Below are 72,089 nucleotides of genomic sequence, written 5' to 3'. Positions count from 1 at the left end.
GATTTGCTCGAGTGAGCACCAGTAACGTCTCCGTTGTGAGACTTGTTACTATTTTTGGCATATCGAATACCCCACGGGGAGCTTGCCAGGCTCTGTTGTGCAGGGGGGATACTCTCAGTAGCTTGCCGGGCTCTCCGAGAGGGTTGGAGGAATCGAACCTAGGTTGGCCACGTGCAAGGCAAATGCCCTACCCACTGTGCTATCACTCCTGCTCCAATATATACATATATATACATATGCACACACACACACACATGTGCCTTATGTGTGTATATAAATGTCTGTCTGGGTGTGTATATAAAATCACTATGACGTACAGTGAGGTGAGAATCAAGCCGGAGCAGTGGAGATAACGTGGTGTGAATGCAGGGAGGGTGGGGGAGGAGGCAGGGAGCCCCAGGAAGCTCTTGGGATGGAGCTTTGGGACTAACAAGCTGGGAGGTGGGAGGGTGTGGGACACGGTCCAGGTTCAGCGAAGTTCAGGACATGGAGTCCAGGGCACTGGAAGGCGCCATCAAGAGCTGCCCAGGGCCTCTGTGGGACCCCTGGGGTTCTTCACATCTGGCCTGGGAGACCATGGGAACAATTCTGGCTTTTCCTGGCTGTGAGATGAGACGTGCGGGTTGTGCTGACTAGAAAGGAGAAAGGACATTTTTGAATGGTGAACCCCGTCACTGGTGCTCTCTCCAAAGCAGGCTGAAAGGAACCAGGGCGGGTGCAGAGAGGCAGATGGGCAGGCAGGAACCCTGCTCAGACCAGGCTGCGGTGCCTGGTTGGTGAGATGTGCTCAGGCCGGGTGGATTCTGGAAGGAGAGCTGACCGGCCTTGCAGCAAATGTGAGGATAGACGATGAAATGTGAGGGAAGAGAGAAGTTAAGAGGACCCGGGTATAAGGACTGGCCGGGGTAGGGGGTAGGGGGTGGGGGGAGAAACTGAGTGCGCTATCTGGAGGAGGGATAACGGAGATACAGCGGAGACCCCAGCTTCATAAACAGTCTGCAAGGAAACACCGATTTGTCAGTCCTGGAGAGCTCAGGTATTCAGAACCATCCTGCAGGGCGAGGCTGCCCTAGGGGGATGCTTAATAGAAGAGGCAGCCGGAAACTGGGTCTGGGGTCCCTGTGGGAAGAGGGTTGGGAGAGATGGGCTAAGAGAGGGAAGATATGATACTGAAACTAGCCACGACGAAGAAGTACTGAGGATGTAGCAATAGTGATTAGGACATATTCAAGGACTAGACAGCCCCCCAATTCTGTTATACAATCAAGCAGCATGATCCCAAAGTGGCAGACTGTGGAGGTTTCTTTTGCGCGCCAGGCTCAATGATAGATTAACGATCTTCTACTGCCACCTGCTGGATGCAGGCGGGAACAAGTGGGGACCAAACTTCTAAGTCTTAGCGGGTTTTGCACAAGGAATGTTCTAGGTGACCTGGGATAAATCAGACACTCCAGCTGAGTTCATTAGTGTTAAATACATTTCAAAGATTTTGAATTCTGAAATAAATAGTGGAGAAACAGCACGAAAAAACAAAGAGGGAGGAAAAATTAGGGGAAGATTAAAATCTAGGCACAGAACAAAATAAAGAGGTGGAAGACTTGTCTGGTTCTTATGTAATTCGGCTCTGGGGATGTTTATTTGTGAATCCTCTTATTTTTATTTTCCTTTTTCTTTTGGCCACACCCAGTGGTGCTCAGGGCGTACTCTTGGCTTAGGGGACCACATGGGATGCTGGGGACAGAATCTGGGTCAGCCCTGTATAAGGCACCCTGTTCACTGCACAATCTCTCCAGACCCATTCAATTACTTTTCCATGTGTCCATGTCCCTGATGCTCCATGCAAAGAGGACGAAGAGGACGAAGTTTTCTCCAGTCTGGTACCCCGCACTTAATCATGGCTTTTGACCTGTCTGGCTTACCGCTGTGTCTAGTATGGGACTAGGTGAGAAGCAGAGAAATCTTTACCAAAGAAGCAGCAGTTGAGACTAAAATCAGCTGGTACTTCACACACCAAGCTGCATCCTTAATGTGAAGATGGAAAATTTTCTGTTTGCTGGATTTTAATTGAGTCACTATGAATTATGTTATAAAAACACTCATAACTGTATTTCAGGTATGCAGTAGTCCAACACCAATCCCTTCACCAGTGTCTTCTAGCCTCAACCAAGCTTCCTTTCCTTCTCGCAACCAACCTCTGTGGCAGCACTTTCCCTTTCTACCATTGCACTAGTGTTCCCTTCACTAACTTATTCCCACCCCGCTCCCGCGGCAAACTTTCTATTCAAGACCAGTTCTTGGGGCTGGAGCTGTAGGTAGGATTGGTGTTGGACTGCTGTATACCTTGCACACGGCTGACCGGGTTCAATTTCCAGCATCCCATATGGTCCTCAGAGCACTGCCAGGAGTAATTCCTGAGTGCATAGCTAGAAGTAACACCTGAGCACCACTCACCACTTTTTTGGGAATGACTGAAAAAAAAAAAAGACCAGTTCTGCTCTTTGTTTCTATTGTCTTCAGACATTTGATTCCCTCCTACTAAGTTTCTTTGTATCTCACATATGAGAAAGATAATACTGGTTTTTCCCTCTTTTCCTTTTCCTCTGACTTCACTAAAGATGATACTCTCTAGATCCATCCACATTTAGCTGGATATTTAAAAACCCACCATTGCGGGGGTAAGGTGCTGCCAGCAGGTCAACCTGTACCTGTGAGGTGACTGCATCAGCAGCCTCATGGTGCCTTCAGACTTCCAGATACCCCAAAATCGCTGCTGTGCCTTTGGCCAGACCCCAAAAACTTGGGGCAAACTTTACCAAGAAAATAAACAGCCAAAAGTTAGGTATGTGGGAGACACACCCACAAACCACCTCCAGCTCAACTATATAATTGGAGACATGGCCTCTCTGGTTCCTGATTGAACTGCTTAATGGCCACGATCCCTGAGACTCAGAAACAAATCTCAGAACACATTGGCTTTTGGCATAAATGTGTCTGGACCGCGCAGTGGGTTACTGTCGCTGGGCCACCCCATGGGGGAAAGGGTGCTGTTCCTCCACCTGCTCCCCCTTGGCGGCCTTGTGGCCACCATCCTCCAGAGGCCACTGGGCAGTCAGGTTTGGGCCCTCAGTGGTGAGACACATGGGGCCTCATAGGATGGTGGTGGAGCCAGCCTTTCCTCTCCATCCCAACGAGACCCTGAGTCATTGCCCACAAGCGGCCTCTCTGGCTCCTGATTAAGCTGCCTAATGGCCATGATCCCAGAGACTCAGGAACAAATCTCGGAACCTAGCAGATTTTGGCAAGAAATCCCTCCAGATTTAATTGTTGAAATTTTGGAATTTCAAAATTGCGCGGCCACTACTGCAGCTACGAGACATCATATGTTATTCATAACCAGTAATAGAAAACTAATTGTCTACTGTTGCCTTTTAGGCAGATCTGAGTATTATAATCCCAAATAATAGTGATGGGTGTGGTGTCAAAATGTTGAGTGTAATCAAAATATTGAGGGTAATTTGGAAATCATCTGCCCCACAGGTAGGAGGAGGGTGTGGGATGGGGATATACTGGGGATTTTGGTCGTGGATAGTAGGCACTGGTGAAGGTACAGGTGTTTCATTGTATGACCAAGACTTAAACCCGAAAACTTTGTAACTGCTCTCACGGAGGTGATTCAATAAATAAAATTATAAAAAAAATGGGAAAAAAAAGTAAGGTGGAGTTCATGCACAATTCAATCGGCCTGATCAGTGGCTGAATAAATAGCAGTACACCTACATTTAAAAAAAACCATTGAAAATGAAAAGTCATTCTAAAGAGACAACATGGAGAGCTTTGAGGAGGTAGAAACATCTTCAACTTTCTGCTTCACTCTAAGCCTCCTGGTGGCAATATGGTACTTAAGTTTTACAAGATGCTACTACTGGAGAAAACTTAGTAACAATACAAGGGATTGCTCTGTATAATTCCTTACAACTACAAAATTAGAAGCTTGAGTTTAAAAGGAGACGGACTCCAGGAGATGTTTTATTGGTCAGTACCCCTGTCTTGTAAGCATCGGGTCACGAGTTCTAATCCTGGTACCACTCATGTGCCTGAGCGGGTCCTGGCCTCTGCTATTTAGTATCCTAAACACTGCATCTCCTGGTCACACATCCAGGGGCGGGAACATCACAACTAAGAGAATCTGACCTGTGCCAAGCACTGAGGCTAAGTGGGCAAGTGCCACAGCCAGGCTTTGTCACTGCAAATAATAGCAGCGAGGGAGAAGAAGACAAATAAAACACAATCTGATATTCAAAACCTATTAAAACTAGAGTACAAGGAGATTAGACATTGGCAGAACTGAAACTGTGGTCTACACTGTAGCTTTCGTAATGCAAATTCTGCACAGAGGAAGCAAAAAAAAAGATTCTTGGTGATAAATAGCTGGAAAAACACTCTCAGCAGATGATCAGACCCAAATTCAGGAAGCTTGGGAAGAGGACAGGTTGCGTACATTTAGATTTCTGATCAAAAGTTCTTAAGCTAGGACCCCAAATGAGAAAAATATGAGAAAAATTTAAAAAATTCAGAAAAATTCAAAAGAAACTACCAGGAGAGAAAATCCAGCATCACATTCAAATAATAACATTTGACCTATGTGATTTACTTTATTGCTTGTCTTGTTAAAGGGCTGATCTTCTGTCCTTCTCTCTTCTCTGAGACTAAGTGAAATCCAGTTTTACTCATATATAAATCCAGTTTGCCTTGAGAAAGCATCCTATCCCTGGTCCCAAGGGGCAATAATGGGAGTAAGACCCATTAAAGGTAAAGGTAATTACTCTTGGGGCTGAGGCAATAGCACAGTGGTAGGGCGTTTGCCTTGCATGCAGCCGACCTGGGTTCAATTCCCAGCATCCCATATGGTCCCCTGAGCACCACCAGGAGGAATTCCTGAGTGCAGAGCCAGGAGTAACCCCTGTGAATTGCCATGTGTGACCCCCCCCCCAAAAAAGGTAATTACCCATTAACCGAAATGCCCCTTCTTGTGACAGTGGCTGATCCAGGAAGTTCCTGGACTCATTGCAGCCTCTGAGATAAACGCAGACACCTGCAGTTGCTTAGAAAGTCCTGGTCTTGGGGAGGGCTTCCTGAAAACATACTCTTCTGCTAAAGACCCGTGAGCAGGTAGACTCAACTGCAAATGACAACTAGGCTTCCCTCTAGGAGAAGCCTGAGGATGAAGCTGAGGACAATGGGGAGCAGAACACTGGGAGCCATGAAGAACTCTGGGTGCTGATGGTTCACCAACACCAAACCTTCCTTTATTGTGCAAGCCAGAGTGAATCAGAGCACAATTTTTTATTTTTAGTGAAAAAGGATCAAAGGACTTGGTTGGGGCGTTTATTCCAGACGGGATAGAGTTGTTGGGAATATAATTCAACCCATGAGTACTCAGAGGAGAAAAACAATATGGCCATTTTGACAAATATTGAAGAGGCTCTTGGGAAACTCCCAAATACACTTGTCCAAGAGAGATGGTCTCTCAGAAAGTGGTGTGTGATAAGGCACTCCACAGCCTCCTCAGAAAACACAGAGACTTTGGAGAATGTGGTCCTTGGATGGTGGCCATCTCTTTCTACTCCCAGTTCCAATCTATATGGGGCCTCCAAGGCAGCTTCGGGTTGAGATCTACAGGTTGCTGGATGAAAGCAAGATTTCAGGATTAGTTAGAACCAACACGAGGCATTTTCCCCCACCAGGAGCGAGGGAGAACATGGAGGGACAATGGCTGGGAAGAAGGAAGCTTGCAGAGATGAACAGAGTCATTGGAAAAAAAACACCTTCTGCTCTGACCAAACATCCTGGATTCTGGGATGCTCAGGAGTGCAATGGGTTAGCCAAACCCTCCTGTACTGGGAGATCAATAAAGGAGAGTAAAAGCAGAGTTGGGGTTTTCCTCCAAGGACATCAGTGGCTGACTGATTTATACAGTGATGTCCCTAGATTACTCTACAGACTTTACAGACTGGTTTGCTTCGCTTTTTTGTGACTGTCGTCTGTAGGGCATTTAAACCATTTACCTGGGCATGCCATTCAGGCACAACACATCCCATTTAAGTCAGCAAAGACAAGGGAGTTCTGTGAAACAATTAAAATGGGTGCCCCGGAAAGAGAAGATTTCAAAGGAGCTAGCTCAGAGCTGCCAAAATGTTTACTACTTAGGACTCCTTGTCATTTAAGAAATTTGTACACAGGATGCTGGACATATAAGTATATAAAACAGATATAGTACAATGGGTAGGGGATGTGCCTTGCAAGCAACCAATCTGGGATCTATTCTGGTAGAACACATGGTAGTGCTGGACACTAGATTTAGTTGGGGGAAAAATAAGATCCAATAGAGGGAATCATAAGAATCACAAACAAGGAGGCTTGAGCGATAGCATAGCGAGTAGGGCTTTTGCCTTGCATGCAGCTGACCCGGGTTCAATTACCAGCATTCCATATGGTCCCCTGAGCACAGCCAAGAGTAATTCCCGAGTGCAGAGCCAGGAGTAACCCCTGTGCATCACCAGATGTGACCCAAATAACCAAAAATAAAAATAAAATAAAATCTTTTTTTAAAAAAAAAGAATCACAAACAAGGGGCTGTGGATTCAAGACAGAATTTATCAAGCAACTCCAAAGAGACATAGGTGAGAAACTTACTGTGGAGACATAAATTCCTGGGCTTGGGAAATGAAATCTAAGAAATAGCTGGATGACTAAAGAAAAAGAAAGTAAGAGACTCAGTGGCTTTCCCCACTCTGGACAAAACCCATGTTCTCTCTTTTGCTTGTATTTTTCTCTTTCTCTTCACATCTCTCTAAATTTTCAATAAAAACTATATTGCTTCACAATTTTGCCTCCTCCTGAAATTCTTTTACTTTTAATTCTGCTAAAACTTCCCCCCCACATTTTAAAAATTAAAATGCTGCAATTTACAAAGTTATTCAGAGTTGAGTTTTTGAAATATTTTTCTTCATGGCTACTTTATTTTCTTAAAAATGTATTTATTTTTTAATTGATTCACAGTGAGAAACTCACTTACAAAGTTGTTCATGACTGGGTTTCAGTCATTAAATGTTCCAACACCTGTCCCTTCACCAGTGTACATTTCCCACCTCCAATGTCCCCAGTTTTGTTCCTGTCCCCCTCCCCCCAGCCTGCCTCTATGGCAGGCACCTCTCTCTCTCTCTCTCTCTCCTTTTGGGCATTATGGTCTGCAATATAGATACTGAAAAGCTATCCGGTATATCCTTTTTAGTTACTTTCAACACAGTTTCTGCTCAAAGTGATAATTTCCAGCTATTATCATCATACTGGTCCCTTCTCTATCCCAACTGCCCTTTGTCCCCACATGCCTGTGACAAACTTCCAACCATTAACCATTTCAAAAAAAGAGACTTGGAGAATAAACCTATAAACCTGATTCTATAGTATATCTCTAGAGAGAGGGGCAGAACTTTGAAAAACAATCAAAGAAAATTTCTATACATTGAATCAGAGTCCGCGGACTGAAAGGGTGAACTGACTTCTGACTCCTGTGCATGTGCAATGACACACATTGAGGAAAATCCCAATGCTCTTTCTGAAATTGCAAAAGAGATAATTAAAACCTTCAGCCAAGAACAAACAGCAAATCTTCTAACAAATCTTCTAACAAAGAATCAAACTGGCAATGGACCTCGCATATGGAACACAGAAGTAAAAGACAATAAAAATCAGACCTGCAGACTCAGAGAAAAAAAATGTCAGCACAACCCTGTACCCAGACTAATGAAGAATTATTTCTAGAAAATATCTTTGCCAGACTAGACCATAGACCCAAAGTGACATAAGACAGGGACAGATGGAGGTGACAGGAAATGGTTGAACAAAGAAAGGGGGCGCTCTTTATTTCCATGATCTGTCATGTTGCCATTAATAACATACCCATACTTATTGATATGAACGAATAAGAGTACATCAGCAAATCTATATGAGGCTGTAGGTAAGAACGCCTGAAGCAAGAGAGCAAACTTTACTGATAATCTAACCATGCCAAATCCAAAGTACTAATTCATCTCAAAAATATGGGGAGGGGATTGGAGGAGAGAGTAACTAGAATTTCTGATTTAAATTTTTTGACTTAAGAACAATTTTAGGACCAAAGAGACATTTCAAAGGCTAAGGTGCTTGCCTAGCAAGTGTCTGGGGCCCCTTCCGGGTTGGAATCCCGGTGCCACCCAAGGTCTTGAAAATTGCCAGGCCTGGGCCCTGTGCACAGAACCACAGGGTAAACCCCCCAAACAAAGCAAAACAAAACAAAAAATCACTCTCAAGTTGTCCAGGTAAGCCCAGGGGAAGGAGACACAGCATGGACACATCAACACTGATTTTACTGGGGTGAGGGGAGGATGGGGGGTAATGTGGGTTCAACAGCCCTTTTGGGGCCAGCTCTGGTTGGCTGGTGATAGGGAATTCTGAGGACCATTGTGAGAGTGTTGATACCCCCTCTCCTGAGAACCCATGCTTTTACTTCCTGCCCTTGTACTTTTTTCTGGCGGGAGCACTGTTTGTGTGGGTTGTTCATGGCGGTAATAAAATGCTCCTTGATGGAGACCCTGTGAAACAAATTCTTCTTGGGCAGAGTTTGAAATTGCCAATGAACAGATTTAAGTCACAGTTTTTCCATGATAGAATGAACTGCTCTGTTTTGTTTTGTTGTTGCTGTTTTGTCAAACCAATCCTAGGAGCCTACTAACCAAGGACACCCCTTGTTTTTGTCAATCTTCCTAGCCCCGATTTGCAGAGGAGCAGTTGTTCCTCTTGGACTGAGGACTAGATTCCAAATGCATTATTCTACTCCAGCTGCAGCTGTGAATGGATTTTTTTCTGCTGTGCATTTCCAGCATTCCAAAGTTGCACAGATTCCAATAAGCTCAGATGGACAAAGGAAGAAGCAGTTCCTCGGAGGGAAATTAAGCAAGTGGTTCCAAGTCGGCTGAACTAATCAAATGATGACTCCTTGACCGTCAAATTCTGCCACACCAGACAAAGGACCCACAATGAAACTGTCTACTTACAGAATTTCAGAGAGAAATTGTAAGGCCAATTTTAAAAGGTATTTTATCTTGACTATGGAATTAAAATGATTAATTTATGACAACTTATCAAATATATTTTTGGTGAAAGACTTACCTCTCAGGACATCATCTCATTTGATTGCTGCTCAGTGAACTGTCATTAAAGTGTTCTGAATCTTTATACTGATAAATTGAAAAGAACCCAAACTATCAACGGTAGGGACAGAGCAAATAAATAATAGCATCTTCCAGCTTCTTAGAATTGCAAATTCCCTAAAGTGGTTTTAAAAATATTTCAGGCCGAGTCATCTGCCTTTCGATACATTACATCCCCTCATCCAGTTCTAAATCATGGCATCAAGATACCTTGCTTTGACCCCAGAGTACAGGGAGGACAGAGAAAAAAGAAATCGAGGGGGAGTTAGAAAACTGGGATGAGTAATGAAAGGTAGGAGTAAAGGGTCTCAGGTCCTTCAGGGCTGTCGAGGAGTGGTACAGCTATATATCCAAACCACAGAGTCAATGAAAACGTGAGATCCAAATTACAACCATCAAACTTAAAAATGTGCCTGTCCAGCTCAAATAGAGAAGGGAGCACCAAATAAAGGGTGTTGGGAGGATCCTCCCAGGATCAGCATGCTGAAAGTAGACTATAGACCAAACATGATTGCCACTCAATGCTTCTTTTGCAAACCACAGCACCCAAAAGGAGAGAGAGAACAGAAGGGAATGCCCTGCCACACAGGCAGGGTGGGACAGGAGGATGGCGGGTGGGGGGGGGGGAGGGATACTGGGATCTGTGGTGGTGGAGAATGGGCACTGGTGGAGGGATGGGTACTTGATCATTGTGTAATTGAAAGCCAAACACAAAAAAAATTGTAAATCTACAACTGTACCTCATGGTGTTTCACTAACAATTTTTTTTTAAAAATGTAAATAATGGAGAATGGGCACTGGTGGAGGAATGGGTACTGGATCATTGTATAACTGAAACCCAAGCACAAAAATTTGTAAGTCTACAACTGTACCTCATGGTGTTTCACTAATAAAAATTTTTTTAAAAATGGCCTTCTAGTGTCAAGTGGGCAGCATTCAGGGCACCTGGTTCCATATGCTTTTCACATATATCAGTGAATAGGGCAAATCTGAATGTACATCAGAACCATCTGGAGACTTGTAAAAACCCTAGTTGGCTGGATCTTATGATCTGATACAGAAGGTCTTAAAAGTTGAGCCTGAGAATTTGCGTTTGTAGCAGCCAAATCCACAAACTTGCAAATAATCCTCTGTCCAATTTTTTTTCTCACTTGACAAGTCGGCACACTGCTATTTATTTTTAACTAATCATGAATTGTTGTCATGTAAATTTGGGTATGATTTATTTTGGTTGTCTTAGGGATAGAATTGTCTTACATAAAGAGGAAATTTATGTATTTATTACTAAAAATTAGTAGGAATTTAATTACTGTTTTCACGACCCTGATATGGAGAATGGTTGCAGTTTGTGCTAAAAGGAGCTGATCATCTTACTTTTTTTTAAACTGTAATTTCTTGTTTCTAAGTGACAAGAGAAAATGTTTCAGACCCTTAATTGCAAACACTTTTTATGTTAATAGCGCTATGCAAGTGTGAACGCCTTTTATTCCTGATCAATGAGAAGCTAACTAGGATACAGGAGAAATTGTCACACATACACCCCTTTATCACAAAACATGCTTTTGCAACATACTTGGGATCTCAGTGAGCTTGATAGAAATTGGGATGGAACTTCTTGAGCAGGAGGAGAAGGAAGGTGTATTGGCAACACTGGTTTCATTTGACTTTCAACATCATTTTCAAGCCCCAATGTTGCCTTGGTAAAAATACACATGGCTTCTGGCCTCCAAGTCCAGACTGTTGGCACTTTAATTGAGGGAATCTGTCTAATTTTACTTACCAAGCTTTAAAGCCAGAAATGAAAGTATGCGTGTTTTCTATCCTTAAGGATGGGGGCGAAAGCTTTGTAACTGTTCTCACTGTGATTTAATAAATAAATTTTTAAAAAAAGGATAAAAAAATAATAAAATGGTGTAAGGAAAAAAAAAAAAGGATGGGGGCATCTCTAGGAACCAAGGGAAATTAAACAGTGTTACATCATCAGGAAGATCTTATGAAAGAAGAACAAATTCCACAGGAAGTTATTATATATTTGAGTAATAGAATCGAGTTGCAAAACAGCTTAAGTAATAGGAATCCTTTTTCCCCCTAGGATAGTGTTGCAGTACAGAGAACAAATTGTTTCCAGCAGGAAGGAAAAATGATGAATTCTGGGTATCCGGGTTTTCTATTTGTTTGTGATGCTTTTTAAGTGTTTTTTTTTTCCCACAAATTACTGATAAAACTTATAAAGTAAAAACAAAAAGACAGTTACTATTTTTTTCCATATTAAGTAGTGTGTGACATGAGACCAAAATCTCCCACAGTTTATTGTACAATAATGCCCTTCATTGACCTGCTGAGACGTGGATTCCATCAGTCTGAGAAGTCACTGTGTGTCAGGTTGCACTAGAGCAAATTAGATCTATGCAGTGACAATTCGGAGCATTACAGATGTTCAGAATGCAGAGCTTACCATATAATTACTCCTTCAAACACTAGCTATTTACTGAGAATGGAATCGCAAACACAGAAATAGGCACGGTCATAAATTACTGGTCGTCACTATAGCAACGCTCTATGATAAATTCTATTTCTGTCCCCATGATTACAAAATTACTTTTATGAACATAAGAATTGTACCAAGTGCATGCTTTTAAATATAAGTGAAGTATGCTTGAGTAAACCTTTAAAATATTATTTTAATGAAAGTTATCCATTGGGGTCTTCCCCACTAGAAAAAAAATACCCCCAAACCAAAAAACAAAATCCAAAGAAGGAAAACTACAATACCAGAAGTTTTATTACATATCAAAGTTTCTGTTATTAGACACCAGGTTACCTTTTATAAGGAAGCCTGTAGCAATATTTTTTAGCTGCCATCATTGAAAAAGGATCACAAAGACACAATCTAATCGTGACTTCTTTACTTATGACTTACTAATGATTATGGTTTGGTGTTTGTTACAATATCCTGCTAGTTGCTCAAAACTCTTTTAGAATGTGAGAACTCGCTATGCTATTTTGACACATAAAATTAAATGATCCCAAGAAGCTATTTTTTGAAGTAGCAATCTTTCTTCCCATTGCTCCTCAGCAAAAGAAAAATCATAAAGGAAGGAAGGAAGGAAGGAAGGAAGGAAGGAAGGAAGGAAGGAAGGCAGGCAGGCAGGCAGGCAGGACGGCAGGACGGCAGGCAGGCCATGAAACTGTCTAGAAGGAGTTGAAACAGTATCATGACCATACAAGGGGTGAGGAAGAACTTTCAACAGAGAGGTGTGGTACAAAATAAAGGTAGATGTTATGCAAGCCACAGAACCATGAGAGAGTAGTTCAAACTCAATGGTAACGGGGGCAAGGTTGACAATGGTAGCAGGAGATTCTTCTAACAATGACTTGTGAGACCCGATCCTTGGTTGGATGCTGTGTGCTTAGAGACGAAAGCACCAAGGTGCATTCTAATAAAATGAGGGACAGCAACCCCCTCCACTTAGGGGTACCCAAGGAAGTAGGACACTGGCATCAGAGCATCCTCTTAGCTCAGCCCACTCCCTGGGTCTCCCTCTGCTAAATCCAATTAAAGTTTCTTCTTTTAATATGAAGAAAACACCATAGTTAGTCCTGAAGAGTTGGCTGGTACTCCCGTCTCGGCTGTAGAGATGAAGCTGCAATTCAGCCAACTTCAAGATAATGTTTTTATCCTTCAAACACAAAAATGAATTACCAAAAGAAAAAAAAAGAATCCTGAGAAGCATCCAGATCATGAGAAGACTTCCTAGAAAGCCAAGCAATTTGTCATTTTTGGAAAATTCCCCCCTTCCTTTTGTTAGTGTCGATTTTGCTGAAAGTTGTTGCCATGACCAGCGGCATGACCAGTGACATGAGTGCCTCGAGGTCACTTATCAGGCTGCAGTGCAGTGACATGACCAGTGGTTACTTGTGTGTGCCTGGAGTGGAGACTCACGGAGTCACTCATCAGGCATTAGTGTTTACACTCTCACCGGGGTGTCGTTCACAGTTACATGCCTCTAATGGTGGTGCTCACACAAGGGTTCCCCGGGTGGCTGCTCACCCATCTTTTTGATTGTGATACTCACCTGGGTGTGGTACTTAATACCTAGCTGGCTTCAGTGTGGCTGGAAGTCACCCAGTGTGCACAGCCAAACTGCCAGGCTCATGCTCAGGACACATGGGACAGTAGGCATTTGAACTTGGAACCAACCATACCTAGAAGGCAGGTGCTCTATTCCTCCATGCCCCGTACATTTTTTTTTTCTTTTTGGGTCATACCTGGCAATGCACAGGAGTTACTCCTGGATTTGCACTCAGGAATTACTCCTGGTGGTGCTCGGGGGACCATATGGGATGCTTGGAATCAAACGTGGGTTGGCCGCATATAAGGCAAATGCCCTCCCTGCTGTACTATCGCTCCATCCCCCATACAATTTGTTTTAAGGGAACTTCAGAGAGTCAACACAGCTGAGGGGCCAGACTGGGAAAAAACAATTTCATTTGGCACGAACTCTACACTGAAGGTATCTCTACCTACAAGACATCTTCTTAATGTGTGAAATCACGCTGAAGGAGAATGGCGGGTCTCTCATATTCAAGCTTGTCAAATCTTTCCTACGCAGAAGCACTTCATTTAGTCAATTTACTGCTGCTCCTGGCAGCTCTTACAATCATTCCTAAGCTCAAGGTAGAAATCCCACGGGGGTGAGGTCAGGCAAAGAGAAACAGGAGATAGACCAATAGTCACAACTTGGGAGGTGACCACTCCTGACATCCCGGGACACGCCTGCTCAGAAGACATCATCGGGCTGGTTGTAGGACTGGTCTGACTCCACCATGAACCCAACCCCTTCGTAACCGCTTCTGTCCATTGAGGTTGTGTCACTTTGACTCTTCTTCCTTTTCGATGGTTTTCCTTCCTGCTGGCCATTTGGTCCCAACACAGAGTCCTGTCCTTTGGTGAAAGAAGCCGTATCCCTGGCTCTGTTTTGTGTGGCAGAGTTGGAGTGATGGGCTGGGGGCAGATGGCGCTCGCTCCGGAGCCTTTTTCTGATTTCTTCTTCTTTTGACTGAAAAGCAGGATGAAAGAATAGAAAAGAGCACATATAGTTTCCACCGGGATGGCATTGAAGTTGACAGCAAAGGCCATTTGTGGCTTATTTCAGTGTTTGTCATTTGAAAAGTGAGGGGTGAGGAATCGCTCTGGAAGAAGCCTACTCCCTGCCCTCATTGAGCTTATAGCCTGCTTCTCCTCCAAGAGGCTGAGTGGGAACTAGGAAATGAGCACTGGACCGAAGGTCTGCAGGCTGATGCCTGATGGAGTGGCTGACCGGGCAGAGGTGGTCCCCGAGGTGCAAACATCATGCCCCGCTCAGCTCTCATTCTCTTCCCCTGCACCTCCTCCCTCCCTATCCCCCAGCTGAAGTTTATTCTTTTTTTCACAGAGGAGATGCCATGCTTCTGAGAGTTGGCTTTTGCTTGCTTAGGTTCTGTGATTTGACCAATGTTAATATATGGTTCAAATGAACATTTATTGCTTGATTTCCTCATCACTGAAAGAGGAGGATTTAAAGAAAAGCTAAATACATAAGATGCATACAGATTAACAACAACAAAGAAAGAGAATACAAATCCTTAAATTATTGTACTGTGTTTTCAAGCTGCTGGTGGAAGGGCAGGCCAGTCAGGCCTCTGGGTTGAGCAGGAAGTGGTTGGAACCTTTCCTTACCGGGCTCCTCCCCCTTACCTTCCTGTGCCCCTCCCCCTTACCTTCCTGCGCTCCTCCACTGCCTGCATCTTCTCTTCTAAGTCCTTCATTGTCAGAACTTCTTCCTTTTTGGTCTTAAGTTTTTTCAGCCGGGCTGGTGGCTTTCTCAGAGGCGTATCAGCTGGGTTCATCTGGAGGAAGATGCTTTTTAAATAAAGGAGAAACAGGTGCCAGAGGGATAGTACAGGGGTTAAGGCACTTGCAAAGCAAGCTTGATCTGATTCCAGTTTGATCTTTGCCACCGAATGACTTTCTCTGAGCCTCCCCAGGATCCCTGAGCACTACCAGGTGTGGCCCTAACCGCCCCCACAACCTCCCACCACCCTCTCCTCACAAACAAAAGATAAACAAACCTATGCATTGGCCAAGGAGAAAGCCAGGTGAGGCCAAACAAACAAATTATGGGAATTGTCAATCCTGGAAGTCTGAACTTCCTGTAAAAGCAGGAACAACAGTGGATATGTGGAGTGGGAATGAAGATTGGACAAGAGGTGACATGAGGACAATGGTGGAGGATTTTGGGTGTTTGGGTAATGGGAGGTGCACTAATTTTGTATATCCGTACCATAGACTTTAACACTATTGAAACTTTGTTACTGACACTCTAACAAAAATTAATAAAGTAATTTAAAAATAAAAGATTTATATTGGAAAAAAGCAAATAAAACGCAACCATGTGAAATCTGATATCAAAAGGACTAATCCCTAAAGATCTAGCTCCCAGTAATCCAGAATTGATTCCTAGAGATAAAACGCATTAGAGGTCTAGAAGCAAAAGCAAAAACAGGCTATTAGGCCAACCATGAGAAAGAAAATGCAAAGATGGCTTGAGCTGAAAGGAGACTTGGAAGAGGAAAGAAAATGCTGAGAATAAATGCATGATGGGAAAGGTGCCTGTGAGTGATGAATCTAGAACTCAGGGTACAAAGTTCAACCCGATGATACCATTACACAAGGGTGCAGGGAGAACTCCTTACCCCCTTTCCCCTCCCCTGTCATCCCTCTGGATTCTTCTCAGTGTTTGAGTAAATTCACACCAGACAGATTACTAGAAGACCACATTTAACTACACACAGATGGAGAATTTATGTGGCTGTAAATTCTGAAGTATATGGGACGAGCTGATGGTTTCATCCTGAGCCAAGGAATGGGACAGGGACTGGGACATCAAAAAGAGAACAGGCCTCATGTGATCATGAGGGAATGAGTTAATTCAACAAACCCAGATGTTCCAGAGAATTGCACTACTGTAGGCTTTCTCCCATCCAAAGCTTATTTCTAAAGCACTGTCCACTCTTAGTAAGTATTGTCCTCCCATTGTTCGTCGATTTGCTCGAGCGGGCACCAGTAATGTCTCCACTGTGAGACTTGTTGGTACTGTTTTTGGCATATTGAATAAGCCATGGGGAGATTGCCAGGCTCTGCTGCGCTGGCGGGATACTCTCGGTAGCTTGCTGGGCTCTCTGAGAGGCATGGAGGAGTCAAACCTGGGTTGGCTGCATGCAAGGAAAATGCCCTACCCATTGTGCTATCGCTCCAGCCCTATTTCTAAAGGTGGTCCTAGATTTGGATAACCTTTCTTCTCGAGTGGTCAGACCTTAGCACCATAGTTTAATGTGTCACAGTTTGGGAAAGGAAACTGGGTACTATGGGTCCAAGAGGCCACTGGCATATTGGGGAAGCAGAACCTTCACCAGCAAACCACAAGCACCAGATACAGTCCTTGTGAGCGAGAGTAAATGCTACTGCTTTTGTCTTGGACCAGAGAGCTGACAGTTAGGAGGCAGCATCTCTGAAGGAGGCTTTGCTGCTCTGCAAAAGATTCAGCAGAGCAACCTACCAGTTGCAGGGGACAATGGCAGAGATATTAGCATACACCCATACCCAGGTCAAAGCAGTTGTAAAGGTATGCTGATTGTAATTCCTGGTTTTTAAGGATATGAAGTTGTAATGAATTTATGAAGGAATTTGTAAGGAAGGAGCTGGAATTTCAAAGTAGTCTCTGATGATCTTTTGAATTGGTTTCTGTTGTGATATCCCCCTTCTCATTTCTGATTCAGTTTATTAGGGTTCTCTCTCTCTCTTTCTTTGTGAGTCTTGCTAGTAAGTCCTGAGCACTGCCAGGTGTGGTCCCAAAACAAAACAAATGAAAAACAGAGAAAGTTTAATTTAAACTATGAGCTTTTGGGAGGTATGTGCTGAAAGTAGACTAAGGACCAAAATTGATGGCCTCTTAGTATCTGTATTTCAAATCATAATGCCCAAAAGCAGAGAGAAAGAAGGAATGTATCTGCCATAGAGGCAGGGGGTTGGATGGGGTAGAGGTGGTGGGAGAGATACTGGGAACATTGGTGGTGGAAAATGTGCACTGGTGGGGGGAAGGGTACTCAAACATTGTATGAGTGAAACGTAATCATGAAAGTTTGCAACTATATCTTACTGTGATTCAATAACAATTTTTTTAAAAAAATAATAAAATAAGAGCCTTTCAAAAGTAATAATACACGGGCTTTAAAACCTTAAAGGAAACACAAATAATCTGCACATTCTCTCTCTCTCTCTCTTTTTTTTTTTTGCTTTTTGGGTCACACCTGACGATCCACAAGGGTTACTCCTGGCTTTGCACTCAGGAATTACTCCTGGCGGTGCTGAGGGGACCATATGTGATGCTGGGAATTGAACCCGGGTTGGCTGCATGCAAGGCAAACACCCTACCTGCTGTACTATAGCTCCATCACCCCCCTTTTTTTGGTGCTGAAATCCGGGAATGAAACTACATTCTCAATTTTGACCATAGCACAGCGGTAAGGCATTTGCCTTTTGCGCAGCCGGCCCGGCCCAGCTGGGTTCGATTCCTCTGCCCCTCTCAGAGAGCCCAGCAAGCTACCTAGAGAGTATCTCGCCTGCATGGCAAAGCCTGGCAAGCTATTCGTGACGTATTCAATATGCCAAACACAGTAACAACAAGTCTCATGAGGGAGACATTACTGGGCCCGCTCAAGCAAATCTATGAAGAACGGGGTGACCGTGACCATTGCGCACCACTTTAAAAAAATAATAAAATAAGAGCTTTATGAAAATAATTGAAAGAATTCAGTGTATATCTTTCTGATTTTTCTCTGGGCGCACGTGTGCGTGCATGCACACACACACACGATCATTTTCATTATTGAGGCATCATGATTTCTAGCACTATTAAGAATAATGCTGGAGGTACACCAACCACTGAGCCACATCTCTGGCCCTTTGTCTATTTTCTTTACACTGAAAAAGGACTGTCAACCCTCAGATGCTGTGGTAAGATCTACTCTTATTTCTGGTCAATTGAGCTTGTGTGTGTGACTTTCTACATGCACTCCGTACTTCTTCGGAGTTTCCCTAATTAACTGTTGACACACAGATGACCATCCCTTGGCCAGGAGGCTTCCTTCCTGGCATGCTATCATGGACAGGGGTGAAGCTTCCCACAAGAGGTGAGATTGTTCCAACTGTCACCTTGTATCTCCTCGGGAGTGTCACACCATGGGAATGAGTTTTAGTCTTTACCCAGTCAAACTCTCAAATAAAAGACTTCCTGTGAGGTTCAACGAACACTGCTCCAGATTTTGATGCAGTGGGACCACCTCTCCAGTGGCGTTAAGGTTCCCTGTCCTGCAGTGAGTAGGGCAGGGACTACTCAGCTCACACCGAGAGGCAGGGGTTCAGTCTTTTGGAGGAAGATGCAGGACTTCAAAGCAGGAAGAATGGAGTTTGGGGTGAAGGACACCTACAGTGGAATGAGTAGCTAATAACTATGTGGGTAAACAAGGGGAAGTTATCTCTCTTTCTCTTAAGCGACCTATCGCTCTCCATTCTTAAATTAGCATGTGTGTGCACAGGAAGCCAACAGACATTCATAGTGCAGACTCTGAAAGCTCATTGGGATGTTTTCATTCGTTCGCTTTTGGTTTGGGGTCTATACCTTGGTGCTTTGCTCAGGATCTACTCCTAGCTCGAAGCTTGGGGTTGTTCCAAATGGTATTGTGGGCGGGTGATCACACAGTACCAAGGACTGAACCTGGGCCTTCTGCAGGCAAAGCAGGTACTGAATCTGCTGACCTATCTCTCCAGCGCCCTAGAATGCTTTAAAATATACCAATTCAGGGGCCAGAGCGATAGCACAGCAGGTAGGGAGTTTGCCTTGCATGCAACCAACCCAGGTTCAATCCCTGGTATCCCATATGGCTCGCCAGCACTGCCAGGAGTGATCCCTGAGTGCAGAGCCAGAAATAACCCCTGAGCATCACTGGGTGTGACCCCAAAATGCCAAAAACCAAAATATGCCAATTCAAGGATTGGAGTGCATGCCTTGCATACAGGAGTCCCAAGTTCGATTCTTGAAACCCCTCAGACCAGAAGTTGTGTCCCAAAACCCCCACCCTCAAAAAACAGATTCAATAATTCTGATATAGTTTCTTAATATTACATTTCATAGTATCATTACAACTTTGAGTGTCTGTAAAGTATCAATATGCTGAAAATTTTCCAACAAGCAAAGAATAAACATTTAGAGAGGAAGAAGCTATGTGGTGTTCACAGGTAGGGCCATGGTTCTCTAGGGGAGCCAGACCCAGAGGGGGTTTCCCTTATTATGAAGATCCACATAGAATCCTAACTTCTCAGCAACTCTGATTAGATATAATTTTAAAGTATAACTGAATGAGAGAGAGTGACCAGCTGAGAGGTAGACAGAATTCTGTCTGACGTTTCCTTGTATTTAAGTGCCCTATTGGTTGACCCAAGAAGTCTAAAATCTTCTTATATCATGCTCTCAGCTGTAGCTGAACTGTCTGACTCCGCCTAAGACCCAGCACGGATAATGGCCTTCCTTCAAGTGCCGTGTGTGTTTTGGGGTATAATTTTCGTCCTGTACTTGAAATATTACATTTCCAGGAACATCTTAGAACTCTCCTTCACAGCCAAGAGGTGACTTCAATTCCAAAAGCTTTGACCCTTTCGTTCTAACAGCTTTCTAATCACATTTTGAGAACTTGGTGTACATGAACGTTGAAACTTGTTTAACTGTTGAAAGTTGTTGAAACTTTACGATAGAGGTTTTACAACCTGGGCTGGCCCAGGGAACCACTTGGGAGCTTTCAAAAGTAGGACAGCAGATGTTGTGGGCCCTGGGATTGATTACAGATCAGGGATGGAGCCAGCAGGAGCGTTAAGAGGTGCCTGAGTCACTCGAATGTGAGCCAGGTCTAAGACCTCTCACTAGGCAGTGAAGCAGGGAGGCCTCTGGTGGGGAATCTTGGGCCAATTTCAAAGATAGGAGAGAAGAGTAAAGGAAGAAAGGGGGACAGGAGAGAGGAGTGGAGAGAGCATGAAAATTGCTATTCTTGCCCACCTCTGTAAACCTTTATATTCTTTTAATTAATTAATTAATTTTAATCGAATGATCATAAGAAACACAGTTACAAAGTTGCTCAGGACTGGGTTTCAGTTAAATGATGTTCCCTCACCCATCCCTTCACCAGTGTACATTTCCCACCACCAAGTCTCCAGCTTTCTTCCTGTTCCTCCTCCTCTCCTCCTTATGGCAGGTAGTTATTCTCTCTCTCTCTCTCTCTCTCTCTCTCTTTCTCTCTCTCTCTCTCTCTCTCCTTTTGGCATTATGGTTTGCAATACAGATGCTGAAAGGTTATAATGTTTGTCCCTTTACTTCCTTTCAGCACATACTGACCATTTCCAACTATCATTGTCATTGTGGTCCCTTCTCTGTCCTAGCTGCCTTCTCCCCACCACCACTTGTGGCAAGCTTCCAACCATGGAACATTCCTCCTAGAACCTTGCTTCCTTTTGAGCACACTCCAGCCAGGCGCCTTCCAACTATTCCTTGTCTATCACGGTCAGACATGGTCCTCCCGTTGTTCGTCGATTTGCTCGAGCGGGCCCAATAACGTCTCCATCATGAGACTTGTTGTTACTGTGTTTGGCATATGGAATACGTCACAGATAGCTTGCCAGGCTTCTCATGCACCTCATCTCATGCAGGTGAGATACTCTCGGTAGCTTACCAGGCTCTCTGAGAGGGGCAGAGGAATCGAACCCGGCTTGGCCGGGCCGGCTGCGCGCAAGGCAAACGCCCTACCACTGTGCTATCGCTCCAGCCCTTGTCTATATAATCTGAAAACAGCCTTCATCTTTGGCTCATTCAGTGATGTTACTGAAAGTCAAGTTTAGAGTTTCCAGTTTCTAATAGCTATCTTTCACAGGATGGACTATATTCATTCACCTTTCTTGCAAGTCCTAAGTCCAAATGCGTTCCTCTCTGGCCTGCAAATCACTGAAAACTGTTTCAGTGCAATTCCCACTGGTCTGTGAATCAGGTCCTGGACTGTTTATCACTGGAGGGGGGTTGGGGACAGGATAGGAGGTGGGTTTCACTGGGACAATGGTGGAGAAAGGCTGATCCTCTGTGAAGGTTGGGGTGCTGGAATATTTCATGCATGAAGCCCTGTCATTAGCAGAATCATTAATTATGGTGCCTATAATGCATCCCTTAGCTACTGAATAATACTGAGCTACTATTTTTATACATTTTATTTTCATAAAGTAGTTCACAGTAGTTCATTAGAGATGCTAGTCAAACACCCACCCAACCAGCGAGCATCTTCCTACCACAATAAGAGGGAAGTGTGTAAAGGTTGTTGTATTTCATTCTGGGGCCATTTAAGCCCATATACACAAGAATACAAGCAAGTATGTTAAAACTAAACACACGTGTGCTATTTTAGGTACATCAGTGGGCTAGAGTGTAAGAGGTCACATGGCCATGCGCTCCTGGGAATACTACATTGCTCTCTTCTGGGAACTTTATTTTATAGTTTCTGGATCTTGGCTGTTGATAAGATTACATGGCGGTGGGGGTGGGGGGTGGGGTGGGGTGGGTGTGGTTTGTGGGTATGACTTCCAAGCTACTGGAAAACTGGGGAGCTGGGTGGAGGAAGCCAGCAGTCTTGATCCGAGCAGGCTTGGAGATCTCAGCCACAGATCCCGCATACCTGGGTTCCTCTGTTGGTTCCTTCATGGGTGGGGCTCATCCGAGAATGTAGAGAGTGGCCTTGAGCATGGCTGTGGCTGGGTTTTGGAGGTTTTTGGCTGAAGGAGCAGGGAGGGAAATTCAACCCCCCCCCCCCCCCCCAGGGACCCCAGTGAAGACAGTCTGGGGTGGAATCAGGAGATTCTGCCTGTCTTTTTCTTTTTACACACCCTTTCTAGACCTCCAGAAATAAAAAAACCTCTGTCGCCTCCCTTATTAAAGACCCATCCTTTCTTTAGTTCTTTCAAATAAGAGTTTCTTTCAAAATGCCTGTCACACATTAGCATTGTACAAGTCTAAATTCTCTCTCTCTTTTCATGACACTGCTCCGTATGGTGATCCAGTTTTACCCTCCTTTTTCTCTTACATCCTCTCCTCGTTGCCAGCTTGATGATATCATTCAGGTTTGGCAATCTCCTCATTCCCCCAAATACTTATTTTCTTTCTTCAAAAGAAATGCCACTTTGGCTTTTATTCCTAAGTTCTCAGCATTTTCTACACACAGAGAAGTAAATTACCTTTAGTCAAACACTAAGTGATTTGATGCTAGGTGATAAACTTGAGTTAAATTTTGTTTTTCATCCCCAGCTGACTTTCTTTCCACACAGAGATGGACAACCACTGAGGTGTAAGCCGTTGAATAGCTTCTGGTCTCAATTTCCACCCTTTCTCTTTCTTTCTTTTTCTCAGTTTCCACCACTTCTATTTCTTTCTTTACTGTTCCATTTATTTTTCCTCAGGCTTCTTTTCTTTGTTCTTTCTTCTTCCACCTTTTTTCTATGCTTAGAACTATTGTGTTGACTAGAAGCATTGGTTTAAAAAAAAAAAAAACCCTGGGGCTGGAGCCATAGTACAGCGGGTAGGGCGTTTGCCTTGCACGTGGCCAACCGGGGTTCGATTCCCAACATCCCATATGGTCCCCTGAGCACCACCAGAGATAATTCCAGAGCGCAGAGCCAGGAGTAACCCCTGTGCATTGCCGGGTGTGACCCAAAAAGAAAAAAAAAACCCAAACAAGAAAGAATAACAAAATAATAGCAACATCAACTAAACCTGATCTCCTCTTCATATGTTTCTACAGAACTTGCTGTAAGAATGAAGATTTAAAGGTACCAGGTAGATAGTACAGGTATTAAGTCACTTGCCTTAAATGCAGCTGACCCTGGTTGAAACCCGGACATTAAATATTATTCCTGAGCACTGAGTCAGGAGTGATCCCTGAGCACAGAGCCAGGGGTACATCCAGGTATGATCCCCAAACAAAACAAAACAAAGTAAAATTCAAAACTGTTCAGAATCAGTTAAAATCATAGTAAAAGTATGGCAACTACTAATTTAAAACAAAAATAGCTTAGTGAAAATGAATCAACACAGAAAAATAATAGTGTTACTCTTTCTGAAATTGCATTGATTTCCCCAGGCCTGACTTTAGGGTGTACATGAAAATGTATATGTTTTAGCTTTGGTGTTTTAGCATTTAGGCCTAGTATCTTACTAGATACATCAGAGTTCAGTTTTATATCCACAATGCCTAAGTTATCAGTAATGCAGAATAAAAATTATTGACAGAACGAAGGCATGATGAGCAGTGGGGGTTAATTATATATCCACTAAATTTCAAGATACGTTTGATTAGATTCATTAATCGTTAAAAACTGAGGAAATTTCTGAACCCATTGAAAAAGATAAGGTTGGGGAAGAGGCGGGGAACGGGCTGTAATTACTGCTCTGACTTTGAAATGCAATGTGTGGTCAATCATATTCTATAACTATTTTATACTATAAACTAATATTAAATTAGAAAATTACTTGCCATGACATCATATGATTCTCCATTTTTAAATACTTTGCTGTGGCTTTGTATTATTCCTTGAATGATTAATTCCTCCAGGATGTCTGCTGACTTTTGTCGCTCTCGATTCTCTAGGGTTTGGGGTTTATGGATTAATCCACCAGGCACCAAGTCTTCCAACAGAAAAGAGAAAAAAGAAAGGGAACTGTAAGCATCAAATTTTCAGCAGTCAAGTGGTAAATAGACGCCTTATCAATCATGCTACCAAAATCTCAACCCTTTCACCAGCCATCTGTTTCTGTGATACATCTTGTAATCCTTTGAAGCTCAGATTCTTCTTTTTGATTACTCTAGTTTAGTAACAATGACAATAGTATTAACATTTGTGGAATGTCCAAATGTAATGCATCCCACCACAATCAAAGTGCCTGGGACCCTTCACCACTGACCTTATGTCACCTCTAATCTGCCTCTGAGTTCAACATCTTTGTTACAGAGGATAGATGCACATCAAAATAGGATACTGTTTGCTCTGCAGATCACATGTTAACATGACAGAGAGCCTTCCTGTGCTGCTATGTACTCTGTTTTTGTTGTAACAACACTTATACACTTGGGCACCACTGCGTGGACTCTCTGTGCTAATTATGAAGCTGAACCACAGCTAAGGAGGAGATTTTCTTTCAGTGACTCTTCTGAGCTGCAAAGTTTGGTTTCTATGCTTTGTATACAAAGGATAAACAGCGTGATGTTGCCAAGAGACTTCTAGTTCCGCAACCTTGAGTTTACAATTGCGCCATCTGCTAATTCTATACAAGAGGATGTCTATGTGAAAAGAGTCTTTGAACCAAATCGAATTGGAATCCAGTGATATCAGCTAAATTTTTATTAGTAGTTCTAAAAACGAGCACTGAAGTGGTTTCTAGGGGATTTTAAAAAGTTGAGAGTAAGATCCCTCGCCGTCACCTGATTATATAACTAAAACAAAACCTGTTGTTGTCACTTTGTATTATGGAAGAAAGGTGTCATACAGTCTTCAGAAATCAGCTACCTTCTGTTCTGTAATTAGAAGGAATTTCTGAGGGATGGGGCCTTTTAATGAAAGTTCTAATCTTGCTACTTAATAAGACTGTTTCCAAGAATTTAGAGTGGGGAACACACACACACACACACACACACACACACACACACACACTCCGAATGACTCTCTTCAGAATATCAATCTTCCTATTTTTTTTGTTTTTTTTTTTGTTTTTGGGTCATACCTGGCTATGCACAGGGGTTATTCCTGGCTCTGCACTCAGGAATCACCCTGGCGGTGCTCAGGGGACCATATGGGATGCTGGGAATCGAACCCAGGTCGGCCGCGTGCAAGGCAAACGCCCTACCCGCTGTGCAGCCCCTCAATCTTCCTATTTTAAGAGGTTTCTTTAACTGATTACTCTGCAAGTGACTTAAACAATAATTGTTCTTAATTGAGTACTTAAAACCCAGCACTATAGTAAGTACTTTAAATAATTTATAAAATCTAAACATAAACTCTAAGAGAGAGAAAGAGATTGAGAGAGGTGTGTTATTCTTATTTTAAAGTTCAATATGAGATGGGCTGGTTAGTTTGTTAAAGGTGACACAGATAGAAAGAGAATTGACTAAATTGACTTGAATCCTGGTGAATTTGAGTTCAACACCCATGTCCTTTACCAAATATGCCCCAAAGCTAGTGACTGAATATCTCAGGATGTTTCTAAAGAAGCCCTTATTGGCATCTGTCACTAGTATAATAAAATTACTTTCACCACGTAGTCCATTCAATTTGTAGTCCATAGAAGTGTTCATCTTGTCATCTATTTACTAAAGTCACCTATACAGAGGTCCCAAGGGTACTGTCAGTGATTTCAATCAGTTCTCAAGAATTCTTGGAACACTGAAAAAAATATCAGAAGTCTGATGGATTTTGCACTGTACTTCTTTCTGATTACAAAAAACAAAGTCACAGTTGTCCTAATAAATTTGAAAGATACAGAAAGACCAAAAAATTAAAATGGCCAGATCCTTAAGTCTTTCAATGACCAATATTCAGTGTAGAATTTTATTTTTGTAAAATTGATACCATGCTGAGCACACAGTTCAGTTTTATATGCATTTAATTTAAAAGGCTTAAAATTAGTTTTATTTAGGTTATGTAATTTACAGTACTGTTATTGGTGGTTTCCCATGCATGTTAATTTCAAAACCACACTCATCACTGTCTACCTCCCTGCCTCCCCCCACAAACCCCAGTGCCCCTCCCTTTCAAACACCCTTCCAACTCATCTGTGCAGCTCAGTTCTCCTCTTTTTATGTATTTAACTTTGATGTGAGCATTTCCTCTGGCCATTAGAAATTTACAGTAAGCATAAGTGTAAAGAGTAAGGTTATACAAGAGAACCAGAGAGGCTGGAGGTATAGGGAAAGTCTTTCTAGCTATGATTCAAAATCCAGATTTAATAGAGGAAAATGCTAATGAAAATGCTACATTAAGAAAATCTTCCAGAAAAAAATAAAGCCAATAAAGATATCATGTGTCTCCCAATTTGATATACTTAACAGAACACAATCATATTTGGTATTCTTGCTAGCTTGAACCAAATCACGAGGAAAGATCATAGCAACCAAGAAACATTCTACAAAGCAAATGACCTATATCTTCAAATATATCAAGTTTATAAAAAGCTGAGAGATTGTTCCAGGAGTCTTAAATGAGACTAAGGCAATCTGACAACTAAATTCAGTGTGATCTTGGATTAGATCTTGAATCAGTATTTATTTATAAAGGATATTTGAGACAACTGATGAAATTTATTTTGGTTTTGGGTTTGGCCCTCACCTGGCAGTGCTCAGGGCTTCCTCCTGACTCTGCATTCAGTAATCACTCTCGGTGGGGTTAGGGGGCCCTCTCGGGTGCTGTGGATAAAGTGGAGCCACTTTCAAGGCAAGCACCCTGTCTGCTGTGCTATTTTTCTGGCCCAACAACTGATAAAATTTGAAGATATCTGTAGAAGAAGTCATAAACGCTATCTCAGTGATAATTCCCTCTTTTTTGATCCTTAGTTTTCTTTTTCAAAAAAAGTGTCCTTATGTTAGGAAGCACAGATGGGTGTATTTAGAGAGGAAGTATTATTATGATTAAGATGACTTACTCTAACAAAGCAGAGCTACATTGAGGAGGAAGAGGGAGAGGGAGAGAGAGGTGGCGATAGGATCCAGCAAGTGTAGTAGGTAGTGTTAACACTGGGTGAAAGGATTCTGTGTGTTCTACATTTTTTCTTAATTTGAAATTACTTGAAATCCATTTTCTGGGAGAAGGTTTCTCTAGCAGTGCTCAGGGAGCTCTGGGGACAGCTCTGCTGACTATGCAGACCTGAAAGTCCCTGCCCAGGTGATGCTGAGTGTCCCCAGGCGAGCACATGATGGTGGAGACACTCAGGATCGGGGGTTGAACTAAGGACATCACCCATGGTCCATGCTCTCACCCCTTTGAGAGCTATGTTCCAACTTCCAAAGTATGTGTGTATGTGAGTGTGTGCGTATGTTTATGTGTGTATGTGTGTATGTGTGTGTGTATGTGTGCATATGTGTATGTGTGTAAGTGTGTAGGTGAATGTGTGTGTATATGTGTGTGTGTGTGTGTGTGTGTGTGAGCGTGCGCTCAAAGGAGCACCCTGGGCAATGCTATGGTGAAATGTGAAACTTTGAATGTTTTAGTTTTTACTGAGGGAACACTGGCTTTCAGATGTGTAAGTGGGCTGGAGTGATAGTACAGTGGATAAGGTGCTTGCCTTGCACATGGTTCACCCAGGTTCAATCCCTGGCATCCTATATGGTTCCCCGAGCATTGTCAGGAGTAATTTCTGAATGCAGAATCAGGCATAACTCCTGAGCATCACTGGATCTGACCCCAAAAGACCCCAAAAGACTAAAAATAAATAAATGTGTAAGTATTCCCACTTTTCAAGTGTAAGGCTCTAGGAGTACAGTATTAGCCCTGCCACACTTCCCCCCATCAACGTGCTCATCTCTCTCTGCCATATTCTGCTTGGGCCCTCTTAGCCCACTCACCCACCCTCCTGCCCTGGTGGCCTCAGGTCTGTGATGAGAAGCTCAGAGTTCTAAACCATTTTCAGGGGCTGGAGTGATAGTACAGCAGGTAGGGTGTTTGCCTTGCATGCGGCCCACCTGGGTAAAATACCCGACATCCCAGATGGTCCCCTGAGCTACTGCCAAGAGTAATTTCTGATTGCAGAGCCAGGAATAACCCCTGAGCATCGCTGGGTGTAACCTCAGAAAGCAGAAAAAAAAAAAGAAGCCATTTTCACAGACACGTTAAGTGATAGTCAAGGTTATAGGAAGGAGGTCTAAGGAACTCTGGGCAGAGAGACGATGACAAGCAGTGGCGGGTATCGAGGCCTTGTGCTTGCTCTTTCAGTGGAAAGATGTTTTTACAAAAGCAATTCACATTGTCCTTACAAAGCATCTTCTTAGCCTGCCGCCTCCCTCCCTCCCTACAAGTCAAGCCCAACCTTGCCCTCCAACAGCTGCCGTGGCTAGACCCACTCTGCGGGCATACCTGGACGGGTCCCGGTCACCCGTTATCTGTGGTGGTGTCCTGGAAAGATCCCATCCATAGAGCCAGCACAGAAGGACACTCTGCACACAGGCCCAACCCAGTCACAGAGAGAGGGACAGTAGGCACCCTATCTGCCCTCCTGCCTCTTTCTGAGACATCACATCTGTGCCTGACAGAACCAAGGCGGGACCAAGAGCAGTTATAGTTGACATGTTCATAGCCAGGCATCACCAATGAACTCTCTTTTTTTCCAATTCTAACATAAATCAAAGAGAAAACTCCCAAGTCGAGGAATGGAAGGAAAGACAGAGAGAGTACTTCTTCCTGAGGTCTGGTAAGGTTTCAGACACTGATGAAATATAAAGAAGAATTAAAGAATGTTAATGATTTAACTGGGGGAATTGGAACAAAGCAGAACCCACCAGAGTTTTTCAGAGTGATCTATGTCCTGATTGCTTCATGTTATCTCCCTGAAAGACTCTTTCATGGTATGTTTTATTGTGTGTTGCTGATATTTGGATAGCCGTGGGTGAAAGGAAGTCACTTGGTATGAATATTTACTGAGTTTTTCAAATGTAGAACTTCTCTTCGGAGAAATGTTCCCAAGGTGTGATTTTGTCCTAGTCCCATGGCTCAAGCTCCAATGATACTAAGGGCTCCTAAGTTTTTTAAAAAATGGTTTAAATATTTCCTCAACAAAAAAGATTAATAATTAACATCATTTACCCACATCATGAAGGCCCCCAGGAAAGCATATTTCTACAACCTTAGAGATGAGACTTTGCTATATAGAGCTCTGCCTGGCCTACAAAGTTATCATAAAAGGGTCTAATATTCATTATAAAATATATGTGGGGGGGGGGCAGAGAGATAGTACAAGGGCTAAGGCACTTGTCTTGCATGTGACTGATTCTGGTTCAATTCCCAATATCATCTTGTCCTCCCAAGCAATGTCAGGAGTGACCCCTGAGCACAAAGCCAGGAATAAGCCCTGAGCACTGCCAGGCATAGCCCCTAAAGAAAGAAATAAAAAATATTAAAACAAATTAGCACAGCGGTAGGGCATTTGCCTTGCACGCAGCCAACATGGCCGACCCGAGTTCGATTCCTCCGCCCCTCTCGGAGAGCGTGGCAAGCTACCGAGAGTATCTTGCCCGCACGGCAGAGCCTGGCAAGCTCCCTGTGACGTATTCGATATGCCAAACACAGTAACAACAAAGTCTCCAATGGAGACATTACTGGGCCCGCTCGAGCAAATCGATGATCAACGGGAGGGCCTTTATTCTTATTATTCTTATTTAAAACAAATTTAAAAATAAAATCTATATAGAGAGCCAGTACTTTGTGGAGATAAATATGAATTTCTTTTTTAACCTGAGTTTACTCTTCCATTTCTTTCACTAGGAAGTGGAGAACTTTCTGGAATGGTTCCGGGTAAGCTTCCCAACTCTTTTCCTAGGCCTTCAGGGCTGACTGCAGGGTCCTTGGTACAAGCACCTTCAGTTGGGGGTCTGCAGTTCTCCCCAGAATGACTCACATCAGCCTATGGAAAAGAGAACAACTTTGTGAGCCAAGGTTTCTTTCAAAATGGCATTTTGGAAAATAAAAACAGTAGTGCGATGCTTGTTGTGTAATAATTAACCCTCTAGTACCTGCGATTGGCTGTAGATGTTGTTCCCTATGACAAAAGGGACTCTTTTTTTTGTTGTTGTTGTTTTCTTAAATTTTTATTAGTGAAACACCATGAGGTACAGTTGTAGACTTATACATTTTTGTGCTTGGGTTTCAGCTATACAATGATCGAATACCCATCCCTCCACCAGTGCCCGTTCTCCACCATCACCAGTCCCAGTATCCCTCCCTCCCCCCATCCTCCCATCCCACCCTACCTCTGTGGCAGGGCATTCCCTTTTGTTATCTTTCTCATTTTGAGTGCTGTGGTTTGCAAAAGAGACATTGAGTGGCAATCTTGTTCGGTCTATAGTCTACTCTCATCACGCATTTCACGTCCTGAAAGGAACCTCCCAACACCCTTTATTTGGTGCTCCCTTCTCTATCTGAGCTGCCTTTTCCCCTAGTGTGTGCGGCTGTCCTCAAAGCAATGGAGTACTCCTCCTGATACTTATCTCGGCTATTCTAGGGTGTTAGTCTCCTATTTTGTTACTTTATGTTCCCCAGATGAATGCAATCTTTCTATGTCTGTCCCTTTCTTTCTGACTCATTTCGCTTAGCATGATACTTTCCATGTAGTACCACTTGTTCATCAATTTCATGACTTCATCTTTTCTAACAGCTGCATAGTACTCCATTGTGTAGATGTACCAAAGTTTCTTTAACCAGTCATCTGTTCTTGGGCATTCCGGTTTTTTCCAGATTCTAGCTATTGTAAAGAGTGCTGCAATGAACAAACAAGTGCAGATGTCACTTCGACTATACTTTTTTGCCTCTCTGAGATATATTCCCAGGAGTGGTATTGCTGGGTCAAATGGAAAAGGGACTCTTTGGAGGTGATTTTTTTTAAGGACCTGGGCTGCAATGGTGGGGGGAATCCCAAGGTGGGCTAACATCATTACCAGTAAAGGCACTGTAGCACTGTAACACTGGGCACCAGTAACGTCTCCATTGTGAGACTTGTTGTTACTGTTTTTGGCATATCGAATATGCCATGGGGAGCTTGCCAGGCTCTGCTGTGCAGGCAGGATACTCTCAGTAGCTTGCCGGGCTCTTGGAGAGGAGCAGAGGAATCAAACCCGGTCGGCCACATGCAAGGCAAACACCCTACCCACTGTGCTATCGATTCAGTCCACCAGTAAGGGCAGGCAGAACAAATTCCAGCAATTTTCCTCTGCATGGATGGAACTAGAGGATATCATGCAGAGTGAAGTCAATCTGAAGGAAAAGGAGAGACACCAAAGGAGGGGTGTGGGACTTAAAGAGACAACAAGGGAGCAACAAAGGGTCAAAGGCACCATCAGGAAGGACCTGATCCACACAACTGAGTTGACTTTATAACGGTGGAGAGATTAAAGAGGAGGGGCATTGAGATCCTCAGGGAAGGAGGTGAGTACACTGGTCAGGGGGTGGTGTTAGAATGGCACACATGGGAAACCATCATTGACAGTTTTATAAATCACAGTATTTCAACCCATCAATAAAACAACAAAGAACAACAGCAAAGCAAGTAAGGGCAGGAGGGGTCACAGTGGGGGTGTACTGCGGAAGAGAGAAAGCCAGGTGACCAGGGAGGCAGAGACCACATTAAGGGAGATGGGAGACAGGCAGTACAGAGGGAGGGAAGCCACCAGCCACGGCCCAGGACCGGGGCAGCTTCGGAAGCCACAGGCAGGCAAAATGTTCTCTCCTCAGAGCCCCAGAAAGGGACTTCTCTACCCCCGTGGGAGTGATTTTGCATTTTCAATCTTCAGAACTGTGAGAGAATAACACATTGGGTGATTGTAAACCACACAAAATTTGTGTGATTTGTTACAGCAGTAGTAGAAAACTAACTAATGTACCACTAGCAATTACAATCTCAATAAAATAAATATACAAATAGATATGAAAGAACAGGAAAAAAGAAAAAGAGAAAGGAAGGAAGGAAGGAAGGAAGGAAGGAAGGAAGGAAGGAATCGAGAGAAGGGAAGAAAGGAATGGAAGGGAAGGAGGGAAGGAGGGAGGGGATATTATATCAATGGTTACTGTCAGGCACAAGATGATTTGCTGAGAGTTCTGCAGGATACCAAAACAAGCAAGTTCATAGTCATTAGTGAAAAGTAGATACTGATAGGTTCAAAATATTTTGTTTTGTTTTGTTTTTCTTTTTGGGTCACACCCAGTGATGCACAGGGGTTACTCCTGGCTCATACACTCAGGAATTACTTTTGTCAGTGCTTGGGGAACGATATGGGATGTTGGGAATAGAACCCAGGTCGGCTGCGTGCAAGGCAAATGCCCTACCAGCTGTGCTATCACTCCAGACCCTCAAAATGGTTTTTAATAATGACACTATGTAATCTTTTTGCTGAATTGAAAAGTAGTACTTAGGGGGAAAATAATACAGAAGGAAGTTGTGACAATTAATTTTAAAGTGAACTGGCCTTGGCTACTGTGCCTGTTATCAACTGAGATGTGAATCATGGTGTCAGCTGGGAGATGGTTGATTGACACTGTTCACAGCCATGGTCTACCATCTGGGTGGGTGGCATCTAGTCAGCTGAAGGCCTTAGGAGTAGAATTGGAGTATCTCTGAGGAAGCAGAAATTTTGTCTGTGGAGGTCAGCTTCAATTCCATCTAGCAGTTTCTGGAAGTCTGCTCTGTCACAAGGATCTTAGACATGAATACCCACTTCCTTAACCAAGTAAGCCAATATCTTGTTATCTATCATCTATCTATCAATCATCTATCTATCTATCTATCTATCTATCTATCTATCTATCATCTAACCATCCTACCCTAATAGAGAAACATAGTAGAGATTAAAAGGACGATTTTTTAGGCAAAATATGAATTTAATGTCTTAGAATACCACTACCCAATTGTGCTGGCTCATATAACTATCGTCTTTAAACACACATTGGAACTGGCCAATAAACACATAAAGAAGTGTTCACTATCAATAATCCTTAGGGAGATGTGAATGGAAATCTCACTAAGCTACCACTTCATAGTGAAAGAACATCTAAGAAATGTGGATAAGCAAGAGGAGAATTTAGAAGTTTCATCCAATGCTGTTGGAATGTAAAATGATGTAGCCACATTGAAAAACAGGTTGAGAGTTTTTTCAAAAGGTTGAACATAGAGGTACCATCTAACCAAAAACTTCATGCCTAAATATAAGCAAAATGAAACGTACATTCATGCCAAAATTTATATACACATACTTGCAATTATAGTAATAATAAATAGAAGTGAGAACAATCCTAGTGCCCATTAATTGATAATTGATTAATTAATGGATCAATACAATCTGTTATATTTTTATAACAGAATATTAGTCAACAAGAAAAATAAATGAAGTATTTGGAAACATCATGCTAAGAGGAAAAATCCAGCTCAAAGGACCACTCCATCTATATGGAATGGGCATACGTTGCATTTCTATGAGGTGATGGGTAAAATTAATAAAAAACAATGAGAGTTAGTGGTTTCTTAGGAAACGGGAATTGGCTGCTAAGGAGTCATGGTTTCCTCAGAGAGGAGTAAAGATGTTTTATTTTATTTCATTTTTTAATTTAATTTAATTTTTTATTTTATTTATTTATTTATTTATTTGCTTTTTGGGTCATACTTGGCGATGCACAGGGGTTACTCCTGGCTCTGCACTCAGAAGTCACTCCTGGCAGTGCTTAGGGGACCATATGGGATGCTGGGAAGCGAACCCGGGTTGGCTGCGTGCAAGGCAAACGCCCTACCCGCTGTGCTATCTCTCCAGCCCCAAGAGGAGTAAAGATGTTTTAAAAGGTTAGATTGTGATGGGTGTTGGAATACTGAAATCCAATCATGAACAACTTTGTAAGGGTCTATCTCACAGTGATTCAATAAAAAGTTTTTTAAACAAGATTAGATTGTGGTTGAGAGGTGCACATTTTGAATGGATAATTATTGCAATTGTCCAGATAATATTTAATTAGAATTTTTATTTGTTTAGTTTGGGGCTGCACCTGGCAATTTCTCAGGGACTACTCCCAGCACAGTGCTCAGGAGTCATGTCGTAGTGGTACTTGGTAGATCATGAGGTGGTGGGCCTTGAACAGTTCAACCCTTGGCGTTCTCTCCCCAGCCACTGAGTAGACTTCAACTAAGATTTAATGTCAAGAAAATGTCAGGAGGAGGTGGACCCAGAAGTATTAGAAACGCAGATAAGAGACCTCTCAGACTGAAAGAGGGATATCTCTTTGGGTCTCAATTCTCACTCTGAGAGAGTCCACGGAATGGGAAAAATTATTTACCCAAAACCTATCAAATAAGGGGTTAATATCCAGGATATACAAGATATTAGTAGAATTGTACAAGAAAAAAAATTCCAACCCCATGAAAAAATAGGGAGAAGAAATGAACAGAAACTTCCTCAAAAAAGAAATACAAATGACCAAAAGGAACGTGAAAAAATTCTCTACATTGCTAATCATTAGGGAGATGCAAATCAAAAAAACAATGAGATATTATGTCACACCACAGAGACTGGTATACATCAAAAAGAACAAGAACAACCAGTGCTGACACAGATGTGGGGAGAAAGGGACTCTCTTTCACTGTTGGTGAGAATGCCAACTGGTCCAGCCTTTATGGAAAACAATATGGCTATTTCTTAAAAAACTAGAAATTGAGCTTCCATATGACCCAGCAATACCACTTCTGGAAATATATCCCGAGGGTGCAAAAAAGCACAGTAGAAATGACATCTGCACCTTTATGTTCATAGCTGCACTGTTCACAATAGCCAGAACCTGGAAACAACCTGAGTGCCCAAGAACAGACAACTGGTTAAAGAAACTTTCGTACATGTACACAATGGAATACTATGCAACTATTAGGAAAAATTAAGTCATGAAATTAGCTTATAAGTGGATGAACATGGAGATTATCATGCTACGTGAAATGAGTCAGAAAAGAGAGGGACAGATATAGAATAACTGCCCTCATTTGTGGAATATAAAATAACATAATATGAGACTGACACCCAAGGACAGTAGAGACAAGGTCTAGGAAGATTGCTCCATGGTTGGAAGTCTGCCTCATGAGCTGGGGGAGAAGGCAGCTGGGATAGAGAATGGATCACTGAGTCAATGATGGTTGGAGGGATTGCTATGGATGGGAGATGTGTACTGAAAGTAGATAAAGGACCAAACACGATGGCCTCTCATTATCTGTATTGCAAACCATAATGCCTCAAAGTAGAGTAGAGGGGAATTGTCTGCCATAGAGGCAGGGGGAGGGATATTGGGGACATTGGTGGTGGAAAATGTGCACTGGTAGAGGGATGGTATTCGATCATTGTATGACTGTAATTCAAACATGAGAGCTTTGTAAGTGTAGCTTTGTAAATGGTGATTCATTAAAAAAGAAAAGAAAAGGAAGAGGAAGATCTCTTTGGGTCTCATTTCCGACTCTGAAAATGAAACGGGAAAGTTTTAGAAAAACTGAAAGCAAAGCAAGTCACAGGCTGGGAAGCACCCGGCACTTTCATAATTAAAGCCACACACAAACAAAAGCACGTGGACTGCTTTCTAGAGACACCCTGAAAGTTGGCCGTCCCTGAGAGGCTCCTGAGAGATCTCAGTTGCTGGGCTCTCCGGAGTCAGGGATGCTGGCGTGGCTGTACGGAGGAGACCAGCAGAGCCCCTCAGCACCGTGCCTGCAGAATGTGGTCACATCAGCTAAACCACACTCACTCACTGCACTGGCACCTTATTAGTCCTGTGTCTCAGGACAACAGAGACATGGGAAATCGGAGCCAGGGAACAAACACACAAGTAGGTAAACAAAACCTCGGCAGATTTGAGTAGGAATCAGCCCAAGGAGAAAGCCTGAGAGTCTGCGTCACATTTCCTTCTCACTCGCTGGGCATCCTGATTCATGGATACAAGTGACGTGGGCAGGCAGGCAGAAAGGGAAGGGCCCTCTCCCAAGGCAATGGCAAAAGTGGACCTTGCAGGAAAGAGGAAAAACCAGAAACTAAGGCCTGATTAAGACCCTCACCTATCTGCAGCAACAGACCCAGAGAAGCTAAAGACCATCACCACACCCACCCCCTCTGGTAACCTTCTTAGCAACGAACTTTGACCTAGGTACCACAACAGGGCAGGTTGGAGAAACCCTATAAAGGCCACCTTGAACAAAGGAAGGGCTTGCATACGCTACCCCAGCCTGTGTGCTACTTGTACCCACGTGGCCGAGCACATGTGGCACCCAAGCACATGTGTTGCCCGCATCTCCCCTCTTGAGATGTGTACTTTCATGCTTTCATGTCTAATTCTGGGATGTGTGTAGGGGCTCTCTCCGCCCTTGGAGAAGTCTGGGTTCTCTCTTGAGCATGTTACTCTCCACTCTCTCCCACTTTCTCTTCCTCTCCTTCAAAAACCCTCCAAATAAAATCTTTTGTACTTCACTGCTTGTCTACTCCTAAAATTCTTTTTTTTCTTTTCTTTTTGGGTTACATCTGGCAATGCTCAGGGGTTAGTCCTGGCTCTGCACTCAGGCATCACTCCTGACTGTGCTCGGGGGACCATATGGGATGCTGGGAATCAAACCGAGGTCAGCCGCTTGCAAGGCAAATGCCCTCTCTGCTGTACTATCACTCCAGCCCCTGAAATTCTTTTCTGTGAGGCGAGACAAGAACCCAGTAACCCTGGGTCCTGGGTGGCAGAGGTGGATGGGGAGAAAATGACCATCTTTCTCCCTCTGTTTCACATAAGTCACCAGTGGAGCCCATTGACATCATGAGGACTGACACACAGCCCCTGAGCAGAAGGTCAAATCAAGAGAAGTTTGACCTATAACAGTTAGAATATTACTATTTGAATGATCCTTATCTCACAGACCTCCTTTTCCTTTGTCATTTGTACATATGCAAACTTATACATCTCTGCAGTTCATACAGATAGAGAAGTCCTCTAGGCCTGGGGAAAGCTCAGTGAAAGAGTGCTTGTCTCAGTGAGGCCCTGAGTTTGATCCCCAGCACCACCTTACAGCAGCACTATCCTCTGGATCCTTGGCACACTCTCTCCAGCACACCATAACCTAGTGTGCCGGCACCCCACATCTTAAGTATGCAAGCCCTGGCAAACACCACAGTCAAATACACAATGCCTTGTCACTGTAGAAATAAAAATAGTAAGAGAACAGGCAAAGCTAAGAAAAAAAATAGAGAAATATTTAATACAAATATCAGACATGGGGGGCTGGAGCAATAGCACAGCGCGTAGGGCGTTTGCCTTGCACACAGTGACCTAAGTTTGATTCCCAGCATCCCATATGGTCCCCCTGAGCACTTCCAGGAGTAATTCCTGAGTGCATGAACCAGGAGTAACTCCTGTGCATTGCCGGGTGTGACCCAAAAAGAAAAAAAAATCAGACATGGAATACAAATACATATGCCAGGCAGAGATATACCAATATCTGTGTGTGTCGCTACACACACTCATACAAGACATGGATATATGTGTGTGTGTGTGTGTGTGTGTGTGTGTGTGTGTACAAATGGCCAACCAAAGGAGACTATGCACTGAAGGTAAAGATTGTGTTGGCTTTTCTTCCCTCTCTTCCAAGTAAACTATTCAAAACCCACATTGCAGTGCACTGTAGCACTGTCCTCCCTTTGTTCATCGATTTGCTCGAGCAGGCACCAGTAACATCTCCATTGTGAGACTGGTTGTTACTGTTTTTGGCATATTGAATACACCATGGGGAGCTTGGCAGGCTCTGCAGTGCGGGCGTGATACTCTCTGTAGCTTGCTGGGTTCTCCGAGAGGGACAGAGGAATCGAACCTGTGTCGGCCAAGGGATACTCTCAGTAGCTTACCAGGCTCTCAGAGAAGGATGGAGGGATGGAGGAATTGAACCCAGGTCAGTCGCGTGCAAGGCAAACGCCCTACCTGCTGTGCTATTGCTCCAGAATTTCATTTTCGGAAATGAAAAATTTTTAAATTTTAAATTTTACCTGTAAATTGTGCTAGAGTGATAGCACAGTGGGTAGGGCGTTTGCCTTGCACGCGGCCAACCTGGGTTCAATTCCTCTATGCCTCTCTGAGAGCCTGGTAAGCTACTGAGAGTATCCCTCCTGCATGGCATAGTATGGCAAGCTCCCCGTGGTGTATTCGATATGCCAAACACAGTAACAAGTCTCACAGTGGAGACATTACTGGTGCCTGCTCAAGCAAATCGATGAACAACAGGAGGACAGTGCGACAGTGTCACATTGCAGTGAAGGTTAGATAAATAATTTCACAGAAAAATGCTTTTTTGTTGTTTGCATTTGGGCCACACCAGTCAGTTTTCAGGTGTTCCTCCCAGATCCGTGCTTAGAGCTCCAGGGACCACAGAACGTTGGGATCCAATTTCGATCTCCCAAGACTACAAAGCATGCACTCTAGTCCTTTGAGCCATCTCTGTTGGCCTTTCACAAAGTTCCTTTTGTTTTACAAATTCACCATGTCCCCTCCCCCCACCACCTTTAAAATCAGAGTTGGACACACTGGCTAAATTAGCCATTAGCATTTCCCTCTGGGGACCCTGAAAAGTCTGGCTTTTTTTTAAACAAACAAACAAACAACATAACAGGAGGCTGAAATCTAAGGAGAGTAGATACACGGGACAAGAAGATTGCTCAATAGCTAAAAGTCTGCCTCATGAGCGAAGGGGAGAAGACAGCTGGAATAGAAAAGGAATCACTAAGAAAATGATGGCTGGAAGAACTGGTTGGGATGGGAGATGTGTGCTGAAAGCAGATAAAGGACCAAATATGATAACCCCTCAGTGTCTGTATTGCAAACCATATTGCCCAAAAGTAGAGAGAGAGTATGGGGAATATTGTCTGCCATGGAGGCAGGGGGAGTGTTGGAAAGGGGGGATATATGGGGGATATTGGTGGTGGGGAATGTGCACTGGTGGAGGGATGGGTGTTTGATCATTGTGTGATTGTAACCCAAACATGAAAGCTTGTAACTATCTCACAGTGATTCAGTAAAATTTTAAAAAAATTACCCATATTGGAAGCTGAGAGCAGATGTGAATGTTTTCAGTGGCTTGTCACAAATAAATTCAGTTGAACTACACCTTGGAATAGATATGAGTACCATACAGCTAAGGAAATTTCCAACTGTTCCATCAAAGCCAGCAATCCAGGCCCTCCCAGGATCTCTGCCCATAACCATCCAGTCTCTGTTTGAGCTCTGCTAATGACCAAAACTTTTCATTGCAGCAGATGGAATGCAATCTACCAGCATAACATAACATAATCTAATACTCAGGTTCTGGAGCAGAAATCTAATTTTTTTTCTCTTTTGAAAACTAAGAATGTCTTTCAAATACTTTTTCTCTGTGCAACACATTCTGGACATTTTGACCCAATTTTATTATCTAGACATGAGGACAGATATAGTTCAAAGATGAAATACATTTACAAATTAATTAGATCTATGACTCTTGGGGGATATGGCAAAAACAAGTGTTGAGGCTCTTACCTATGCCTGCAGAGTTGGTATTTTCCCATCAGCAGGAAATCTAACTGCAATGGTAATGGGAGTGCTGAGGGTGAAGTCACCTCTTTGTCTTGAGATAAAATAGCAGAAGTGCAGATTCAAAGTATTCCAATATTTCATGTCAGTTTTGTTTTATGCATGACTCTCTTAGATAATCAATTAGATCAGTTTTAGGCAAAACTGAAGAGCTGTCCATTGGAAGTTAACAGTTACAAATGATAATGGTCAGCATTCAAAAAAAATATTACTTTTACCTATAGGCAGGTTTCTGTTTGGTTTTGTTTGGGACATCTGGAGGTATTATATGTCACATTTTTAAGTTTTGGGGAAACAAATTTGTCCAACAGCTTGCAAGGACTGATTTGTCAAGACTCTCTGGAGCTGGAAACTTCTTAAATCAAATTACTGGCAGATGCATTTTATAAATACATTCTGTTGACATATATGAAGTATTTGCTCTTCAAGATTTGACTTTTTTTTCCTCATTTACTTCTAATGAATGTACTAATAAATACCACACATCTCCAAACACTCAGAAATATGACCTTTAAAGCTTTTACTTATAAGAGGCAATTTAGTCACTTTCATTGATTGGCATACTAGCATTTTTTTGTCCAGCTGGAGAGATACTACAGGGGAAGGCACCTGCCTTGCCTGCTTCTGAGCCTGGTTGATTTTTTGCCAACGACTCTAGTTTGCTGAACACCTCTAGAAGTGACCCCTGAGCACAGAGCCACGAAGTCCCAAGCAGTGTTTGGGTGGTGGCCCAACCACCCCAACCCGCAATAACAGAAAAGAATTTTATCATGGAGGTAGGCGAAACTGTGAATGGCCTTAGAGACTATGAACATCTATCCCAATCTAGCCTCTCTCCCTCGATAACAAGAAACGTGAAGTTAATCATTGAGAAGAAGAGTATTTCTCCAACTATGGTGCTTCCCAGGCTTTTCTGAGTACGTGTGATTTAATTACAATGTCTTCTGAACAACTTAATCTAAAGTAAATGTGAGGAGAAAGTCTATAGACAGGACTCCAGAAGTTTGATTGAGAATAAGTTGCATGAAATAGAACTTACATGAAATATAACTATTTCATGTAAGCAAACCTAATCCTCCCTTTTAAAATTTGCCAGTGAACTAGTGAATCTGGTCCTGTGCAATTAAGATGGCAAGAGAGCATAACTGTTCTGAATGATGCAGAGCATTTAACTAATGATCACGTCTGTCCCAGATCAGATTTTCAAAGTGCTTGGTGTGGGGAAAGAGAGGCATATGCTTGAGTCGACTGTGAATCTATTTCCAGTTTATTTTAATGTTAGATTTCCTTCTTGCTGACTGTCATTAGTCTGATTAGAAGACTAGGAGAAAAAGCACCATGGAATGCGAAGGAATAGGGAGGGAAAGGGTCACTCAAAAAATAGTCATTAGAGCCTGATCTGCCACAGTATTCTGTTGAGGAAGAGAGAATGCAAGACAAAACCAGTTTCTTCTTCAAGAATACCATGACTAAGGAAGGAAGGCAAACCTGGAAGCAAAGAAGTACACTGTGGTGTTTTGAACTATGAAGGGCTTCAGAAGCTTCAGATCAGCCTGGCCAGCGTGGTACTGGCGGAGGGCAGCAGGAGAAGGGACAGAGTGGTCTTGTTGGTCTTAAGTGATGGGTGCATATCTGCTACGTGGTCCAAAAAGATAGAGAAAGCAAGAGAAGAAAGGGGAGTAAACAGGGACTCAAAGGCACACAGCTAGAAAAAAAAATGGGGCTGGAGCGATAGCACAGCAGATAGGGTGCTTGCCTTTCACGTGGCCCACCCAGGTTTGATTCCCAGCATCCCATATGGTCCCCTGAGCACCACCAGGAGTAATTCCTGAGTACACGAGCTAGGAGTAACCCCTGTGCATCCCTGGGTGTGACCCAAAAAACAAAAAAACAAACAAAAAAATAAAAAACAAAGGCACAGCCCTAATAAGAATGTGTGGGGGTGGGTGGGAGGAGACAGATTAGCAGTCATATTTGACTAGACTCTGAGTACATGGAGAGAGTGACAGGCATCAGTTTCAGAATGTCTAATAAGGCATTATGAGGGGTTCATCTTAAGTAAATAGTATATAACTATAGTAACAATGATATAACTATAGTAACACTTAGCCCTTGTTCTGTGCCAGGTCTTGGTATGAATATTTCGTATGAGTTGAAAAAATTTACTTCTCCTAATAACTCTACAAAATAACTAGTATTAACATTATCATTACTGCTCTTGTTTTATAGGTGAAAAATACTTTGATGAGTGTTGGAGAGATAGTACATTTGCCTTGCACTTGGCCAAAACAGATTCAATCCCAGCATTTCATATGGTTCCCTGAGCACCAGAGGAAGTGATTCCTGAGCCAGGAGTCACCCCTGAGCATTGCCAGCTGTGGTCTACACTTCCACACATGTCTGCCAGAAAAAAAAATTCTCTGAGACACAGTGAAGAAAAGGAAAAATGAAACGAAACTAAAGTCCAAGCATTACAGTAATTGATCATCAAGGATTAAAATGGTGTGGGCAGAGTGAGATTCTAACACAGCATTTTGAAAACACCCTACATATGAACTCCTGGGGTCACAAGTCACAGGAAATAAGAAAAATAAATCCCAGTTTCCAGTTAGAAACTAGAAATTTCTCAAGTAGGATAATCAAGGACAGAGGACACCTGTTAAGAATTCTTGGAAACTTATTAAGTGAATGCTTGTAAGCTCAGGGACCCAGGAAATCCAGAAAGGAAGCCAGAAACTTTCCCAGGCCTTAGCTCAGGGGTTCTGTGTGTGGGCTCAGAAGACACTCCCCAGACCCCTGCTCACTCTCAGTAATATCCAGGAAACACTTCCAAGCAGAAAGTACTGAAATGGGACTGGAGCTACAGTACAACGGGTAGAGCGTTTGTCTTGCACACAGCCAACCCAGGTTCAATTTCCAGCATCCCATATGGTCCCTTGAGCACCGTTAGGAGTAATTCCTGAGCGCAAAACCAGGAGTAACCCCTGTGCATCTTTGGGTGTGACCCAAAAAGAAAAAAAATGTCCTGAAAAGAGCACAATAAACCATCATTTTCTTCCACTGAAATCTTAAACATTTTCATACCAATAAATTACAATAAAAAGAAAAGAGAGAGGCTTTCATACTCAAAAGGGAAAAGCACATTGGTTTAATATTTTTTCATGTTTGGGGCCATACTCAGAGGTGCTCAGGGCTTATTCCTGGTTCTGTGCTCAGGGATCACTTCTGACAGCTCAGGGAACCTGATGTGGTGTCGGGGATCAAACCCAGTGCAAGGTAAATGCCCTATTGGCTGTGCTATCGCTCTAGCCTGGGGTTGAATATTTTCAATCACCTTAGTTTATTTGGGTAAAAAGAGAAGGAAAACTATGTTTCAGGTCTACAGTTTCACCGTAGACTGGAGCATATACCCTAGTTTGATTTCTAGTATCACATGGTCCCCCAAACATCGCTGGGAGTGACCATGGGCACTAAGCTGGGGCTTCTCCCAGCTCGGCCATGTACGCACCTCCCCCACTTTCACCTTCTATAAGCAGATCCTGGTTTTGATGACACAGTGTATGGAGTCTAACTGTTGGGCAATCCAGCTTAAAGGGTCACTTGGAAGACTCGAGGTCAGCTTGTGGGATAGAGATACCGCCGTTTTCAGGTGGGAAAGATGGGAAGAAACCATAGACTGCAATTCCCCTGGCACCAACCCACCCTCCACAATTCACCGTGGAAGGAATTCCCCTTCATCACCCCAGAAGAAAGGAAAGGGGTGCAGGCAGGTTCTAGCCAGGGGAAGGCAAGGGGATGAGACCAGAGTGTCACAGCCCTGCCCTCCAACAAGCTGGGTCGCCCTGGGTAGATCACAGTCCTCGGTGGGCCTCAGGGTTCGGAGTGGGAAGCCCCAGGCAGAGTTTCCAAGGTCTGTGCAGGCTGTAAGTATCCCCCTTGGGGCCCACTTTCAGGAAACCCTTTAATACCCGGCAACTTCCAGGAACTCCCTCCTTCCCCCTGAGAATCACTCCCCAGACTGGGCCAAAGGCATCATTCGCCCCCTCCGTTCATCCGGATCCAGGCCAAGGCAGGGGACCCCCTCTAGAAAGGTGGCCCCGGCCAGGTCACTCTTAAATCCTGGCCGCCTCACCCTGCTCCGACCCCGCCCACTGCCAGTGGCCTTGGAGTCCCGGGCGTGGCAGGAGGAGGGAAGCTTTTCGGTCGGATGTGCAGATGTGTCGTACCTTGACTCCCTCTTCCCAGACCTTCTTGGGAGCGGGGATCCGTCTGCGATCTTCCGAGGGCTGGGAAGGGCCACAGCCCATGATGTGCGGCCCCTTTCTCCTCCGGACGCCGTCGTCGGCGTCCTGCACCCTCCGAGAGCGCTTCCCTGCACCGTCGCTAGCGCTCCCCTCGATTCTTGCACCCCTGCACCCCTGCGGTCCCACGCACGCTGCCCGCGCGCCCCCACGAGAGCTCCCCGCGTGGCCCCACGAGCGCTCCCCGCGCCCGGGCTTTCCCGCACTGGGAGGCGCGGCCGCCGGCCAGTTGCCGGGAACTGTTGCCACAATAAACCGCATCACACAGACCTGGGACCTGGGCGTCGGTGACACTGGGGCCAGCGGGAAATGGGAAGGGGAGGAGGCGCGTGAATGACAGACAAGGGGTGTGTGTGACAATTGCAGCCCCCTCTCCCGGGACAAGTGAGCGAAGACCCCGCGGGGCCGGGCCAAGCCAGTTTTAAAAGCGCATCCTTGTGGGCGGGAAGAGACCCCGGCAGGGGTGCCCTGGACTGTTACCTAGTTGCAGATTATGTGTGTGTGTGTGTGTGGGGGGGGGGTTGTCTGTGAAGGAATCCGGGTCCCTGGGAGGATAGCCCGGACAGCAACCCAAGCTCACCCCAACTCCGTAAAGGTCCCAGGACCATCACTGTCTCTCAAGCGGAAACCCTCACCACCAATCAAACCGTGTTCTCGGCTCAGCAACCGTGGAACAGGGCGTGCAAATCATTTTTGTGAACGACACATTTGAGGAGCGTCTTCGTTGTAAAGAACAAACCTAGATATGTTCGTTTCACTCAGAGAATTAAAGTAAAAATATCCGGAAGCGGCAGACCAGGCGGACTGCTCAAATGAGCAACAAACAAGTTGTTCTTTTGGGGATTAAAAAAAGAAAATCCTATTTTTAATGTTTACTTTCGAGACTGACACAAATGAGACTGAAAGGGAGATTCGAGCTATAACTACTGATTCTTATATTACAGTCTGCAAATTTAGGGCTAAACTTGAAGGCTGTGGGGAAGGAGGCAGGTGTTGGGATGGGGGTACCTGGGAAGAGGCACCCCAGGTGACCTGACTCAGGCCTTCCCCTAACCCAGCACACCAGGAAAATTCAACTAAGGATTCTTGGAAACTTTGAAATCCTGAATCCTTCTAAGGAAATGAATGGTCAGTTTGGATACAAGTAGCTGACTATTTTCTTTCTAGTCCCCAAACTTATTTCATGTGCTCCCTTTCCTGCTTGGTTGGCCTGGCCCCGCAATTTCCTTGTACCAAAAGCAAAGAAGAGGGGGAAAAAATGAGAAAAACTCAAGTCCAAGCATTACAATTGTTGAAGGACAAGCAGGCAAAACGTGTGATCAGGGAGTAAAAGGCCGCAGAACGTGCTTGGAAACATTCTGAACACCAACTCTTGGGGTTATAAGTACAGGAAATGTTCCAGCTGGAAACTGGAAAATTCTCCAGCAGGGTAATCCAACCCAGAGGACACCTCTAAACTATTCTTGGAAACCTTAAGGAAAGTTTGTAGGCTACACTGTAAGAGTGAAATACCCAGAAAACTTTTTTTTTTCCATTTTAGGACAATTTGCTGAATAGAGGTTTCCTGGGGCCCATATATACACATAAAAGAACAGAGGTGGTATTGTGTGGGTAACTTTAGACATCTTTGGTGACTAGATTCCAAGTCCTGAAAATGCCCTTGGGATATACTAAAGTTCTCATCCTGCATAACGTTTGCAAATTGTCAGGGATAAAAGGTAAAGGTCAAGGCCCTCCCTTTGTTCATCCATTTGCTCGAGCGGGCCCAGTAACGTCTCCATTGGAGCTTTTGTTGTTACTGTGTTTTTTATATATTTTAATATATAATATATATTTAGTATATTTAAGTACATTGTATGAACTTAAATATATTAATTTGGTTAAAAATTAAAAACAAAGACAATAAAATAACATCAGTTCCTAATGATTTGATGACACTTCCTTGTTATTATGATTTTGAGATTTTTTTAAAAATTCCTCTTATATCTCTAAGTGGGAACTGTCAAATAATGCCCATCATGTGTGTCTCTTGCCAAGTTCACATTCAGAAACATCACATTGGTATTTTGATATCAACCAAAGTGGGAATAGGATGAAGAGTAAATGCTCCACCCAGGGATTTCTCCCTCCCTGTCCCAATTCTTGGACATTAAACTGTCTAAAGGTTGATTGGCACCTAAAACCAACCTTTATCCAGCTGGGTCAGTCAAAAAGAATAAGATAAACTCATAAAGACAGTCCAAGCTTTAGGATCTCCTGTGCAGCCAGCAGTGAGCTCATTTGATTCAGTACAATATTGCTCCCTCACCCTGGAGTCCAGCATGTGGGTTATTGCTTAAGTTGACAAAGACATTAAGAACAATGAGTGAACAGTAGCACTGTCCTCCAGTTGTTCATCGATTACTGGGCCCAGTAATGTCTCCATTGTGAGACTTGTTACTGTGTTTGGCATATCAAATACATCACGGGTAGCTTGCCAGGCTTTGCCGCGCGGGCAAGATACTCTCAGTAACTTGCCAGGCTCTCCGAGAGGGGCGGAGGAATAGAACTCGGGTTGGCCACGTTGGCCAGGAATAGAACTCGGGGTTGGCATGCAAGGCAAACGCCCTACCTGCTGTGCTATCGCTCCAGCCCAGAACAATGAGTAAACACATCAAAATTCACTGAGTACATCAAGAGCAGGGATATTTCACCTAACCAACCATCAGGCTCACTTAAAGTCTCAATGGCTTCCTATTCTATTTTTCTCATGTTGCCCTAAACATCTAGAAGACCCTATTTTATTCTCTTCTTTTCCAGGTGCATTTTTGCTTTCCCTGTAAGCTATTCTGTTCTTTCTTAGGCACATTTTTGTTTGTCTTGTAATCTATTTTATTTTGCTGCCCATTTATATTCTAAGACTTAAGCTGTTTTGCCTAGGGGACTACCCCAACCTCGGAGTTAATACTTAGGGAGAGGATTTACCACACCCAGCCACTCTGCTATTTCTTTCCCCTCTATTCTAGAATGCTTAGAAATGTCTCTGCTTTTGCAGGTCTCCTGGGAGTGGCCAGTCACCTAGTCCTCATCAGTGGATGTATGTCCACTGGAGTGGGTGTGCTGAAGCTCTAGTTCCTTCAGTCCCAGGCTCTGGACCTCCATGGCCTGTTGCCACCTATGACATTGCTATATGGGACACTTTTCGACTCCTCACTGAGCAGGACTCCTGAGGCTGGAGGGACAGTATGGTGGGCAAGTTGCTTGCTTTGCATGCAGTTAACCAGGATTTGATTCCTGAAACCCTAGATGGTCTCCTGAGTTCTTCCAGGAGTGATTCCTGAGCACTGCTGGGCGTGGGCCCCAAATGAAAAACAATAGGACTTCTGTGCTTCGTTTTTCTCTTCCATCTGAATAATTTTGGGAAAACCAATTGCCCTCTTCCCTCCAGTGTTTTCTGAAGCTAAATTTGTCTAGTGCTGTGTTCTCTAAAGCAGCGAAGATGTTGGAAGGAAAGGCATCTCTCCAACTTGATGTACATGCCCTGAGGATTCTGCTAAGATACAGATTCTAAAGGCCAGGAGATAACATACCGGTTAGGGCACTTGGAAAGCAGGCATTGGACTTGGGTTCCATCCTTGCACTACCTGGTCCCTCAGGCACTGCTTAGTGTAGCCCTGGAGGTCCCCACCACCACGGGTAGTAACCCCTGGAGACCCCAAGAATGACTGGGTAGTTTCACTGTAATGGTCACTGAGCTGCATTGCATCCTTGAGTCCTTGCATTGAATCACTGACCTTGCTGGCCAAAGAATGCTGATAGGGCCCTTGTGACTCTGGAGTATCACTTGGGGCATCCTATTCCCCCAAATAAAAGGAAAATAAAATAAATCATAGATACAGAAAGTTAGAAAGTTAGAGGTAGCTCATACTTTTCTCAAACCACACTTCTAATGAGCTCCCAGGGATGCCGTGTCTTTGAGGAGCAAGAGGAGAGATCCCATCATAAAGAATGATTTCAGAAAGCAGAAAGGGAAAAGGAAACCTGGAAAGGAGGAGAAAAGAGAAAACCAAGAGGGGAGAATGGAAATGAAGTTGATGAGACCAGGGTGGAGGAAAAGGAGGTGGCCTCCTCTTGCGTATGGGACAACTGGGTACTCAAGGGCCATGTCTGCGTCTACCTTTCTCCCTGGGAAAGAAGGAGCATGGGACTAAGGAGGTACTGTAGCACTGTACCACTGTCCTCCCATTGTTCATCAGTTTGCTCGAGGACAGTGCTACACTGAAGAGAAAAACCAAGACCCTTACTTGCATTTCCCTAGCAGTGATCAGTCTCCCAGTTTGCTCTGTTCTGAGAAAACTGTCTCCAGGGATGGTAAACTCTGGCATCTTCTCTAACCCCAGCTCCTCACAGCTTCCTGCCCTGTAGAGGAAAAGATGAGTGTACCCCACCCTTCCCCTCCCCCCCCCAACCCCCTCAGCTCACTGCCCTGGCAACATCTGCAGATAAGGGCAGAGTGAGAGCCACAGAGTGATTGGGGGGTGGGGGGAGTTTGGTTTCATACCAGGGCACTGAGCTTCTCAGCTCACAGCCTGTGGTCTTCTAGAAAGTCACCAGCAAAATCAATTCTGATCCCAGAAGCAAACTCCACAAGTTTCCCAGCATCCTCTCCCTAAATTGAGGACTTGCATGCTCTCATCTTCACCCTTCAATGTGTCCTAGCCAGCTTCTCACTGCACGGACAGCTGCTGGCATATTGGACTGTTTGCTGAGGTTTAGGTGGAATAAGGGGTTCAGTGGCTACGTGGGTATTTCTACTATATCCATCATCAGCTTCAGCCTCAAATTGGGACACTCTTCAAAGCAGGACCCCTGCCCCCCTTTATACAGCAATGATCTAAGATTAGATCTTGCTTTAAATTGGTTGGGAGGAGCTGAGAGATGGTACAGTGGGTAGGATACCTGCCTTTCACCCTGCTGACCCAGGTTCGACCCCTGGCACCCCATAGTATCCCCTCAGGAGTAATTCTAAGTGCAGAGCCAAGAGTAAGCCCTGAGCAATGCTGGGTGTGTCTTTCAAACCAAAATAAATTAAATAAATAAAAATAAATGATTGGAGAGAATGCAGGACAATATTTAGTGATTTGTGAAAATGATGCAAATTTCAGCTTCCAGTATCCATAAATAAAGTTTTATTGGAGTAAGGGCATTCCCACTTGTTTAGATACTATTTATGGTTGCATTCCTGCTACCGTGGCAGAGCAGAGTGGTTGCGACTGAGACCATATGGCTGGGAAAGCCAGAAAAAAATTTTTATTATCTGGCCTTTTATGGAAAATGTGTGAGCATCTCTGATTTGAAATGATAAGTTCCCACCAGGGTATAATATAGCTATGCCGAACCCCAATGGCCTGAAAGCCTTTGTAGGGCTTCCAGAAGGGCAAACCGCTCCTAGAGAATAGCTGCCCCATGGGGGGAATTTATCTCATTAACTAACTGAACTCCAGCCTTAAAGCATTCTGTTAAGTGGCTTTCTTCAGCTGCTCAGCCCCACGTGCTTTGCTGGGGCGCTCTGTGGAACAGGAGATCTACAGAGTTGGGGAACAAAACACTCCCTGTGCTGGTTTCTGTTCTGCACCCTGAGACCCAGCACAGGGACACCTGGGGTTTCTAGAGAAAAAAAAAAAAGAAAAGGGAGCACCAGCTCGTATGGAATGCGCCACACTCAAGTGTCCTCTTGAACGTAAAGGCTCCCTGTTAAAGCCCCATATTGTTTCAGTTCTTCGTATCCTTTTGTCAGATACTCCAAGTTCCTCTGCAGTGTTTCTGAAAACAGAAATCGCTCTCCTTCATCCTCACATTGTGTGGCTCAGATGTGAGGGGTCTCTGAAGTTTCTGGGGCCCACTGGGGCAGGTTGCCTCAGTAACGGGCCTGAGTGCCTATAGACTAAGCACAGCTCTGTCTAGGAATAGAGGTGGGCTTTGCCGAGCTATCACTGTAGCAAGAGAGTGTCATAAAAAACACACACACAACACAACAAAACAGCAACAACAAACCAGACCACAAGTTTGCAGGATCACAAGTTCTGCCATCCATGCGTGAACGTTTGTGATCACAACGGCAACCAATGAGTGAGAGCATAGTTAGCCCTCCCTTGGGACTTGAGGTGGCAGATTCTTGCATAAAACAGCCCGAAATAAATAAATAAGCCCACGAACAGGGGACCGATTGTTTGCCGAACCTTGGCGTTCAGCCAACAATCTTGATGTTTGCTCATTCAACACAAACTGGGTAAACACAGAGAGAAAAACGCCAATCTCGGGGTAATAGCTCTGAGAACGGCCGCCGAACCGTCAGCCGAGCAGCAATCATCTCATAGAATTAGAAGATTTCCATTTCCCTCTCCCCCGAAGAACCAGCTCTGAGCAGCATTTCGATATTCTATGAGTCTAATACTGTGGGGAGGGCTTAATGGGGATGTGTAAAAAGAGGAACAATGCTGGCTGAATGGCACTTGGAAAGGCAAGCTCGCTTTTCAGAAAGCTGTAACAACTCTTAAGGTTACACATGGCAATTTTCACACACTGATATTCTCACAATTAAAGAAAAGTAATATTTAAATGATTTTCACGGCTTCCCATTTTGGCAGTACGTGGGCACACAGCACAGAGACTTTGCGAATTAGGGGTGTGATTTTTTTCCCTGCTGGCCTTGAACATATTGTTTGATGCTCTAGGGGGAGTTGGGTGCTTGCAGCTCTGAAGGAGTAGTGGGGAACAAAGCCCTCTCCCCTGGAGACTTGGCTCCATTCTCCCCTGGAATGTGCTGGAAGGAAGGGCAGTCGGGCCAGCTGGCTTCCTTCTCATGCGAGTCCTGCTCTTGGGCCTGACCTGCTTCTGCCCAGTTCTTGAACCAAGATCCTTTACTTTTCAAATGATGGAGTAAGGTGTGTGTGTGAGTGTGTGTGTGTGTGTGTGTGTGTGTGTGTGTGTGTGTGTGTGTGAGGGGGGTGCTCAACCTGCCCATTGTTGAGCCTTTGGGTGCCGGTTCTAAAAGTCTGGTTGAGTCATTTGAACAAACCAGGGGCTTTACTGGTTTTGGAGCCCGGTTCCCTGCAAATTGAATTCTGAAGCACCTGAGTTGTTCAGGTATATGGAGAAATGCTTCCCACCTGACTCAGGTATATAGGGAAATGCTTCCCACCTGGCAGCTGCTCTGAGGCAGCCTGACCTGGTCTGCCCTTTGACCCAGACTCACTCTCTTTTTTTCCTTCCGGTGTTCAGGAAGTGTCAATGATGAAGTGTCTTGAAACTCAGAGTGTGAATACCAATAGTTACTGGGTTAGGCTGCACAAAGAAAAAAGGCCTGAAAAGTGCTTCACTTACAGTCATCCTGTGGTGCAGGGTAGCTAAGAGGACTTTTCTTATTTGCTTGTTTGTCTGTTTGTTTAGGGAATACATCCAATTGTGGGCTTACTCCCGGCACTGTACAGTACTCAGGGGTCAGTCCTGGTGGTGCTCAGGGAACCATATGTGGTACCAGGGAGCAAACCAGGTTTTGGCTGTGCAAGGAAAGGCCTTAATCTCTATACTCTCTCTAGCCCCAAGGATGTTGTTTTTAAGACCATGAGCTTGAATTTGTCTCCTTTTAATGCCAGTGTAGTCCAGTGATCCCCTAGTCCTGATAAACCAGTCCCCAGAGCTCTAGGAAAGCCAAACAGCAATGTGAATACATAGATCAAGTATCCGGACAGGTACCTGGACTCAGGCACGACCCTTCCAGAGTGATGTAGCCTATATTCATCCTTCTGGAGAAGCTGGATGGGGCTCACCTGAGCCTGTGACTCCCAGCTTCATTGTCCTCCCTGTGATGCTGTGAGCGCAGGGCCAGCAGCTCCCCTACTCTGTCTGTCATAATAGGCAGCAGAAGAGGGTGGCCCTCAGGAAACAGGCTGTGTGGAGGCTGCTGGTTCTCCTCCTCTGAGGACCCTGAAACTCCAGCCAGCAGGGATGAGGCAGGTGAGATGAGGGAGGGGAGGAGGAGTGACAGAGACAGAAAGATAAGAGAGAGGAAAGGATGGAAAGAGACAGAGAGAGGAGAGAAAGAAGGGTGGGGGTGAGAGCAGGGGAGGGAGGCAGGAAGGAAGATGGAGATGGGAAGAGAAGAGAAAGACAGAGGGAAAGACGCAGAGAGAAGAAGAAGAGAGAGAGGAGGAAGAGGGAGCAAGGGAGAGAGACCTAGAGAAGGAGGGAGAGAAAGAAGGAGGGAGAGAGATTTAAAAAGAAGGGATGGAGTGGGGAAGAAGAGATGAGAGAGACTGAGAAGATAAGGGAGGGACTGAGAGAAATTGCCTATTAAGGATAGGCCGTCTAAAAAGTCCATCTAAAATAAACCTTGTGGAAATGATCACTCTGAACAAGAACCGAATGCTGAAAGTAGGCAAAGGGACAAACATGATGACTTCTCAGTACTTGTATTGCAAATCATTATGTCCCAAAGGAGAGAGGGAGAGAGAGAGGGAGGGAGGGAGGGAGGGAGGGAGAGAGAGAGAGAGAGAGAGAGAGAGAGAGAGAGAGAGAGAGAGAGAGAGAGAGAGAGAGAGAAGTACCTGTCATAGAGGTAGGCTGGGTGGGAGAGGGGCAGAAGAGAAAATGGGGACATTGGTGGTGAGAAATGCACACCGGTGAAGGGATGGGTGACGACATTTTTTGATTGAAACCCAGTCATGAACAACTTTGTAACTGTGTATCCCATGGGGGTTCAATTAAAAATAAATAAATAAGGGACCTTTGGATTTGAATGGCAGAACTGGGTTTACCAGAGGGGGAGGATATAGGGGGGCAATCGAGGCTGGGGGTGGGTGGAGAAAGGCTCTTCGGTGATGAGTATGGCATAAAAACAGCCCCAACAATGTAAGCCAGTCATTAGGTAGATAAACAGTTCAAATATGGTGTGTGTGTGTGTGTCTGCGTGCGTGCGTGCGTGCATGCGTGTGTGTGTGTGTGTGTGTGTGTGTGTGTGTGTGGTAAAACCTCACATAGACAGTGCATGGTACCTGTGCTTTGGACCCATTGCACTCAGCTCTCTATATCTTGTGCCTGGCGGTCGCCCCACCTGACCCTGGCCCACCTCAGAGCTAGCAGGAAGGGCCCCAAGTATGGAATGAAACCCACTCAGTGTCAGATTCCAGCAGGGCTATGGTTGGTGCCCCCAGAAAACCCTCTGTCATGTGTGGGGTTGGTGGCCTTCTCATTGAGACAGGCTCTGAAAGGATAGAGACATCCTGTGGACACGGGGCCTAGAAAGGGACAATGTTGCTCATTATTCTACAAAAAATAAGTTTGTGCTTAAGATGCCAGCTGGGAAGGGACTCCGTTCAAGCAGAATTCAGTGCCAAAGGCCAATGGCCCACATTGTCTGCTATGGTTAAGCATTTGTCATGGTGAAGTGCCTTCCCCAAGCTTTCAGATGTTTGAACGAGCAAATAAGTCATCAAAAAATAGTTGTAAAAAAAAAAAGCAACAGGGGGAAAAAATTAATAAAATGCTCGACTCACATGTGGCCAATCTATGATTGATCACTTGTTGCATATGTTTCCCCAAGTAGCATCGGTACTTACCTGAGAACTGCTGGATGTGGTGTCTCCCTGACCCCCAACACACACGCCAAAATAACACCTTCAAAAACAAACCCAAAAGGCCCCGCTAATTTAGCTCTATGGAATGAACATGAATCACCATGGGAAGATTTTGTGGGATCCATGGTTGCTGGCCTGTACTTCCACTGTCTCTTTTGACTGCTCCTTGCCTGAGGGACTATCCCAGGTCCTCTGAACCCCATCTTTGTTATGAGTCCTTCTTCATCCCTTACGATGGCTGCTAGTGATCCCACTGATCCTTTCCTTATAGACACTCATAGCTTCCCCAACGGTGCACAGTAATCCATAATAACATCATGGCTAAACATCCTCTGTTACTGCAATCTAAGCAAGCCAGTTTTCTTCTGAGGAGGCATGCCCCACATATGTCTCGCCTGCCATAGGTTCCTCCTGTTTGTTCCTTTCCCTCTCTCCATTCACTGAGCACATCCCGTGCACCAGGCTACATCCCTGGCACCAAGCCTACAGGAGGGCCCAAATCAGTTAAGCCCCTGTTGCATGGAGCTTATAGTTGTCCCCAAGGAGTCAAGAACTCAGTAAACAGGTCCTTGTGGACATGGGCGGGGAGGGGGGGGCGGGGCGGGGAGTGTGGTTCATGAGTGCTGCGCAGAAAAATAAACCTGGGAGGAAAATAGAAGCACTGGGGAGGTGTGTACTGCATCAGATTGAGAATTCGGGAGAGGCAGAGGGGAAATGATCCTATTGATTCTGGTGGATGCGAGGCAGTGAATGGATGGACGTTCTAAGTAAGTAAGGACAGGAAGCAAAAAACCAGCTGTGCTGGAAACAGGCTTGGGATCTGCCAGGAAGTGTACACAGGGACAGTGGGGCTGCCAGGAATGAGGAAGGTGCTATTAGTCTGGGTGGGACCCAAGAGAGAAGGCTCATCCAGCTCTTGTTTATTCTAAAGTTCTTGCTTTATTCTGCACATGTTTGGAGGTATCTGATCATCAGAAAGGTGATTAGTTCCCTCCAAGCCTGGGATATGTTGCCCCTCAGACTCCTACTCGCCTGCATGGACCCCATTACTTCTTAGCATCTCTGCATTTTCTCCAGCACTTATCTCAGGACCATACTCTATTTTATGATAATACTGTATTTCCCTCAAACCTATTTTGCTTTACCAACAGGTAGGAGCAGTGGCAGATGTCGGGTATTGCCGGATGATGGTTTCAAGCAAGTACAGCCCAGGGAGCTGGATTCTTCTCTGACTGTTCTCTGTGATTACAGCCCACCGTCCTCTTTAACACAGTACTAGAAGGCTTAAAATGAGTCATCGAAGAATTATCCAGAGTGGACTGGCCCACCACTTGCCTGCTGGGTTTATTCACATTCCCCACTAGAGTTAGTCATGACTGACTATTAATTAAGGCATCTATTTACCAGTAAACTATGGAAGGGGAAACAGTGACAGACATTGGCAATGATATTGGCAATGCTATTCACCTAGGAGAGAGAGAGTGTTACTTTCAAAGGACTCTATACACAGCGTAGCAAAAGTGTTCTTCCAATCCTTCAGAGCAGATGTGATAACACTTCACACTGCTAGAGGGAAATATTCTGCTTGTTATTCCCTGTGCTGCTAGCGAGTGTTGAAATAAATTCAGAAAGACTTTTAAATTCTTTTATTTTTCCATCCTGTTAAAAACACCACACACACACACACACAATAACAACAACAACAACAACAGTACTTAAATGCTTCAAAGCTGCTCAGAGAGAGAGGGAGGGAGGGAGGGAGGGAGGGAGGGAGGGAGGGAGGGAGGGAGGGAGAGACAGAGACAGAGACAGAGAAGAGAAGAGGCATCTCCCTGTGTTCTTTCTCAATTTATTATATAAAAAGAAAGGGGAAGAAATGATCCCTCTTCTGTCTGGGAGGTAGTTCACTTTGCTTATGTAAAACCTTGGGTTCAATCCCTGGAATTGCAAAATGAAAAAACAACGTCAAGAGTAAGAACAAGACCATCTCAATAATCTGGTTTTCACCTTTCTAGACAGTTTGAAGATATTCAGTAGAATAAAGCCTCCCACCTCTGACCTTTCTCATCATGTAACATGATGTAATAGATGTCCACTTCTGTTGAAGGTGGAATAGTGAGTTGTAGATTCAGTATCCCACGGGAAGCAATCAAAAGAAAACAATATGTGAAGCTATGGTTTTAAGATGTTGGCTGTGTGTCAGGTCATGAAAGACTATGGTCTGTGAGCCCCAGAAACAAAGAGTTCCACGTCTATCTCTGTCCAATGATCTTGAGAAAGGACATAAGGAAAGAGAAGTTCAGAAGGGCCCCATGGTCTCCTGAAGTAAGATGCTGAGACCAGGAAGAAAGGAGTTGGTGGGCGTTTGTGGACAATAGAGCTAAGAAGAGCCAGAAAACTCTAGAGATGGCAGCGTCCCCTTGGTTACTTCACAGAGACAAAGCAACACAGCATATGTGAAGACTTCACAAAACCATGAAAAAAAAAATGCAATGGCACTCAGAGTTCAATGGGTGGCTGATGTTACTATCCAGACTAGAAAACTTCAGAAGGCCCATGTCGGTGCTTCCAGAAGGTCAAAGTACTGTCTGAGGAGTTGGGAAAAAAGACTGTCCACAAAGCATTACTATAGCCCCACCTAACAAATCACAAAACTAAGATCTGAAATCATGTGCAAGTCATGAAAGTGCACCCCAAAGTTCAGGAATATTTATAGGAACACAAAAATATTCAGGACCCAGGAATGTAAAACTGGTAATGTCAGTGAACTAATAATCTTACCAGGCATGCCAAGAAACAGGAAAATAATACCCACAATTATAAGAAAAATAAGCAACCAAAATGGGTCCAAAACTAACACAGATGTTAAAATTAGAAGACAAGGACATTAAAATGTATTATTACTGTATTCCATATGTTCAAAAAGCTAGAGGAAAGATGGAGCATGAATGATATTACAAGACCCAAATTGAACTTTCGGAGATGCAAACTATAATGTTTGAGATTTTACAAAACACACCAAGAATTCAGTCCAAAGGAGAGGGAGATACAGAGCGATAGCTCTCATATTTGGATTACAAAGAAACATAGTAGGAATAACCAATGGGCAAAGGCGACAGAACTGAGGACTGCTCAGCGAAGAAAGTGTTGAGAGGGACACTGAGATCATGGTGGAGGAAAGTGCACATTCTGGTGAAGGATATGATGTTGGAACACAAAACTCTATTGTTAATTATGGCAAATCACTTGGCTGAAAGTGAAAACAACTTGTTTTGAACAAAAGTCCACTGAACGGAGGTGGGAGGGGTCAGTGTTGGTTTAGGCTGTTCAGGTGGCTATAAAAAAATTTAAGATGCTTCTCACAGCTTTGGAGGTGAGAGGTGTGAGGTCATGGTGGGGTTCCTGTGAGGGTGCTCTTCTGGATTATAGATTTTTCAATGAGTTCTCACCTGGTGGAGAGAAGATGAAAGAGGAATCTGGGTTCCTTACTTTAGGGCAGGAATCCCACTAGAGAGAACTCCACCTTCATGAATGAATCATCTGTACAGGCTTCCTAAGACCATCACTATGGAGGTGGGGAGCTCAACAGAAGACTTTTATTTATTCCAACATAAGTAAATTGTTGGACATTCTGTTGATTTTAATGATAAATTAGGTACTGCAGAAGAAAGGACCCGATAACTTGAGGACAGTAATAGAAATGATCCCAAAAGATCATTCTATGGAAATGATTCAAGGAAAAAACTGAAGAGCACAAATGAACAGATTATCACTGAAATAAGAAATGACACTACATCGCTGAAAACTGCTGTGATTAGAGTTTTCAAATAGAGAAGTGGGAATGGGGAAGATGTGAGAAATATTTGAAAATGTGTCAGAAATGTTCCAATTTTGATGAAAACTCTAAAACCACAATCTATTATTCAGGAAAAGGCCCAAGAAACATAGACACTATAACTTGGGATCATGGTTGTAACCCAGGGGTGAAGAGCATGATTTATAAGTATGAGGTCCTGCACCCCATTTTACCCCCTAAAGAAAATCATAGCAAAGAATATTATAATCACTTGCTTTAAAGTAGTGAAAGAGAAAACATCTTGAAAGCAGAGGAACTTTAAAACATTGGAAGAAAAGTGTGGTCAACTGATTTTATACCCTGTGAAAATATCTTCTGAAAACATAGGCAAACTTTTTTCCCCCAGATAGATAAAAATTGAAAGTATTCACCACGACCAGTTCCATTTATTGAATTTGGAAGAAATACTGCAGGCAGAAGGAAAACACTCTCTGATGAGAATATGCATGCATAAAAGAATTCTGGAAATGGTAGCTCTGTGCAATGGTAGCTAAGAGTATTTATTACTAAGCAAATCTCTTGAGAAATTCTTTGGTTGATAAACGCCATAATAATGCAGTGTGAGAGGTTAGAATTTGTGCAGAAGCAGTGTACAGAAATAGTAACAGTATAGAGGTCAGGATGGAAGGAATGAAGATATCCTGGGAACAAAACATAAAAACCACAGGAGTGATCTTTGTATTAGTTTCTTAGCCATGTAACAAATGACCACATATTAAATGACATAGGACAACAAACATTATCTCAGAGTATTCCTGGGTCAGAGTCCAGGCATAATTTAGGCAGTTCTGTTCAGAAACTCACAAATGTTCATCTAGGTGTTGACTTGGGTCTCAGCTGGGACTCAAGATCCTTTTCTTCTAACTTCGTGTGTAAGTTGGCAGAACATATTTTCTTGTCATTCTGGAAAACACTGTGGCTTATTTCCTAAGGACTTCTTGAAGAGACTCTCCTCCTCTCGTTAATCCCTACATGGGCCACTCAAGATCTCTCCCAGTTTGGTCAGGCTTACCTAAGACTCTCTCATCTATGAACTAAAAACCAATTTATGGAACCTTATTTTTTTCACATATTTAAAAAAATTGATTTATCATTACTTCACAATATTATAGAATTTAACACCTCCACATAATCTGAATGCATCTGCAAATGCCCTCATCTTCACTATAAAATATAATCTAGTCATGATTGTGACCACAGGGCCCATTCGTATTTAAAGTGAAAGCAGGAGACTGGAACAATAGTGCAGTTGGTAGGGAACTTGCCTTGCATGTGGCTGACTAGGTTTGATCTCTGTCAACTCATTGATCCCTGCCTGCCTCTGTGGCAAGCACTTTTCTTCTCTCTCCTCCCTTTCTCTCTCTCTCTCTCTCTCTCTCTCTCTCTCTCTCTCTCTCTCTGTCTGTCTCTCTGCCCCTGCCCACCCACCCTCTTCTTTTGGGCATTGTGGTTTGCAATGTTGATACTGAAAGGTTATTCAGAATATCCCTTTACCTACTTTTAACCCTCAGATCTTGTCCAGCGTGATCATTCCTAGCTATTATTGTCATACTGTTCTCTTCTCTATCTTACCTACCCTCACACCCCCACACATGTATGGTTAATTCCAATCATTGATCAGTTCTCCTAGCCCCTGTTTTCCCTGGCCCTGGATATTATCTTTGACTACATATTTTTTAAATATATATCACAAATGACTGCAGTCATTCTGTACCTGTCCCTCTCCTTCTGACTCATTTCACTCAGCATGATACTCTTCATGTCCATCCATTTATAGGCACATTTCATCACTATTTTTCCCCCTGACATCTCTATAGTATTCCATTGTGTAGATATGCCAGAGTTTCTTTTTAAAAAAAATTTTATTAGTGAAATACCCTGAGGTACAGTTGTAGACTTACAAATTTTTGTGCTTGGGTTTCAGTTATACAATGATCGAATACCCATCCCTCCACCAGTGCCCATTCTCCACCACCACTGATCCCAGTATCCCTCCCACCCCCCACCACCCCCTTCCCACCCTGCCTCTGTGGCAGGGCATTCCCTTTTGTTCTCTCTCTCCTTTTGGGTGCTGTGGTTTCAAAAGAGGCATTGAGTGATATGCCATAGTTTCTTTATCCATTCGTCTGTTCTTGGACACTCAGGTTGTTTCCAGATTCTGGCTATGGTGAAGAGTGCCGCACCCACATTCTTTTTTCTGTGCAATTGAAAATTGCTGAATTGTGCTTCATGGGCAAGATTCTGATTTCTAGCATCAAAATACATTTGGAAATATGAAAATGTGTGCATAGGTGACACTTCTATTGACACAATTGGTAGATGTCACCTCAGCTGTCTGATGAGAAGCAATGCTATTCTTTTATGCACTTGTAACATTTTTGCTACTTTAACATTTATGCTTGCAGGAAATGCTATCTCCTACCAGATACTTTATGCATTTGCAGCATTTTTTTGCTGCTTTAACATTTAAGCTCCCAGGAAATGCTATCTCCTACCATGGCTATCGAACAGAAGTTCTCTAACATTCTAGACACAACTAGGCTGAGATGAAATGACTTCAGTCTTCTGATTATTGTCTTTCTGGACAATGCTTAATTAAGAGAGAACAAATACCACCCAGTGTGGGGTGGGGAATAAAAGATCTGTCATTGTTAAATAAAATGCCAGATGGGCCTCATTAATAAACTATCTTTTTATTTTATCTCTAATTTCCCCAGGAGAAATGTGAGTAGCACAATCTCCAGGGAAAACCCACAGACCCCTGCTAAAACCATCTCCAAACCTCATTGCACTAAGTAATCAATGTCACCACCAGGGGGCAATAACAGCCCAGAAGAGATGCTGGAACAGCCACTGTAAACTTGGTGTTAACTGTGTCCAATTCATCTACAAGAATAAGCTTAGGTGAATGGATTTTGTGTTCCTAACGACGTACTCTACAATTAAGTACTAATACACTAATTGCATTTCTGTTTTAAAGTAACTAATAATCAGCCTGTACAGTTGGGGAGGCATGGTAGGGAAACTTTCATTCCTCCTTGCTACCCACAGGGGAAAAGGGAGTCGGTGAAGACAATGGTGATAGGAGTCATTGGGTGGGAGAGTGCAGAGTAAGAGCAAGAGAGAGTATGGGAAGGGGGATTGTTTCAGATAGGACAGGAGACCCTGAAGCTTAAAGAGTAGCTTCCAACACCATCCCTCAAAGAAACGGAACAGAAGGCCAGACATTCTGAGTCCCCTCTGCTGGAAACTGCATAAGACCATGCAATCTTCTTGATGGTGGCAAGGTTTAACAATCCTATGTGCTTTGGCAGTTGGTGTAGTGCATTGAATTCATATGGTCAAGGTACGCTGCTTGCTTGGGGTGTACTGGGAAGAATAATAGTAACAATAATGATCAATAATAATCATCAAGATAATACAGATGTGATCTCTGACATCTCCTGGGGATTACAGGAAAAAATGAGTTAACGATCAGACAAGCATCTAATCACAAGGTGGCTGAGAGTATCTAAGTGGGAGTACATAAGTTGGTAGGTGTTTGTACAATGGAACACAGTAGCATGTGTCAGAAACAAACATTTATTTAACCTGCTACTTAGGGAAGAGGCAGGAAATTAAGCCAATTCTATTCTGACCCTGAGGTGTACTAACTTATGGAGCAACATACTGGTGCCATTTCATAAAAAGTATCCTTTAAACCAAATAAAAAATATGGGATTTCATCTTAAGAGCTAAATAAGTTTTTTGAGGGGCTTTGTACAGAGTATTGGACCCAAAGACTTTTTTTTAAAGATCAAACTGCTTCTATAAGACCAAGACAACAGAGAGAATGATTTGAAAACACAATCTTCATCAGGTGATAAACAATGAATATTCAACAATGAAGAGGGCGAGAAGCAAAAAGATTCCAGATGCCTTTTGAATGAGACAGGTAAGACTTACTATGTGGGGTGTTGGCTTTAGGGAGAAGGTGGTATTGAGGGTGACTGCACTGTAACTGTTCGACATATGGGAGATAGATGGAGGTAACATTTACTGAATCCGGGTAGGAGAAGGAGAAGATCAGTTTTAGACATGAGAAGCTGAGATGTCAGGGATATAAAGTAGGAACTAGAGTAAAAGGTCTTGACTTAGCAATTCAATTTGAGGGCTCAGCAGGGTAAAACCGTGAGAGGAGATTGCTTAGGAAAACGGAGCAGACAGAAGAGAACCAAAAATGGGTTTCAGCAGGATGCCAATGTTTAGAGGCCAAGCAGGTGATGGATACTTGACTGTGAAGAGGCTGCAGAAAGTACAGGAGAAACATGAGAGTGTAGTATCCCAGAAGCCAAGCAGAGACGGTCTTCTAAGAATTAGGGAGTCTTCTACTGTGTCAATGCTGCTGAGTGATGACTAAATAAATCCTCAAAAGGAGAAGTAGATTGAGCAATATGGAGACCATCAGTTACCTTCCCCAGAGTACTTCCAAATGAGTGATGGAAGCCAGATGAGCACTTTGGTGAAGACAATGGGTCTGTGATACTCTAAATCATTGCTGCCTCAAGGACTTTTCTATGAATGGCAAAACTAAAATGTTTAGGAGAAAATATGGACAAATGCTTTTGTGACTTTAGAGTAAGAAATGAATTGTTGAACAATATTGAAAAAGGACAAATCAGATAAGGCAAGACTCCCATATTTGACTGCTATACAATGAATGTGATATTAATATGCTTTATTTCATGAAGAGACAAAAGCTAAAAACCTCACAGGTCACATACCCCCAGTCCACCTGGTCTACGTATAGGAATGTCGGGGAGAGTTAACCCGTTTGCTCAGAGAGATGATTAAGAATGCTCGTGGTTGCATTGCTTGTCACAGAGCAGAGCTCCAGCCCATCAGATGACTCATCTCAGGAGAACTGCTCTATAAATTATAGTGTATTCATTGAGCAGAATGTCTCATGACACCTGTGTAACCAAAGTGATTTTGAATGACATGGATGCTTCTCACATGCTTAATGCTGATCCAAAATCTGACATAGATCATGGGATTGTGTTGTCTGGTTCTATGAAGTTTAAGAATATTATCTAGAAATGTGAATGCCAATATTCAAAGCAAATGTTTAAAGACTTGGAAGTATTGGACTGTGGAGATAACTCGAGTGGTAGAGCACATGCCTGTGTATTGCAAGCCCCGAGACAGAACCCTGCACTGCACAGAGGAAACAAAAGGGGCCATTTGCAATAGATATTTTGCAGTTGAACATACATTTAAAAATTGAGTACATGTGCTATTTTAATTTAAAAAATGCAAAAAATATACTTCTAAAAGTGAAGGAGAGGTGAGGATGGGGACTCATGGACCACAGCTCTACACGACTTTGGTTCTGAATGGAAATCTAAAATGGGGAGTTAGTAGGAGATGGCATCTGAGGAGGATTGGCTGTTTAAACACTTTTTATTTTAGATGAAACATATTTGAAACTGATGGGAAGATCTCTTTCAAGAAAGGAGGTCCAGGATACAGGAGATTAGGGAAATACTGCAGAATATAGTCTTGAGAAGGCAAGAGAAAATGCGAAACATAAAACCTTGCCCCAGAAGATACTGTCCAAGACAATAAGAAGGAAGAAGGTGAGGACCAATTGGCATACAGGCAGGTGGGTGAGATATATAGGGCAAATAGGAAAAAGGTCTTGATGGATTCCTTTTGAGGTGGTGGTTAGAATGGATTATTTGCTCAGAAAGGTGGTTGGGGTTGGGGGAGAGAACTTTAAGAGTGGAGACAGCAATCAATCATGGTGGAGTTGGGTCATGCTGAGTGTCGACTTGAGGCTGGAGATAGTGATATTAATATTAATAACCTCAATTTTCTCATTAATTTATTTATTTGCTTTTTGGGTGATGCTCAGGGGTCACTCCTGGCTCTGCACTCAGGAATCATTCCAGGCAGTGCTCAGGGGACCATATGGGATGCTGGGAATTGAACCCGGGTCAGCTGCATGCAAGGCAAACTCCCTACTCACTGTGCTATCACTCCAGCCCCTAATTTTCTCATTTATAAAATCACCGTAGCCAAAATGTTTGTTTCAGTTTTTTTAATCAAAGTATCTTTGTATTAGAATATCACGTTTCAGGTGTGCATTCTTGAAAATAGACATGTGTGCACTACATCTAGTTCATCATTGGAAGTCCTATTCTACCCTTCACCATGCAGTTGGCCCCTTTGTTCTGATTTACCCACACCTCACCTTTCCCATCTGGTAACTACTAATTTGCTTTATGGTCTAAATATTCATTTTTGTTTCATTAGTTCTTCCATTTGTTCTCTCTATATACTGCATATGAGTAAATCATACGGTGTTTATTTCTCTCCATCTGGCTTATTTCACTAAATCTCTGTGTCCGTTCATGTTTTTTGTAAATGGTAGGATTTTATTTTTTATAGCTAAATAGTATTCCAACGTGTATATATACTTTTCTTCTGTAGTCAATCTTTTGTCAATGGGCACTTAGACTGTTTCCAGCGGATCAGAAATTTTGCGATCAGGAGTATATACACCCTTCCTCCCACCTAGAAACCTATGGCTGTGTACTAGCAGCTACTCATGGCGCAACTTCTAGAAGGCACATTTTAACCACAATAATTAGAAACTTTTCTATGTAAAAAACAAGAACAGAGTTGGGGATGTAGCTTAGCCGTAGAGTCCTGGAACAGCAATAACACAGCAGTAGGGCATTTGCCTTACGCGCAGTCAGCCGGGTCGAGCCGGGTTCGATTCCTCCGCCCCTCTTGGGGAGCCCAGCAAGCTACCGAGAGTATCTCGCCCACACAGCAAAGCCTGACAAGCTACCCGTGACGTATTCAATATGCCAAACACAGTAACAATAAGTCTCCAAAAAAAATGAAGACGTTACTGGGCCTGCTCGAGCAAAAATAAAAAATAAAAACCAAAAAGACATACAATACACAAAATTCACAGTAAACCAGAATATTTTAAATAGGATGTTCTGATGATAAGAGATGTTCCTGGGAGCTCCCTTGAATTCATGAGCAAGTGACTTATTTCTTTTCTTTTGCAATGAGTACCTGTGTGGAAAACTTTGAGGAGAAATGATGTAGGCTCCGGTGGATGTGGGAATCACACAGAAGTCACGAAGATGGAGGACCACATATTTTGGACTTCAGAGCGTATGCTTTTTCTACCTTCTCATAATATATCTAAAGATTATTTTCCAAGACTCTTCATTTCGGTTGTAATATTCTGTCAAACTGTATTCTGAGTGGTGCCTACAACAATCTTGTGTTTCTTTGATCTACCAGACAATTGTAACGTGGCTCCAGAATTCTGGTTATAAATAGAATTTTATTAAAGCCCATGGCAGTCCCTGCCTGCCATTTGACTGGTACACTCCTTGACTCTTTGGAGCCTTTCCTTCGGTAATATTAAAAGCAGTACAAAAGAGGTCTCAAAATTGTACTAATTCTGGACTTTGCGAAAGGAAATACATTTGCATCTATATCATCTTTGCGATTTGACAGATGAGTAAAAGGAGTTACAGAGGTGTTGCTTGTTCGAGATCCTAAAACTTGCAAGCAGAAGCTGCTAGTTTCCTATTCTGTCAGAGTAAATGGTGCTACTATTTTTGGTTCGGTGTTCTTTTCCATTTCTGGTTATCGTGATCAGAGAGACAAATTCTATTTTGTTTCTAAGATACTCTCTGGTCTCTTTCTTACCAACCATGCATTGCTCATATCATAAGATCCTGGAGTTGGGTGCCAGGTGGGGGGTGTTAAGGATCAAGTCCCATGTAACCAAATAAATAAAAAATAGTACCCTAAAGTCTGTGCCAAGAATAACAATGAAATCTCTGGGCATAACCCTGCTGCAATAAATTGCCAAAACCTGGTTTCTTTTTTTTCCCAGATGCTATGCCCTTTGAAAAAAGCCAGAAACAAATCTTACTAGATGATATTCATTTAAAGCATATTTTAATATTCATTTAAAGAATTTTAAGGGTGTTTAAAAGGGGCAAACACGTTCTTAAGCATTTAGGATCGCTACATTTTCTAGGTGCTAAAAAAGGGTTATATGACAACAGAGTCTAATAATATAATAGAAATCAGATGAGGAGGAAATTGGACACTGAAGGAAATGGGGGGAGCTGGGAACTGGTACCATTGTGGCATCCGGAAGGACCTGACATCATGGGGATCAGCACTTGTGCTCTGATTCCCTGTGCTGACAGAGAAGACAAGGGGGAAAAAAAGCACATGATAATTTTGCTGTTGCTGTTACACCTATCACCAGAATTTTGCTTCAATTTCTCAGTTGGGAAGGTATTTTACAACACAGGGGCAAAATGTTACTCATATTTTCTTTCTTTTTTTTTCTTTTTTCTTTCCACACCATCAACCATGAAGCTGTTACTAACTGTCCCTAAGAGGGAATAAAAGGGAAATGCTGATCATGAATAGGAACGTTCAAATGTCATTGAAACCGTTCCATAGAACAGTCTGTGGGACAGGTTGATTCTAAAGTGCCCACCCCTTGGGGCCCCATATAACAGTATTTATTCCCTTGTGTGATCTTCCCTGGCTTGTGGGCTGTCCTAGAAATATGTCTCTAATCTGCAATGTCCAACATGATGGACAGCGTTGTCTCTTCTGCATAAGATTGTAAACTACATCAGACTCTCCATCTCTGACTTTGGCAAAGCAAGCTGCGGTGTGAGCAGACTCACACGGCAAGCAACTCACTTATTTTGGAAACTTTAGTTCAAAATAAGCTGGAAATCTAAGGCTCCTAACCAAGAAGAAATTGAATGTGGATTCTTTTCCCTTTCCTTTCCTTTCCTTTCCTTTCCTTTCCTTTCCTTTCCTTTCCTTTCCTTTCCTTTCCTTTCCTTTCCTTCCCTTCCCTTCCCTTCCCTTCCCTTCTCCTTCTCCTTCTCCTTCTCCTTCTCCTTCTCCTTCTCCTTCTCCTTCTCCTTCTCCTTCCTTCCTTCCTTCCTTCCTTCCTTCCTTCCTTCCTTCCTTCCTTCCTTCCTTCCTTCCTTCCTTTCTTCTTTCTTTCTTTCTTTCTTTCTTTCTTTCTTTCTTTCTTTCTTTCTTTCTTTCTTTCTTCCTTTCTTTCTTTCTTTCTTTTTTTCTTGATCACACTCAGTGATGCTCAGGAGTTACTCCTGGTTCTGCACTCAGAAATTACTCCTGGAGGTACTTAAGGGACCATATGGGATGCTGGGAATTGAACCCCGTTGGCAGTGTGTAAAGCAAATGCTCCCCCCACTGTACTGTCTCTCCAAAAAGGATCCAAGAATGTGGATCCTTTTCTGCTTAAGTCTTAAAATCAGGTTCTAACACTGGCCAATGCTTGATGGAAGCCCCGTGGGAGACCTTGGCACAGAAAACCCAGTTAAAGCACATTCAGACTCTCAGCCACAAAATCTCTTAGAAGTCCACTGTTTAGGTTAAGAAAAACTTATTTCTGTGAGCATGGTTTTGCCATGTCCTCTCATACTTTTAACCCATTGTCCATTCCTTCTAATAGGAATGTCTTTCATTCATCTCTCCTCTTTCCGGCCACAGACTCCTATTCTTCTAGCCATGACACTTCACCCTTGAAGTTTCCCGAATAATCAGGCTTCCCCCTCCATTGCTGTTAGAGGTCCTTGAGTCCCAAGGTCACATTTCCTGCACTGTCACTGGTGTCACACAGTCGCTCACCAGACTGTGAGATCATGGAAGGCAGGAGCTGTATCTTTCTATTTGTTGCTTAGAATCCACCCCAAAGTGTTTGCAATACTAACACCTGCCAGTTGCTAAACAATGTCTTGAAGAAAAATACCCAGACAATGCCTTTGGGGATTTACCAACAATCACAAAACTCTCCCTGGTCAAATAACATTGTCCTAGAAAATTAAACAAGGAAAAGGTTTTCCAGTTTGTGCTGCCAGTTGACTTAGTTTTTAAATGGTAACTATTGTGGCAGTTTGCTTAAACATGCAAGCATGAACAAAAGACCTTAAGCAAAGGGTCATTGGTTTCCAGAAAATTCTATTTGAATGAAACAGAATGAGCTCAGGATGCCTGCCATCCTACATTCCAAACCCCTCCGGACTGTTACCCCATTTTGGATACATTCTTTCATTCCTGCTTCCATATCTGTTCTCCTATCATCTTAAGTTTCTCTGTCACGTATATGAGGCTCTCTCTAGGTTGATTGCTAGGACATCTAGATGTAAAGGTTCCCTTTTGGGCCTTCTTGGAAGGCTAGCAAAATTGCAATCAGCAGACAGCTCCCATAGTATCGGGGCAACTCTGTTCTCTGCAGTGCCTTAGGCGGAAGCTGACTCTTCTTTTGCCAATTACAACCTGTTGTAAAGAATCATAATGGCATGTGGTGGAACTGACTTAAAGCTTGAAGGTTGAGTGCATGGTATTTGGTTAGACTTTTTTTTCCTTTTTGGGTCACACTCAGAAATGCACAGGGATTACTGCTGGCTCATGCACTCAGGAATTACTCCTGGCGGTGCCCAGGGGACCATATGGGATGCTGGGAATCGAACTTGGGTCGGCTGTGTGCAAGGCAAATGCCCTACCCACTGTGCTATTGCTTCAGCCCTGGTTAGACTTTCTTGATATAAGTCCTCATCTCGGGGATAGATGACATAGCTCATGATAGAATATATGCTTCTATCCCCCAACTCTGATGGGAACAATTCCTCTGTGCTCAGTTTCATATTCTCTAAAGTGCGGTGCATTTGCCACTTGGAATTGCTTCAAGAGGATTAAGTGCATTGTTAGTTTCAAAAGCTCTAGAAATGTCCCTGGAAAATTGAAAAAAAAAAAGCACTTTTTTTTAGTAAAGGTAAAGGTAAAGGCCCTCCTGTTGATCGTCGATTTGCTCGAGTGGGCCCAGTAACTTCTCCATTGGAGACTTTGTTGTTACTGTGTTTGGCATATTGAGTACGGCACGGGGAGCTTGCCAGGCTCTGCTGTGTGGGCGAGATACTCTCGGTAGCTTGCCGGGCTCTCCGAGAGGGGCGGAGGAATCGAACTCAGGTCGGCCATGTTGGCTGCGTGCAAGGCAAACGCCCTACCACTGTGCTATCGCTCCAGGCTTTTTTTAGTAATGATTTGCTTTTGTTAAAGCTCTTAGAGTTTGCCAAATAATAAGAAATGTGTTCAAGGAATCTAGCTTTTAAGTTCTGGCCAGTCAAATTCTAGAAAAACTTTAGATAGGAAATATATAATATTGGGTCACTGGGCAAATCTATGTTATATTAAATTGTGAAATTGTTCATGTTTTGATGCCTCTCTTTCCATTTGCTTGCCATTTCACATTGGCTAACTACACATTGTATTTCCTTTAGTGTACTCTCTTCAGATACCTTCTTATTCTGGCACTTTCATACCAAAGAATTTGGTCATTATTCCCAACAATTGTAAGAAAGAACAGGTATTATTTCACATTCCAAATGGGCAATAGGATGCTAAATATTATGGAATGCTATGATGGGAACACTCTTATGCTTATATATACCTACATTCTTTCAAGGGCAAGCTTTCCCAGACAGTACATATACATATCTCCCTTTTCAAGCTCCTATAATATATACTTTGAACACTTCTTGGTGGTTTTGTTTGATACAGAAAGCCCAACACAGGCTTTCATCTGCTCTCTATCTCCCATTCTGGTTCTCCAGGGAGTTTACTAAGTGTTATTAGAGAAGGAAGAGTTCTTCAACATTGTTCAGGACTCAGTATTTTTTTAATATATATTTTTATTAGTGAAACACCATGAGGTACAGTTGTAGACTTACAAACTTTGGTATTTGGGTTTCTATTACACAATGATCAAATACCCATCCCTCCACCAGTGCCCATCCTCCACCACCATGTATCCCAGTATCCCTCCCATCCTCATCCCCCCCCATCCCACCCTGCTCTGGGGCAGGGCATTCCCCCTTGTTTTCTCTCTCCTTTTGGGTGTTGTCATCTGCAAAAGAGTCATTGAGTGGCAATCATGTTCGGTACATAGTCCACTTTCAAAATGCATCTCCCATCCTGGGAGTATCCTCCAAACACCCTTCATTTGGTGCTTCCTTCTCTATCTGAGCTACCCTTTCCCCTAGAATGCCCAGCTGGCCTCTAAGCCATGGAGTAATCCTCCTGGTACTAATCTTGGCTATTCTTGGGTATTAATCTCCTATTGTGTTACTTTATGTCCCCTAGATGAATGTGATCTTTTTATATCTATCCCTCTCTTTCTGACTCATTTCGCTTAGCATGATACTTTCCATGTAGTACCACTTATATGTAAATTTCATGACTTCATCTTTTCTAACAGCTACATAGTACTCCATTGTGCAGATGTACCAAAGTTTCTTTAACCAGGACTCAGTATCTTAATGTTCAAATATTTAATGGGTGAATGAATAACCACATTAATGTTTCCAACAAGCAATTGACAGTTCAAGCATTGGAATGTTATATTGATGTATTGGGCAGTGATTTTCCGCTACATTTCATGGCAAATCAGAAGTAGAGTCAGGCAAAACTCTATCAGAAAAAAATCCTGCTGGTTGTAGAATTGAACCCACTGTTCTGCAATTACTGTGAACTTCTCCATTCCCCTTTTTTGTAGATTTTGAGACCACCATTTAATCTATTTTAAGCTTTAATCTTTACTAAGAACTTCCTTATCAAACTATAATTAACAAACCGTAAAGTTCACCTTATAAAGTACACAATTAATAGTTTTTAATATATACAAAGGTTGCATTCATGAGCACCTTTTAACTTCGAACATGTTCATTATAACAAAATAAACGCCAGTCTATTACTAATAAACAGATTCTTCTTCTTCTTCTTCTTCTTCTTCTTCTTCTTCTTCTTCTTCTTCTTCTTCTTCTTCTTCTTCTTCTTCTTCTTCTCCTCCTCCTCCTCCTCCTCCTCCTCCTTCTTCCTTCTCCTTTTCTCCTCTTCCTCCTCCTACTCCTTTTCTTTCTTCCTTCTGATTCTTCTCCTCTTCCTCTTCTTAACTCAAATATATATGCATTTGTATATATATTTAGTTACATATACATGGGCTGGAGCTATAGCACAGAGGTAGGGCATTTGCCTTGTGAGCAGCCAGCTTGGCCGAGCCGGGTTCGATTCCTCCGATAACCCAGCAAGCTACTGAGAATATCTTGCCAGCATGGCAAAGCCTAGCAAGCTACTCGTGACGTATTCAATATGCCAAACACAGTCATAACATGTCTCAAAATGGAGACGTTACTGGGCCCGCTCGAGCAAATCGATTAACAGTGCGAGGACAGTGTGACAGTGTTACATATACACACCAATGCAAAATCTACCCAGATAAAGATATAATTTCCCCCTTTATCTCTGTGAATTTTCTCCTGAATTCTCCTTTATAATTAACAGTCTTTTTCATTTTCATTTCATTTCATCATCCTGTTAATCGTCGATTGCCTCGAGCAGGCCCCAGTAACGTCTCTTTCATCCTAGCCCTGAGATTATATTCAGGGCTCTTTAGGAGAATGAGACCCATCATTGTTACTGGTATTTGGCATATTTGGTAGGCCACGGGGAGTTTGCCAGACTCTGCCCTGTGGGCAGGCTACATTCGACAGCCTGCAAGTTTGTCCAAAGTAGGATTGAGATAATAAGATGTCCGGGATCTGGATTTTATAGTCTCTGAGTCTTGGCCGCTGATGGGATTACACGGCGCCAGGGGGCCAGGTGGTGGGTGTGACCCCCGCCTACTGGAATTTGGAGGATCTGGGTGGAAGATGCTCGACTCCAATTCGAGTAGGCTTGGAGGTCTCGGCCCCGGAACCCGCGTGGCTTTGTCCCTCTGCCAGTACCTTCAGGTGTGCGGAGAGTGGTCTCAGCATGGTGGTGGCTGGTCCTGGAGGTCTCCGGCTGCCGTAGCCCTGGCTGGGGCGGGGAGGAAAGCTCAACCCGCTCCCCTCCAAGGGACTCCGGGAAGGAACACCGAGGGCAGAGACCCCCCCCCCCCCCGCGCCTCGGTGTTCCTTCCCGGAGTCCCTTGGAGGGGAGCGGGTTGAGCTTTCCTCCCCGCCCCGGCCAGGGCTACGGCAGCCGGAGACCTCCAGGACCAGCCACCACCATGCTGAGACCACTCTCCGCACACCTGAAGGTACTGGCAGAGGGACAAAGCCACGCGGGTTCCGGGGCCGAGACCTCCAAGCCTACTCGAATTGGAGTCGAGCATCTTCCACCCAGATCCTCCAAATTCCAGTAGGCGGGGGTCACACCCACCACCTGGCCCCCTGGCGCCGTGTAATCCCATCAGCGGCCAAGACTCAGAGACTATAAAATTAACAGTCTATTCTCTACTAAATAAATAATTCATCAACTTAAATGAAATTTTTCTAGTTTTGAGCTCTATATAAAAGCAATCATTTGAGTTTGTTCTGTTCTTTTTTTTAAATCCCAAATCTGAAATTATTTTATTTTATTTATTTATTTTAAAATTTTTATTAGTGAAACCCCATGAGGTACAGTTGTAGACTTACAACTTTTTGTGCTTGGGTTTCAGTTATACAACGATCAAGTACCCATCCCTCCACCAGT

At 43.5% G+C, this 72,089-nt stretch overlaps 1 protein-coding gene across 1 annotated transcript; it reads right to left on the bottom strand.

The window, feature by feature from the left end:
- Positions 1-13,921: 13,921 nt before the first annotated feature.
- STMND1 (stathmin domain containing 1) lies at positions 13,922-44,039 on the bottom strand. The gene is made up of 6 exons (XM_056132637.1): positions 43,950-44,039; positions 29,863-30,031; positions 23,907-24,055; positions 20,966-20,978; positions 15,009-15,127; positions 13,922-14,308 (listed from the first exon to the last, which is right to left on the bottom strand). The coding sequence occupies exons 1-6, from the start codon at positions 44,028-44,030 to the stop codon at positions 14,030-14,032; spliced, it is 810 nt and encodes a 269-aa protein (XP_055988612.1). The 5' UTR covers positions 44,031-44,039; the 3' UTR covers positions 13,922-14,029.
- Between the last annotated feature and the right edge of the window lie 28,050 nt (positions 44,040-72,089).

Source organism: Sorex fumeus, unplaced genomic scaffold (genome assembly GCF_029834395.1).
Source record: "Sorex fumeus unplaced genomic scaffold, SorFum_2.1 ptg000094l, whole genome shotgun sequence".
Taxonomy (NCBI): domain Eukaryota; kingdom Metazoa; phylum Chordata; class Mammalia; order Eulipotyphla; family Soricidae; genus Sorex; species Sorex fumeus.
This window is presented reverse-complemented; position numbering and strand designations above follow the sequence as displayed.

Coding starts and splice junctions, on each gene's coding strand:
- STMND1 (XM_056132637.1), bottom strand. CDS start 44,030: ATGGGCTGTGGCCCTTCCCAGCCCTCGGAAGATCGCAGACGGATCCCC. Junction 24,056..29,862: donor AAATGGAAGAGTAAACTCAG/GTTAAAAAAGAA, acceptor TTCTGTTGGAAG/ACTTGGTGCCTGGTGGATTA. Junction 14,309..15,008: donor CAGTGGAGGAGCGCAGGAAG/GTAAGGGGGAGG, acceptor CCTGCTTTTCAG/TCAAAAGAAGAAGAAATCAG.